Source organism: Ochlerotatus camptorhynchus, unplaced genomic scaffold, assembly GCF_037179485.1.
Source record: "Ochlerotatus camptorhynchus isolate MF236.1 unplaced genomic scaffold, CSIRO-AGI_Acam_v1.1 ptg000324l, whole genome shotgun sequence".
In the NCBI taxonomy this organism is placed as follows: domain Eukaryota; kingdom Metazoa; phylum Arthropoda; class Insecta; order Diptera; family Culicidae; genus Ochlerotatus; species Ochlerotatus camptorhynchus.
Window position 1 is genome coordinate 6,479,458 of NW_027040812.1, and position 72,089 is coordinate 6,551,546.

A 72,089-nucleotide genomic window follows, 5' to 3' on the forward strand; every position below is an offset into this window, starting at 1 on the left:
ATGGCTTCAAATTGACACTACAGTAGGTTAAGTACAGACTTAGGTATAAATTAAACTCATCCGCGCATATGCGTAGGTACATACATACGCATATGCTTCTATAATCGTCATAACCCATGTACTTACTTTAGAATAAAGCATAAACGAATGTAGTTTTACGTTCATCCAACAGTGAACTTTATGATAATGATGACAACAACTAATAATTGTTGAAAAAGTTTGTTTCCAAGCCGGCTCTTGTACAATTTGAAATCTCCCATAATAACCGAAAATTTTCAAATCGCTTATATTTCCAATGTGGCAAGCTTTTCGGAAAGCTTATTAAATTACCTTTCCAACGATGTATAATGATGTGGTAGTTATATGATAAATAGTGGATGACATTTTATTTGAGTGGTAGTGTATTTTTGCGGCAAAATTTGTACTTTTCTTACTCTTTTTTGACTTCGACATCCGATATTTCAGAAACTAAAACTGCTAGAAGCTTGAAACTTTCAGATTCTCTTAGTTGAAATGTTTACTATCGACCAAAAATAACGAAATAAGGATTAGTGAAAGCCGATTTTTTGATTTTTGACCGCCTGATATCTGATAGTGCAATAGCATCACATGGACCTTTGCCATGAGATGTTGCAAAGAAATGCCAATCTGCTTCCAATTTGTGCATTGATTTGACGTTACATAGACTGGCAAATTTTTTTCTGTTCTTATAATGAGCAGCTGCTCCATTTGACATAAATGTAATTTAGGGGAAATCTATTGATAGTTTCAAGAATTCTATCAGTTTTGAAATGAACAATTGAACTGCTATTGTATTATGGGCCAATACCTCTGATATTATTATAAAACTAACGTTGTCTATTTTACTGTCCTTCATTTAATGAACCACAAAAGGGCGAATAGTTACCTGAGCGTTATTCCAATGGTAACCCTCAGTTCGAACATGCTTGCAACAGATGTCGCTAGATGCACTATTGTACATGACCGTATTATGGTCTATGCCACTATTTCATAGCTAATGCAATAATACATTCATTTACGCTATAAAATAGCACAAACTTATGGGAAACACTAAATATCATTGAGTTCTTTTTGTTTTCTTATAAATAACAATAGCTTTCACAGTCAAAATCAAAATAAAGTGTTTAAGATTTACAAAGCCTGTCTAGTATATGTATAATTACCATTCACCTTCGGTAGTAAATTTTGACCAGGGTGGCCAGACCTACCGATTTATCGGTAGTCCTACTGATTTTCGGGATGCCTACCGATTCACAGACAGAAGGTTAAAAACTACCGATTATTTTAGTAATCTTGAACAATGTTCAATGTGTTGTTTTCCTTGTAGTCAGAATTAAAGCTGAACATTGAATTACGTCCTAAGTAACATTGATCGATTCTCTTCGTCGACTTTCTCTTTCGTTAATAACTTGAGCACATAATCATTTCATGTTATGTTTGTTGTATTAGATGCCAAAAAAAAACTTCTTTTGTCGATATGTGTGCTGAAAATACCTGGGAACAGTGCGCAAAACAGTCTGGTTCATTGAGTCATTTTGATATGAATATGAACTGCCATCTGCATCATCATTGACTGCCACGTGAGAGTCTGAATGATTCAGAGGTAAACGAGTCACTGACAGCCGAGCACTCAGTCAGTAGCTCAATCAACACGTTTATTCTGTCGTGATGGTACCCAATATTTATTTTGAATGACTGAGCGTACATTTTCTATGGAAAAATGACTCAATTGGCGTTGACGGCACCGTCGAAAAATTTTCTCTTTCAGCAAATATAGACAGTTTCTTATGAGAATTTTCGGTGGAGTGAAAGGATAGTACAAAGTCCGCCATGTTTCACGCACAGTCTGACGTTTGCTTATGGATTTTCTCATAGGAGTAAAGAGCTACAGAGTCGCCGTCAACGCCAATTACATGCTGTGTGAGCGAAGGAAAGCGGTGTGCGTCGCCTGCTCGTGAGTGACTGAATGTTTTTGTTGGCTCTTTCATTGCCTCGTCCTTTACCGTCTGCACATAGCAATGGATTGAATAGTGCAGTTTTTTACTCTTTATTTGTTCCAAATTCAAAATAAATTACATTTCATTTTTAACCTAGGTGCTCCAGTTACTACAGTAACTTACCAGCCTTAATTGTTATGATATATATCTAAGTGTTTTTACATTGTTCCTGTCTTGGCAATTCAGTATTTTAAACAGGTTTTTTAAACCTGCATGTCAGTATAACAATTGATATCTTAAAACTAAACACTAAAACTAAATCTTATCTAAGTATAAAGGGAGTTAATCGTTGCAATTGAGGATTGTAACGATTTTTGCCGGAAATTATTAATTATTTTGTTGGACATTTGTGCTAAAGTCTCAACATTCGAAATTCTATGTACTTCGGTAGTACTGTACCAGGGAGGCAGCTTCAAAATCATCTTCAGAACTTTGTTCTGAATCCTTTGAAGTGCTTTTTTCCTGGTAGTGCAACAACAAGACCATATTGGCACAGCGTAAAGCATGGCCGGTCTAAAAACTTGTTTAAATATTAGAAGTTTATTCGTCAGGCAAAGTTTGGATTTTCTGTTTATAAGAGGATATAAACATTTTATATATTTGTTACATTTGGCTTGAATGCCCTTAATGTGATCTTTAAAAGTTAATTTTTGGTCAAGAACTAATCCAAGATATTTCACTTGGTTTGACCAGGAAATTGGAACTCCGTTCATAGTGACTATGTGACTACTACTAGGTTTCAAAAACGAAGCTCTAGGCTTATGTGGAAATATTATAAGTTGAGTTTTGGAAGCGTTGGGAGAAATCTTCCATTTTTGTAAATAAGAAGAGAAAATATCTAAACTTTTCTGCAGTCTGCTGCAAATAACACGAAGACTTCTTCCTTTAGCGGAAATGCCTGTGTCATCAGCGAATAAAGATTTGTGGCAACCCTGAGGCAAATCAGGGAGGTCCGAAGTGAAAATGTTATACAATATAGGCCCAAGAATGCTACCCTGAGGAATTCCTGCTCTAACAGGTAATATATTAGATTTGGAATTTTGATAATTTACCTGCAGAGTTCTGTCAGTTAAATAATTTTGAACTAATTTCATAATGTAAAGTCTTTAAAGTTTTTCAATTTAGCAATCAAACCTTCATGCCAAACACTGTCGAATGCTTTTTCTATGTCTAGAAGAGCAACTCCAGTTGAGTGGCCTTCAGATTTGTTTGAACGAATTAAATTGGTATCTCTTAAGAGTTGATGAGTAGTTGAATGCCCATGGCGAAATCCAAACTGCTCATCTGCAAAAATTGAGTTCGTATTGATGTGAAGCATCATTCTATTCAAAGTTATCTTTTCAAAAAGTTTACTTATTGAAGAAAGCAAACTTATTGGACGGTCGCTAGAAGCTTCAGCTGGGTTTTTATCCGGCTTCAAAATTGGAACAACTTTTGCATTTTTCCATTTATCAGGAAAGTATGCCAAATGGAAACATCTGTTAAATAATTTTACCAAGAAAGACAAGGTACTCTCTGGGAGTTTTTTGATGAGGATATAGAAAATTCCATCATCACCTGGAGCTTTCATATTTTGAATTTTTTTAGTTATAGACCTTACTTCGTCCAAATCAGTCCCCCAGGAATCATCAAAAATATTTTCCCGAGAGAAAATATTCAGATAATCCCGAGCAACCTGATTCTGAATAGGACTAGTAATTCCCAAACTGAAATTATGGGAACTCTCGAATTGCTTAGCAAGTTTCTGAGCTTTTTCCAAATTTGTGATCAAAATTTTAGCACCTTTTTTAAGCGCTGGAATTGGCTTTTGAGGTTTTTTCAAAATTTTTGTGAGTTTCCAAAAGGGTTTGGAACTCGGGTCTAATTTAGAAACATTATTTTCAAAAGTTTTGTTCCTCAGGGCAGAGAATCGTTTTTTAATTTGTTTTTGCAAATCCCGCCAGATAACTTTCATGGCAGGATCGCGTGTTCTTTGATATTGTCTTCTACGGACATTTTTAAGACAAGAGCTGAAGATCATCGTCTATTATAATTGAATCGAATTTAACCTCGCATTTTGGTACTGAGGCAGCTCTTGCTTCAACTATAGAAGTAGTCAGAGATTCAAGAGCACAATTAATTTCATCTTTGGTTTGCAAAGGAATGTTTGGATCGAAGTTATATTCCATAAATGTTCGATATTGCTCCCAATCAGCCCTATGGTGATTGAAAGTAGAGCTGTTGGGATTAGAAATTATTTCTTGGGATATTTCAAAAGTTACTGGAAGGTGATCAGAACCGAAGTCAGCATGGGTAACCAATTGGCTACAAAGTTGACATGAATCAGTTAAAACCAAATCAATAGTTGAGGGATTTCTTGCAGAAGAAAAGCATGTTGGGCTGTTTGAATATTGAATAGTGTAATAACCTGCCGAACAATCATCAAACAGAATATTACCATTGGAATTGCTTTGAGCATTATTCCATGAGCGGTGTTTTGCATTAAAATCATCAATAATGAATAATTTAGACCTATGACGGGTAAGTTTCTGAAGGTCACCCTTGCGAAAATTCTTTTGCTGGCCTACGCATTGGAATGGCAAATAGGCAGCTATAAACGTAAGTTGTCCAAATTTTGTTTCAACAGAAACTCCCAAAGTTTCAAAAACTTTGGTTTCAAGTGAAGAAAGAATTTGATGTTTGATTCGTCTATGAACAATGATGGCAACGCCACCACAGGGTCCATCAAGACGATCATTTCTATAAATTAAATAATTTGAGTCCTTCTTAACCTTATGGTCAGGTTTAAGGAACGTTTCAGTTATAACGGCAATATGCACATTATGAACTCTCAAAAAGATAAAAAGCTCGTCTTCATAATCTTTAAGTGATCGAGCATTCCAATTTTAAAATATTTAATACTTTAAAATCCATTACTGAATTTTAAAGTCATGACAATATTATTAGCAAATTTTACTCCAGTTTGAATAGCATCAAACATGGAGTTAGATTTAAGCATATCAGAAATCATGTCAATTAATGAATTTTGAAAAAAATCCATTTTAGGAGCAGTAATGCTTCCTAAGTCAAAATTGTCAAAATTTCCGTTAGAATTACTTAGGTTAGTATTTTAATTTCTACCCGCTGCAATAGCAGCATAGGTAGCTCCATTAACTCGCTGAACATTGTTAGCAGCGAGGGGAGTAGGTACAGATGAAAAATTTGAAGCAGGAGTGATATTTGTACCTACGGGTACGAATGTAGAATTTGTTCCTCGCTGACCGTTGTTAACAGCAGAGGAATTTGTACCTGTTCGGAAACGTGGAGCGTTTCCTACCTGACGGTTAGAACGAGATTATAGGATCGCTTTGCGAGTCTTACATTCCCAAAAATTGGATTTGTGGTTTTCACCACAATTTGAACATTTAAATTTCTTAGGATCTTCCTTCACAGGACAGTCGTCCTTTGCGTGAGAGGAATCACCACAATTCATGCATTTAGCTGGCATGTAGCAATTTTTAGTTCCGTGACCACATCCCTGGCATTTACGGCACTGAGTGAGGTTTTGGAAATTTCCTCCAGTCTTCCTGATGTGTTCCCACTTCACTCGGACATGGAGCATAAGGCTAGCTTTTTTATAAGGCTTAAGGTTGTTTAGTTCACTAGATTTGAAGTGAAATAAATAAAAATCATTAGAAATCCCGTTGCACGAATCGCCAGGACGGGATTTCATTTTCATTACTTGGAGTGGCACAACTCCAAGTAATTTTGCCACTTCATCTTTGATCTGATCCAGGGATTCACCACTGGGCAATCCTTTCATTACAACCTTGAACATACGTTCAGTTTTGGTGTCGTAAGTAAAAAATTTGTGTTTCTTCTCAGTAAGATACTTGAGAAGACATTTAAATCCGTCCAAGGTTTCAGCCAATACACGGCATTCACCCCGACGTCCAATTTGAAGTGAAAACTTACCTTTCACGAAATTCAAAAGTTCCATGCGAAGAGCATGGAAATCGGAAGTGGTTATCACAATAGGGGAATCTTTTCCTTCTTGGCATTAAGCCGGGAAAGTTTACTAGAATTTTTATTGGATGATGGATCATTCTCATCATCCGTGAGCAAATCAAATTGATTACTCAAATTAATTTCATCAGAAGGGGGATCAAGAGTTTGCCCCTTTCTTTTGCGTTTAGGCGCCATGGCGGCAGTAAATTTTTATTCAAATCGACTTCCAAGCAGATTACTATAAGAATCTGAAGGATCGAAGAGGAATTTTCCAAATCGATATCCAAGAAGGATTACCACGGGTAGGGTCCAAACAAGGATCGAAGAGGAATAAAGTTGAACAAGGTAGAAATTTTACAGGTTGAGCACTGAAAAGTGCTGTTTAAATTTGTTGTAGCTTTAGGTAGTAGTAACACTTCCTTAAGCAAAAAGCAAATAGATCCGCACGGCTAGAGAGCACGATGCGGACTGGATGGAATAGTGCAGTGCTTTCACACTCAGCCTAGGCAGTCAATAATTTTAAGCTCTGCCTCGGAATGTCTTTACATGGCCGTGGAGATACAAAGAGAAAGTCGACGAAGAGAATCTGTCAATGTTACTTAGGACCTAATGCAATGTTGAATTAGCATTAAAATTAGGATTATTGATTTCGAGACGTTTAAAGCAGAAGAACTGAAGGACAGTCCCCCCTCCCCCGCTCACAAAGGTTTCAAGTATCGGGAAAGCCTTCTTCAGACGGCCTACCGATAACTACCGATAAAAGTTTTGAGAAGCTACCGATAATCATAAAAAATAATCTGGCAACCCTGATTTTGACAGCCCGTGAGTGCCGGGCGGAAGATAAACATGGCGTTCTCTTTTTCAGTGGTTCAGATTCTTTCAGATTCTTCAGTTCTTGGTTGGAAGTTTTTGGAGCTTTTCAGAAGATCGCAGAATTTCTGTATAGTGCAATCCAAGAGTTTTGATTATCAAGCATATTGTGTCGGGTTTCCTGTCGTCTTAACGATTACTGATATAAGCATGTAAATAAAAATGGTAAAATGAAAAAAGAAGTATTTAAAGTGAGATTATGGAAGAGTAGAATTTTGAAATAATCTCTTACTTTATGCAAAAAAGTGCAGAAATTTTGTAACATAGGAGTTCTATTTCATCATATTTCAGGTTTAGTTTGCAGGCATTTGGAAGTAGCAAAATGTCCGTAAAGTGTTGTGTGTTTGGCTGCAACACTAAGTCCGGGATAAATAATAAAATACCGATTATTCGATTTCCTGTACATGCTAAAGCGCGGTCGCTATACTACTTGAAAAAGTGGGTGACGACTTTGAGACTGGGTAAAAAACTTAAGCTATCCGCAGTGAAAGTTTGTTCTCGACACTTTTCCGAGAAACAGTATGAAAAAATTGGTAAGTAGTATTTTTGATTGCTTGTAATGTACCGTAAATCTACAATATCCCTCATGGGTCGTTTGGCCGAATGCGGGGCTGAATGCCATTTGGCTAAATACTTGAGAAGAATTCATCAATCTTCTTACAAAACTAGATTTCTGAATATTTCAAAACTCTCGTTTTTAAGAAGTTTTGAGATTTGAAGGAATCTTCAAGTTCCTTAACTGTTCTTGAGAATTCAACCCTCACTTCGTGGCACTCAGAAGGACGGGATACGTCGCTAAGCACGATCATATTAATCTGACGTAACCGTTAGATAAATGGTTCAAGGGGGTAGTTCACTCTAGCGGCATGAAAAATAGGTCATTATCACGATTTTTTTTGAGGGTAAATAACGATCAATTCAAAAAAGGAATGCATGGTTTTGTCAATTGAAATGTCTTCTTTAATTGAGATTTTTTTGGGGCGATTGGATGTCTCCTGTAGCCGCTGCACCAGGTTTCCCAGGAGACCTCCCGTCTGAGTCATCGCGGGATGGGACGTCTGGCGGTCACACCACTGGAGCTGGAACAACGAATTTTTTTATGGTTATTCTCTGATAGATGACCCAGTCTTGTACGTAGCCCTTTTTGATTTGGTTAAAAAATAAAAATTTGGTGACGTTTTGAAAAAACAGTCCGTTTTTGTACCCTAAAATTAGAGATAAAAGCTTGCACCAAAAATCCATTTTTGTTTTTTTTAAAAGAAAAAAGGTACTTAACTCGAAAATTCAATCGTTGTTTAAATCTAATGAGCCGTTTTTGTTTAAAATACAGCGCCCACCAATTTTGAAAACATCATTTAGAGATAATCGCGGCAGCAGTTGGAACTACTAAGACACGCCGTTTCGCCGGTAACGGGCGGGTACTCCGAGCGCTCACCTGTGCGCGCTTGGAGCGTCTGGACACGAGTCCACTAATCGGCCTATAACTTTGGAACGATGTCACTTGCGGACTTGCGGTCAAGTCTATGGCAAAGTAGACATTCCAAAGTAATTTTTAAGCCAAAAAAAAAAAAGATTTTTTTTTAATTTCCGGAGATGACTACCCCCTTAACTACATGTTAACCACTGTACACGCAGGAAGTATTAGAAAACATGTTTTGATAGCAAATATTCAATATGGATATTGTTGGACACCGGAAAACTGCACACGCGAGGTTCGATTTTACTCCCAAACGTGAGAATGGTGAGAATAGCAAACTAAGAACAAACTAATAGCAAAGCTATCATATAAATAGAACATGAACTTGCCAGTTTGCTAAAAATGAGATATTATAACGACATTTGCTATTTTATGATATTACGCTCAAACACTAAGGGCTGAATACATCGGCCCTTGGTGTATTCCATAACATAAGGATATTTTTGCTAGCGCAATTATGGCATACCTAGGATCTAGATTGGGAGCATATTCTAGATCCTGTAGACGTCAACATTGCTGCACAAACCTTTTCTCACGTCTTGGCATATGTCATTGACAGACACGTTTCCAAAAAGATCATCCATATCGACTCTCGCGTCCCGTGGATGACGAAAGATCTTCGCTCGTTGAAAAGAACTAAAAGGCTGCTCTCAGAAGATTTACTAAACTCCACACACTGCCACTGAAATGCTACTATGTCAGACTCAACCACGAGTATAAGCGGTTAAGTCGTCTCTGTTTTCAACGCTATCAAAGGAGGATTCAACGGCGGCTAAAATCACACCCGAAATCCTTCTGGAACTTCGTAAATGAGCAACGCAGGGAAGTCGGCTTACTCTCTTCCATGATTTTTAATGGTGAAACTGCTGGAAATCAACAAGACATTTGCAACCTGTTCTCAGCCAAATTTGCTAGTGTGTTTGAAGCCGAGCAACTCTCCGCTAATATCATTACTTCCGCGGCAGTAATGTTCCTTTGATCAACCAAACGCTCAGCATGGTCGAAGCCACTACAGATACGATTTCTAGAGCAGCATCTAAACTTAAGACTTCAACTAAGGCTGGACCCGATGGTGTTCCGTCGATTATTCTTAAAAAGAACATCACTTGTCTTTTAGATCCACTGCGCCGCATATTCCAGCTCTCTCTTTCCAGCGGCATCTTTCCGTCTTGCTGGAAGACTGCGGATATGTTTCCTGTTCATAAAAAGGGAAGCAAACGCGACGTAAACAACTACCGGGGAATCACGTCGCTGAGTGCTGTATCAAAACTTTTTGAATTGGTTGTCATAGAGTCCCTAAATGCGCATTGCAGGCAATATCTAAGTACAGATCAACACGGATTCATAACTGGGCGTTCCACAACTACGAACCTGCTGTGCCTAACGTCTTACATCACAGACAGTTTGATTGCTCGGACCCAAACGGACGTTATCTACACAGATCTTACGGCAGCCTTCGATAAGCTGAACCACGAAATTGCGATCGCTAAGCTTGATAGGCTAGGGATCGGTGGAAATCTTTTGAGATGGTTCCGTTCATACCTCACGGAGCGCCAATTGACAGTAACTTTGGGTACTTGTTGCTCAGCAAGCTTCTGCGCAAAGTCCGGTATACCTCAGGGCAGCCATCTGGGACCATTGGTATTTCTCCTCTACTTCGACGACGTTCACCATGTTATCACAGAGCCACGATTATCGTTTGCAGACGATCTGAAAGTTTTTTCTGCGCATCCGCTCACTCGCCGACTGCCGTTCTCTCCAAAATTAGATTGACATCTTTGCTGACTGGTGTAGTCTAAACCGACTGGTGGTCAACCCAGCTAAGTGTACAGTTATTACTTTCTCACGCAAGAAACAACCGATTATTTTCAACAACAAACTACTAGGCACGACTATCGAACGGGTGCACTGCGTGAAAGACTTAGGCGTTTTTCTAGACTCAAAGCTGACATACTCACACCATATATCGTATGTCGTCGACAAAGCGTCCAAAACGCTTGGCTTTGTCTTCAAGATTACTAAGAACTTCACGGACATTTACTGCTTGAAATCGCTCTATTGCTCTCTCGTACGATCTACGTTGGAATACTGCTCTGCTGTCTGGAGCCCGAACTACAATAATGGGGCCGAGCGAATTGAATCTGTTCAACGACGTTTTCTTCGCTTCGCGCTCCGTAAGCTGCCTTGGAGATACCCACTTCGTCTTCCAAGCTACGAGAATCGCTTCCAATTGATCAATATTGAGCCCTTACGTATCCGAAGAGATGTTTTCAGAGCCTTAACCGTCGCCGATACTCTGCAAGGAAGAATCGACTGCGAAGCAATTCTGCAACAAGTGAACATTAATGTTCAACCTCGATCACTACGCAACAGTCTTATGCTGAGACTTCCACTTCTTCGAACTAATTATAGCATAGGGAGCGCTATTTACGGCTTGCAGCTAGTGTTCAACCGAGTAGCGTCGATGTTCGATTTCCACTTGACACGGAATATGCTTCGCCGAAGATTCTCTGCCTTTTTTGCTGACCGAAGGCGCTTGATACCCAACAGCTAAGCGTAAAATTTAAAACTTATAAATTTTTAGTAACTTGACAATGCTTTCCAAGTTATTTTCGTTTGTAACTGTAGTAACTGTAGTAGGGGAAATAACGGCTTCGGCATGACAGACTATTTTCGGCAACCCAAATTGAAACACTATTTTCACTGGATTTTCTTACGAAAACACTTCGCTGAATGCATGCAAACGATTCTTTATGCTTTCAGCTTCAATTTGACTATACTTTTACCACTGAGAAAAAGCAATCTAGCAAGGTTTTCTTGAAATGAAACACACGCACTACAAATTGAAGCTGATTTCGAGTTGCCGATAATAGAACAGCAGATTTACATGCAGTTCAAATGGAACGGTTGCCGAAGAAAAACTGGTTGCCGACAATACTCGCTCTCACTAGAGAAGATTGGAGCTTTGTAAAAGCGTTACAAAACAGTTTTTGACAATTCTTTCGACTGAAATTGTTAGAGCAGCTGGCAGCAAAAGATTGTAATTAAACCAATACTGCATATGTGTGCGTTCCTTAGAGAAAAAGGCTATAGAAAGAAGGTCGCTGCTTAGGTTGCCGAGAATACGTAAATTCCCCTATATGTATGTCGTCTGTATAATCTGTACTTTTTTTACAACACATCATTGGGACTATTTCTAGTCTGTTGATGCAACCATAACAAATAAACAAATAAACCTTCGTTTTCGCTGGGCCTTCGTGCCGCTCGATTTGACGGTAGTTGGCCCCGCTGAGCCACACCTTTGGAGCGGTTCCGTTTGCTCCAACTCCACTTGTCTTCGCAGACATTTTATAGGGGCTACTCTTTGAGATAATGCTTGTTGTTGTGTTGTCCACCTCCTCCGGCTAGTTCGTTGTCCTTTGGATGACACGCAGCTGATGTGACCACTGTCACCGGAACGAAGATTCTTTGTTTTGCCCGGAACGAAGATTCACTTATTTGCAAACTTAACTGATCCGGAAACCTGACCCATTTTTCTTGAATCAAAAAATTTACAAACAGTGGGTGACAGTTCGCTCTTTAGCACGTGTATGAGAGAGCTGAGAGAGGCAAAATAATATACTTCATTGGTAGTCAGGCATCAATAAAATGTATGGGGAAGAAATGTTTTAATTAATTCTACACACCAAAAAATTCTGAATTTTACTGGCGATGTTAACATCTATGCACAGACAAACAGACATAACACTCACAAATTGTTAATCGCACAAGCAATTAACGGTCAATTTGAAAGTATCTCAGTTGGTAGTACTGCCACCTGTGGCGCGCATAGTCAATTCCCTTGCGTTTGACGTTTACACACTACCGCCATCTGTTCAGCGTACTAACCACCACAGTGTATTCAACAGATGGCGGTAATGTTTTAGCGACGATGTTTTACAATGAGAAATATTCAATGTGTTATGTCTGTTTGTCTGTGATCTATGCATGCAAACATTCATACATGTAAACTTCCTTTTCACGTAAACTAGCAGCTTGCAAGAAATGTTGCAAACAAAAGTGGACAGTTGCATACAATATATGGAATATTGCATGACGTGTCTCATAAATTTACACGATCTTTAATCTAAACTTGTATGATATATGACGCTTCATATATGTGCATCATAGTAACGGAAATTTACACTACTTTATTTTAGCTGTGTACATTAAATGGGGCATTATTAACAAATTATAAATAATAGAAGGTGCACATTTATTTTCTCTATGCACACGAACATTGCAATCATTGATTACTTTTTATATTTAATAAAAAATAATTGGTTTTATCTTTTCTCTTATACTGATTTATAATGATGACTACCAAGGATACAACGCCACACAGCAAAAAAATAATTTTGATATCACGTCAAAGTGGATGCACTACAATCATGCCGAAAATATGGTGTAATATTACTTGCTAAAAAGGACAAAATTATCATTAATACAATGCATGCACTGACATTACGCTGCTTTTACTGCATTTGTTTATTTATGTGGTCATAAAAATTACATGAAATTTTCGACATGATTGTAGTGCATCCACTTTGATGTGAAATCAAAATTATTTTTTTGCTGTGCATCTCTTAGAAAAATCTGTATCATCATCACATCACTTTCATCACATCTTGACCTTGGATTGGATGTTTTATTGGATACTCAAAGATTCAGATAATGTTGACAATGCTGATGTTACTGTTAGCATAACGTTCGATACTAATTTGATAATACAGCAAGGAAGACTCTTCAAGGAATTATCCACGCATTAATTTGAGAGAATATAAATCAGCTGCAGTTAATCATACAGACAAACATAAATCACTAAAGTTTCACGCCAATCAACACAAAACAGTAGATTTCAATAACCGTTGAAAATCGCCGAACGAGCCATACCGAATGTGGTCAAATAAAATGATAATTTTCATTCACATACTCAAATTGAAGCTGCACGCGCTGCTGAGAGCACAATGCCACCCATGTTTGGCCAAACCAAGCTAAGCCGCCACGGACGCGTCCACCTTCTGTTGGGCGATAAAACCGGACCGAAAGCTATTAGACGAACAGAAAAAAAAAAACAAAAGAATTCCGGCGGTCGGTTGGTCCATCGGTAAACAAAATAGAAATGGTCGTATCCATTCAGGTGTTAATTACGCTCAATTGACTTATTCCCTTAACAGCCGCATCGAATCGGCATAAATCAAACGGGCGCGCTTCGGTGATGGCCCGGCGCAGTTGGGAAAATTCTCCCTTTCATTAGCATAATTTGTCTAAGAGAAAACACAAACTTTGGCCCCCGCTGTTGCTCGTTCGTTCGTTGATGGATCAGTTTCGCGGTGATGTTTTATGGTCAAATTCCGGAACTTTTTTTTCCGGGTGGATTGACAAGAGGAAAAAGTTTCCATTCAGAAGCTAAGGAAGGAAAACAAATTTGGAAGCTGCACCGAAAAAGTTAGCGCACCATTATCGTGAACGTGCTATTCTATGCAGATGAAGTTACCTACCCGGACCTGAGGCTGCGTGGGATGGGGCTTCTGCGGGAGGAACTCAGTAATTAAGACTTTCGAGGATGACTTACTTGTTCACAAATTTGGGCAATTTGTGGAAGCGCTCGTGACGTCGTAAAGCGAGAGGTTAGACTTGGAAAAGGGAGAATACATTCGTGTTGAACTAAGGAAAGGAAACAAATTGCTTGAGAAGTGTTGAGCACGGATTGCAATGAATTAAATTGTCGTTTGCGGGACTGAATGACATCAATTATCACCTATAGTATACAGCGGTTTATTAGTACTAAGTTAATCGACAACATGTTGCGACGAAGATTGGCCAACGCGGTAATTACATTCCATCCAGCAAACAAACTCATCCGAACTGATGTCATGTTTTCCATTTTCAATATACTCCTGCTGATCTCACTAGACTCAGAACCATTTCAGCTGCCGTTTGCCACTGCTGCTCAGTTGGAATCGGCAGCTCGGAGAAGTCGCCACGAGGAGACCACCAGAGGAGAAATTGGAATCGACTTCTCCATCCGCCCGTGTCACTCGAGTAGTAGCACCGCTCTCACTGCTGATGGAAACCAAAGGCAGGAGAAATGTGAGTCAATTAATGCGTTTTTATATTCCTGTTGCTTTATGAAGTCACCACACGCCGGGGTATCCAATTTGCTGCCAAAATAGCCCCTGGGACTACTACCACTTACGGCATGGTGCAAATTGCTGTGCAGCCAGGCGCCTAGCGTCGAAGTCGTCAGTTGAGTGACAGCGTGGAGATGATGCTGGAAATTTGTCACTGCCGGAGGACATTAGTTGGCTTCAAAATGCAAGAAATTGGCAATAAAGTGGCCATTTACTGTTCCAATTGAATCGGGATAAAAAAAATCATGCTGTTAGGTTTTGCTGGGACTCTAAACAAAGAGGTGATCGAAAGGGTTGAGGAAAGCGGCCCGTTCTTTCAATTGTACTTGCCATCAATTCTCTTACAGTTGTTAACGTTAATTTAACCAACTCCGTAAGGGATCTACAGATGCACAGATTATATAATGTGTACGTTAGATTTTCAAATTAATTGAATTAAATGAATATCAGCAGGTTTTACGAAGCGAACAAACTCCCGCTAATACATTAAACCTAGACAATTATTACATGAAAGATTCGCACGAAAAAAAAAAACTCTGGAACAAGTTGCTTGTTCAAGTATTAAGCAACTGTTTCCTCTTCTTTAACTGAAAAATACCTACACACGTAGAAAATATTACCGAACTCGGTTTGATTTCAACCGAGTTTTTATCTGCTGAACGCTCGGTAGTCTGTTCGGTTCAAGAGGAATAACCGAGCTGTCGTTAGTTCTTTTTGTTACCCACAATCTGTCAAAGTTACCGAAAATCTCGGTTGACGAAAAATAAATTTAAGCAGAAATATCCGAACATCGGTTTACTCAAGAAGTACCGAACGCTGTCAAACAAACCGACCCACCGCACTATGGGCAAAAATGAGTCCAAAATTACCCAAAATTCAATATCTCAACAGCACGCTGAATTCCGGCCATGAAAAACGACTTTTTCGAAGGTAAATTGTCCGGGAAATCGATTGCACGTGGTCCCATAGACCGGAGAGCCTTGTAGGTATGTGTTTTGGACAATTTTACCCCGTTTTCCCCTACTTTTTGGAGGAAATGTTTTTTCACAGCTCTATTTTTCGTAAAACATAAGCACCTTATGCATGGTTTTAGAATACTATGTCGTTAAACAACAGTTCATGAGATATTAGGGGAATACGGGGTACAATTTATAGGGTAGTAAGGGGTACCTCTCACTTCAGCAGTCCTGGGTTCAATCAAAGTGTACTGGGATGTTCTGAGGCATAACATCTCTGATCACGCCTTCCTTCGGGAGGGAGGTAAAGCCGTTGGTCCCCGGTTCATGAGTTGATGAGTCGATAGGTAGGGTCCAGGTGTAAAAGCTGCCTCTCTGGCGTCGGTAGCATTGGTGCTCAGCACGGAAAACAAGATCGACGGAAAACAAATCAATGAATTGAAAAAAAAGTGAAAATCTACCTAAGTACGAGTATAACTTAACATAACGTGCTAGATCACGTATGATCTGATGATTTGATCTCAGACAGGTGTCTGTGAACCTTTCCAGGATGAATACTCTCCGTTCTTCTAATGTCTGAATTCCAGCCAGGAGGTGGATCTCAGAATTTCTAGTCCGCGGTGAACTGACCATCCTACGGATCTTGTTCTGGATCCTTTGGAGTTTGAGGTGATGGCATTTGGCGCAACTCTCCCAGATTGATATACCGTATTCTATTACGGGAAGGCTTATTTGTTTGTAGACAGCAAGCTTATTTTTCAGGGATAGAATAGACCTCCTGTTGGACACTTGGTTTTGGTTTTGTCAACGTGCTCCCTGAAAATCAGCTTGCTGTCTAGTGTTAAGCCGAGGTAGACTACTTCATTCGACCATTCCATCACTGTGCCGTTCAGGTAGATCTTATTATTCACCGACGGAACAAGTCTGGGAGATTTTAAGTATGGAAAGATGATGACCTGAGTCTTTGCCGCGTTGATACGGATCTTCTAGCTGTTGAAATATTCAGACAGGACGTTTAGGCCTCTCTGAAGTTTGGCAGTCAGAACTCCGATGACCCTACCATTGTAGACGATGGATGTGTCATCTGCGAACAGATCCATCAGGGAGAGCTGGCATATCGGAGGTGGACAGGTTGAATAGAATCGGGCCAAGGATGCTTCCTTGTGGAACCCTGTGAGGTACATGAATACGGGAATTAATATTCACAGATTCCTTTCCCCCACTAATGAAAGCGTTTGTGATACTTTCATACAATGTTGGTACGACTGATGTGGAACATTGGCAACACGGCACAAATGATGTGGCTACGAAAGCTCGTGCTTGTTCCATTGCATTCAGCAGCAGACTCCAGGAAAGGTAAGTCCTATTTTGTGAGCCAACCGAATTCCTGTGTCGAGTGATTTCACAGTAATAAGGTATAATGGCGATTGCATCAATTCACGGAATTCTTTGGATATTTACAAACCCCAGCTCCGATGTTGAAAGCATCTGATGTGATGCCATTCAGAGAGACTCGGGACGTCCTGTTCGATAGATAGTTGCTAATTATCTTCACTACGAACATTGGAAGACCATACTGTTGCAATTTGGACACCAGGCCATCATGCCAGTCATTGTCGAACGCTTTTTCAACGTCCAACAACACCATGGCAGATGTTTTCGAAACAGACTTGTTCCGTCTGAGAATGTTTGTTACTCGAGTCAGCTGGTGGACGGTCGAACGACCTTTCCGAAAACCAAGTTGTTTTCATCGGCAGATGTTAGGAGTCGGTGACACACTGCTCTTTCGAACAGTTTTGATAACACTGAGAGAAGACTGATTGGTTGATAACTTGAAGGAGAGGACGGATCCTTCCCAGGTTTCCGGATGGGTATGACTTTAGCTGACTTCCAACACGAGGGGAAGTAGCCAAGTCTGATGCACTGATTAAAAATCAGTGCCAGATGGTTGTAGAATCTGGAACTCAAGTGTTTGAGTTCCAGATTCAGGATGTTGCCGAAACCTGTGGCCTTCATGTTTTTAGATGATTTGATATAGGCCGTAATCTCGGATTTCTCCGGAAAAATGTTAGGAATCTGGCAAAGATTGGTTGCATTTTTAGCAACCTCAGATTCATGAGGGCTGACGATGTTTTGTCCGAGATTATGGGAGCTGACGAAGTGTTGACCCATCGCGGCAGCCTTCTCTTCAAGAGTTATCAGATGAACCACTGGGTCACCGGGACGATCCAGTGGGGTCAGTGGTAGAATGGGCCTAGGCTTGTTTTTAATTTTTTTTGTAAGTTTCCAGAAGGGCTTTGCTTAATCTGGGAGAGAGCGGATCTTGTTAGCAAAGTGCTGATTTCTGAGGTCCACCATCCTGGCTTGCAGTGTTGACAAAACCAGAAATCAATTCCAGAACAACATGTGAAAAGGGCATACAAGTGTTTTGTAAACAAACCTTTGAAGGCCCTTTTCTCACCAACCGAGGGTCGACCACGCAAACCAGCAATATCATCGGGAAGAGGAAAGTTTCCCCTACCCGGTGATGTTAAAGGTTTGCGTTGGTGTCATATGGGTGGCGAGAAAAGGGCATAAGAAGGTTTGTTTACAAAAAGCTTGTATGCCCTTTTCACATGTTGTTCTGGAATTGATATTTTCCCGGGCTCATGCGCTCGCAATATCACGCGTGATATTGGAACAACATATCATGCTTGATATTGATTTTACAAGCTCCTTTGATATTGCGAGACTATTCACAACGTGCAAAAATCAAGCTGAGAGTTGACTCGACACAAAAATGATTCCATTGCACATCGTTTTCTTAGAAAGAGAAAGCATAGTTTGCTATCTCTTTTTAATCTTCACCGATGGCAGACGCAAAGGGACTGCTGTAAGCCGTTATGGAAGTTTCGGTTGCATTCGGGTGTAAATCAAAAATCATTAAACTTAATCTCACCACAGTTTGGTGAGATTTGCTGTTGGTGAGTTGTGTTAGCTTGATATTCTGAGCTGCGATATCACAGCTTGCAAAATCAATCGCAGTTGTTTGCTTGTTGATTTTTTCTACGAAAATCAAGCGTGATCTTGGGCGTTGGTGAGATTTGATGTTGTGATATTTTCCCAACACTGCTGGCTTGGATGAATTTTGTTAGACGATTACAGTGGGTCTTAAGGACAGGCAGACCAGAGCGTTGGTACTGCCTTCGGATGGTGTTACGGAGTCTTATAAGGTCTTTGGTAGATCTGTCAAGGTTCAGAGTATTACTCACCTGTCTGGCACGTGTTGCTCCCTGGCTCGGGAAACCGCTTCATCGATGGAGCGCAGACACCGGTTGATGTCGTCGGTCGTTTCCGGGTGGACGTCATAGTCGATACTGGTGTCAATGCAGTGTTGGAACTGCGACCGTTCTACCCGATGGTAGTTTCGCCGTGATGCTTGGAACTTGTTGATTGAGGAACCCACTTCAGCCACCACCGAATAGTGGTCCGAGCTGAGTTCCTGATACACGACAGGTTGCGAAATGTTGTTGCCCATGTTGCTGATGTAGATATCGATGGTGGCGTGAGCACCAGACCTACTCAACAGGGTGGGAGTTTCCGGACTCAAGATCGTTGTTCAGGATGGTGCCGTTTTGATTGCGCCGACTGTTGCCCCAAGCTTGATGTTTGGCATTCAGGTCGCCAGCGATGATGTATTTTAGCCGCCGCCGAGTCAGCTTGATGATATCTCATCGAAGGTCCGCTGCCAACCCATCCCTGTTGATGACTTGTTTGGGGCAGTAAGCCGCAATGATGGTGATGGGGCTAAGCGATGTGCCAACTTCAACCTCGATGGCTTCGATCATTTTGAGTTGAAAGTTCGGCAGCAGGTGGCAGTTGATGTTACGCCTCACAGCAACGGCTACTCCCCCTGGTTCTGTCGAGTCTCAAGAGCCGAAAGTGCGATAGGTAGATGTTGACTTCCGGCCTTAGATGGGTTTCGGTGATGATGGCAATGTCGATCTCCTTGGCGTTAAGGAAGTCAAGTAGTTCGATATGCTCGTTCTTCAGTGAACAAGCGTTCCAATTTGTAATCTTTATAACTTCACGGTCCATACTTAGTGACAAGGGACAGGGCAGCATAAAGCTGCTCAGATTTGGTCTTGCAGGTGCGCAGGATGAAGATGACCTCTGCCACGAGTGTCACAAGTTCCTCCGAGGTAAATGGGAAATCGTCGACGGACTCACCTGACACAGCACTTGCATACGATAAACCAGGGGCAGTGGAGTGACCTTGGTTCGGCTGGGCCACTGCAGCAGTGAGGCAATGCTGGGCTGATCGGCGGCTGGGGAGAATCTGTTGGAGAATACCCAGCGGGGGTGCTAAGGGCTCGTTGATTGTTGAGGAGAAGCGGTGCTAGGTTCGGGACCAGTCTTCGGGGCTGGATTGCAGGGTACTAAGCATCAGTGATATCCGGGGGCGCATGATTATTGCGGTGTCGACCGGTCTGGTTGCCTGTTGTCGCCTTTTGGCAAATATTAATGAATTCCGCTCGCTTGGGAAGTCGCGAGTGGACGCACGGTGGTTTTCACCACAGTTGGCACACTTTGGCTCGTTTTCATCAGCTTGACCACAGTACGCTGTCGCGTGTGTACCTCCACACCTGTCACAGCGTGGCTTCATATGGCAATTTTTCGTGCCATGGCCGTAAGAGAGGCAGCTCATGCACTGCGTTACATCATGGTGTTGAGGTCTGTACGACTGCCAAGAGATGATGACTTGGAACAGATCCCGGATGTTGTCCTTCAGCCCGGCAAGTGTGGTGGAGCCCTTGATAGAGTGAACCAGGAATAGCTGGTTCCGGTAGCTGGTGTTCGGCTTAGGGTCGCTGATTAATCAGATACACTGCCTCTGGTTGTAGACCAAGCCACTCCAGCTCAGCCTTCACAATGGCCGCCTCGAATGATGACAACCTCGCAAAACTACCTTCAGTGGCTTCAGCGATGGCAAATCATACTTGTAAAAATCCACCTTGTTGTCAGGAAACTTCCGATAGCCTTGTACTCCTTCAGGCTGGAGCACATAATTTTTGTTCCGACACTGCAGAGCTTAAACCGAGGCTGTAGGTTGTGATCTGTCAACACAATCCTAAGCTGGTCGATGTAGAATTGGGACATTAAATAAATCACTATTTCATTTACGTTTATGATTCACCTCTAAGAAATTATAGTTTTAGTTGATGACTTGACTTCACCCCTGACGAACGACGGCAGAGAGGAGACGGGAGCTCTTGATGCTCGGGGGCAGTCATGATCGAACCTTTATGGAAAGCGGTAGCTAGACCTCTTAGTAGCAGGAGTGTTTTTGGAAGTGCAAATAGGAGTGATTTCAAGGCCGGCGTGATTCTACAATTTGGCGCAGCCGGTAGCATTAATTGAGGTGAGTAAAGCAGGATAATGGTGCTATGTTTGTTAATATTCGATTCGGAAAAATTTTTGATGTTCGGGAGCGTTTTTATTTTCTCGTAATGTGAGAACAAAATGGCGGCTAGGATGAAGAAAAAAAGTGGTAAAATGAAATCGACAGTGGGTCCGATAAAATTTCGTAGCGCTCACACTGATACATAGCAAAAAGGAGGCAAAAGTGAAAAGCGAGACCGGTTCATAGCCGCAGCGCTGGTTTGTTAAAGTAGAGGAAGCGAGACCGGTCGATGTCAGAAGTGCTCACCATTGTATAGAAGCGAAAATTTGAGCGAGACCGGTTGAGGACCGCAGCGCACGAAATCGAAGCTTTCTACGTATATGTGAAGTAATTAGCGAGGCCGGTTGACGACCGCAGCGCGCAGCAATACATAGAGGTATAAATATAAGCGAAGCCGGTTGAGGACCGTAGCGCACACAATTAAAGCTCACCACATGTGTGTAAAAAAATAGCGAGACCGGCTGACGACCGCAGCGTGCATGAATACGAAGAAGCAAAACGAAATGATAGCGAGGCCGGTTGAAGACCGAAGCGCATATGCTAGCATTGTATCTGTGTATGGAAGAGAAAAAAATTGCAAGGCCGGTTGAGGACCGCAGTGCTCACAAATATTTAGAAGTAGGTAATAACAACAATCAATACAAAGCTAACGATTTGAAATTGGCTCACTACTTGACTAGCCTATTGGTCCCAAGCAAACGATTAACGTATCCCATTCTTGTCGGAATTCTGGTACTACACTATGTTTGTTTTGATTCGCTATGAAAGTTTGACAGATAAAATGAGAGGTTAGTGGATTATCCTTTGTTTCGAGGGGTGAATCGATTAGCTTGGGACCGAAGATAGTACCAGAGCTGAGCCAAAAAGTTGAGCACGTTTCTTCGGGACCTACTAGTCTTAGAGTTACCTCTATGGTAATAATGCGAGTCTGGTTGATGATCGAAGCGCTTCTGTACAAGCTCTGGTAAATAGGAAGCAAGCGAAAAAGTGGTAATTAATGACAAACAACGAGTTTTTGGAATTGTGTACATGATGATGTTTTGTTGCTGAGGACAGCCAGTAGTGTAATGAGATAATTAAAGCAAACTTAATCACGGGTTATTGAATTGTTAATCACAACATGCATTTGCTGAGTATTAGGCTACATTTTCGCTATAAATTTCGAAAGATAGATTTTTTTTTAATTCGAGGATCTGTTTTGTTACAGATGGATCCGGACAAGGATTGGCCGTTGGAGCCATTTAATGACGCAGTTGTCCCTTCCGATTTACGTCGTGAATGGGAAGAATGGTTCAGAGCGTTCGAACTTATCGTAGAATTGAAGAAGATTGAGTCGCAACATGACAAGTTTGTTCTACTCCTGGCACGAGGAGGCCGAGGCCTTCAGCGAATTTTCTACAACTTGCGACCGGTGGCTGATGAAATTTATCCGGAGCCGGCTAAAGTACCATTTCTGCCAGTAGAGACACCGGAGTACGACAACGCAATCAAAAGATTGAGCAACTTTTTCGTGGGAAAACGCAACGAGCGCATCGAGCTGGAGGTATTCCGGGCGTTGAAGCAATCGCCTGATGAATCCTTCAACCATTTCATACTGAAGTTACGTACACAAGCCGCTCGTTGCGACTTCCGGGTTCGAGAAGAGATGGAAATATTGCATCAGGTAGCGATGGGAGCCCATGACGAACGAGTCAGGGACAAAGGTCTTGAAAATTCAATGAACCTGGATGAGCTGACCAACTACGCTGTAAACAGAGAGATGTTATTGAAGCAGAAAGAAAAGGCACTTCCTTTCAAGGCTGAAGTAGATTATGGTACTGTGGCTGCGGTCAAGCAGGAATGGAACAGGGAGCCTAGACCGACAAATTTGGGATTGCGTGAGAGACGACGGGAACAGAGCAGCCGTATGGAGTGTGAAAATTGTGGATCATGGAAGCATCGAAAGGATTCTCGGGAATGTTCTGCCCGAAACGCCCGGTGCAACAACTGTGGGCGTACCGGTCATTATGCAAGAAAGTGCAGATCAAGACACGGAAATGCCAGGAACTGGAAGCGTTCATTTGGTGAAGCCAACTCGGTGCGAGAGGACGAACGTCGTCGTTTTGGCTACCGCTACCGGGAGGACCCTGAGGAAGGACCATCTCGACGTCCCAGCCCGGTGTTGAAGGTAGAATAATTTATATCTTCCTTCTTTTTGATTTACAATTATATTTCAGTTCAAGTTGAATTCGATAAGTTTTGATTTTTTTTTGTAAGCATATGTTGAGGGCTTGTAGAATCACTCACCGCATATTTTTTTTCCTGATTAGTGTGGATTACTAATAACTTAAATTAAACGGAAAATAAAATAAAACTGAAATGATGTTTATATTTGATTCCTTTATTAAAACTAGGGAAGTACAACGAATGACGGAAAAATAACCTGCAAGATTGATGAGCTTCCAGTGGCATTCTTAATAGACTCTGGTGCCGCCATCAACACAATCACGGAAGAAGATTGGAAGGCACTTGTAGAGAACAAGGCAAAGATATACAAGAAGAGGCATAACTGTGATCGACAGTTCACTGCATACGCCAGTCAGGAACCTTTACAGGTTGAGCTAATATTCGAAGCTTGGATTTCAATTAATGATTTCAAACCACGAACCTACGCCGAGTTTTTTGTCATTAAGGGAGCCAAAAAGTCTTTGCTTTGCAAGAGGATTGCGGAAGAACTCAAAGTATTAAAAGTTGGCCTTGATGTTGCAAATGTCGAAGTTACGGATGATGTTTTTCCGAAATTCCCGAATATTCCCGACATTCCTCCACGGAAAGTAGCATACTTAAGAATCCCAGCTGCGATGGAAGAGAAGGTGGACAACAAAACTATGCAGATGTTGCATAGCGATGTCATTGAACCGGCCGTAGGACCGTCGGAGTGGATATCTCCAATGGTTGTGGTTCCGAAAGGGAAGAGCGATATCCGCCTGTGCATAAATATGAAATACCCTAATCAAGCTATCCAGCGCGAACATTATCCGCTTCCCATGATCGACACTTTACTGAACAAGCTAAGGGGCTCGAAAATCTTTTCTAAACTGGATATAACATCTGCATTTCACCACATTGAGCTTCACCCTGATTCCCGTGGAATAACCACTTTCATGACCAGTAGGGGTCTCATGAGATTTAAAAGGTTGATGTTCGGCATCAACTGTGCGCCGGAAATTTTTCAGCGGGTGATGTCCGAAATGCTGGCTGGGATCGAGGGAATAATAATATACATTGACGATATAGTCGTTTCTGGAAAAACACGTGAAGAACATGATGCTCGGCTAAAGGAGGTATTGGCAGTTCTAAAGGCAAATAACGCGACGATGAACAAGGAGAAGTGTGTGTTTGGTGCAACGAAACTTGAAATCCTGGGCTATGAGGTCAGCGCAGCCGGGATCAGCCCTTCTGAAAACAAGATCTCTGCAATTCAGAATTTCCGACGACCAGAGACGAAGGAAGAAGTTCGTAGCTTCCTTGGACTCGTCAATTTCGTCGGGCAATTCATTCCGGATCTATCTACAAGGACTGAGCCACTTCGTCAGTTTATTAGGGGAGACGTAGAGAATTTCGGCGATGCCCAGCAGGTGGCTTTTGACGATTTATGAAATATGCTTGCAAGTACTGTTCGTAAGCTGGGATTTTTTGATCCCCGAGATAATACGGAACTGTTTGTAGATGCATCACCCGTTGGTCTGGGCGCAGTTCTAACTCAAAAGGACAAATCGAACAAGTCACGAATTATAAGTTTTGCTTCCAAGGGCTTGACAAAAGCAGAAAGAGTGTATCCACAAACTCAGCGGGAGGCACTGGCGGTTGTATGGGCCGTCGAAAAATTCTACCCATATCTATTTGGAAGTAGATTTACAGTATTCACGGACCATAAGACTTTAGAGTACATCTACGGAGGAAAACACCAAAATGGAAAGCGTGCCTGTACCAGAGCTGAAGGTTGGGCCTTGCGTCTTCAACCTTATGACTTCACGGTGCATCATATTCCAGGCTCAAGTAACATCTCGGATATTTGTTCTCGATTGTGTACTTCATCAGAAGAGCCATTCGATGAAACTACAGAACATTATCTCTGCGCGGTAGGGGAAGGGCCAACCGCCATTACATTAAAGGAAATAAAATCCGAAACGGCAAGTGATGAAACCATGACGGCGGTTATCAAGGCTATTCATACTCAGCAATGGCCACAGGACTTATATCGGTATCAGGCATTCTCAAAAGAGCTGGGAGTGATCGAAGACATCGTAGTTAGAGAGGATCGAATTGTGCTTCCGCTAAAACTGTGACAGAGAGCATTACGGATTGCTCATAGAGGTCATCCTGGTATAGTTGCGATGCGGCGAAACTTACGTGAGAAGGTATGGTGGCCATGTATGGATCGCGATGTTGGTGATTATATACAGCAGTGTGCAGGTTGCGCAGCGGTGAGTGGACATGGAGTTCCTGAACCTATAATGCGGAAGGAAATGCCAGAGCGGGCTTGGCAGGAGATTTCAATCGACTTCTTTTCTGCTAAAGAGTGCGCAACATTTCTGGTAATCATCGACTACTATAGTCGCTTTACGAAGGTTATTGAAATGAAAGGCACTACAGCAGCGAAGACTATTGAGTCTCTTGAAGGCGTATTTGTGGAGCAAACGTACCCCGAAACAATCAGAAGTGATAACGGACCTCCGTTTTCATCCGAGGAATTTCTGAGCTACTGCATCTCAAAAAACATACGGCTTATCCGAACCATTCCTTACTGGCCGCAGATGAATGGTTTGGTGGAAAGGCACAACCAAGGCGTATTGAGGGCTTTACGAATAGCCAAGGCAACGAAGATAGATTGGCGAAAAGCGGTCAGAGACTACGAGTACATGTATAATACTACTCCGCATACGGTGACCGGTAAGCCACCGTTGGAACTATTGACTGGGAGACCAGTAAAGGATCTGTTGCCGTCGATGCGTACTGAGCCGTATTGGTGCCGGGATGAAGAAACACGGGACCGTGATGCAATCAAGAAAATGCAAGGCAAGATCTACGCTGACAACCGAAGGAAGGCAAAGGAATCGGAAATTGATGTGGGTGACGAAGTAATGCTCAAAAATTACGAGACAGGCAAATTGGAACCAAATTTCAAGCTTGAAAAGTTCGTGGTGGTTAAGAAAACTGGAAGTGATGTCATCGTCAAAAATGAAGAAGGAGTAACGTATCGCCGTTCCGTTTCCCATTTAAAGAAGTGGCCATCTTCACGAAATGCAGGTGGACTGCTCGAAACTCCGGATCATTCGAAGGATTCATTCCTACAAACGGCAAAACCATCAATATCCCGAGAAGTTGAGCTGGCATCAGAAAGAGAAGCGGAAGCACAGAACTCCGATCTGGAAGGAAGCTCCCCTCAACAGCGCCCGAAGCGAATGAAGAAGTTGCCGGCAAGATACAACGAATAAATGGTCAACGTGGTAGGACCAAGATACTGATTTTTTTTTCTTTTTCTTTTTTTTTCTCACAGCATTTACGTTTATGATTCACCCCTATTTCATTTACGTTTATGATTCACCCCTAAGAAATTATAGTTTTAGTTGATGACTTGACTTCACCCCTGACGAACGACGGCAGAGAGGAGACGGGAGCTCTTAATGCTCGGGGGCAGTCATGATCGAACCTTTATGGAAAGCGGTAGCTAGACCTCTTAGTAGCAGGAGTGTTTTTGGAAGTGCAAATAGGAGTGATTTCAAGGCCGGCGTGATTCTACAGTCGACATCCTTCATTGAAGTGAAGAGTGGGGGAATCCGCTCCTTTTTTATGATGGCAACAGCCTACACCACCTACATTGTCTTTCTCGAGCACTGAGAACTGGTTGCTTTGTTGCACACGGTTTTCAGCGTCGATCATTGACGCTCCGGTCTGTGTTCGGGTCGGGCCTTCTTCGTAGGGCCCCCTACTGCTGATGCGCTAGTACGCTGACGCACCATCTGGTTTTTGGCAAGTTGAACCAAACTTGCCAGAGCGTGTGACGATGACGGCACTTCCACGGCGCGAAACGAAAAAAAAAAACGATTTGGCAAGCGTTTTTATTACCGCTGCTTTTCTCCTCCCTTCCTTTTATTGGTGAAATGGTGAGCAATCAATCGAGAATTGAGCTCGCTTATGTGAGCATGCGCAATGTCGTGTGTTCGATTTGTGCTCTATCGCTGCGTCCGTGTTTGAGATTTTTCGTTACATGTCTGATTTTTTATTTTTTTTTTTAATGTGACCTCCTGTATAGAAATTAAAAACGTAGTCCTACGTCAAAATGTACCGGATCGGAGACCATTTCGATTATCCGGTTCTTATCAACAGCATGAAGGATAAATCGTTCATGATGTTTTCACACCCGTAAGCAAGACCCATTCCTCTCCACATTCGATCCCGAATCGGATGTGATAAATTGCACCCGCAATCTAATTTCTTCTGCTCTCTGAACAATCAATAGCACCAATTGTTTCAGGTGGTCTTGAGGAATAGAACATTCGGTGAGCTCATTGGCTAAAAACCAGCTTCCATCGCTGCGCTACTCCAACTAGCATCAGTACAAAGCCTTTAGATGCTAACGAATTTGAAGCAGGGAGTGTTGTGTTACTAAAAAAATGTCAGCAGATTTGAACAAAATGAAAATGACTAAATCTTGATAGAGCTGGAATAAGGGCGTAACAGCTTTTGTAAACAATGAGTTCTTTCGATGATTTCTAGAAAGTCAGGTCTCGCCAACGCAAATAAATATTACCACAGGGTAGGAGAAGAGTTCCTCTACCTGATGGTTATGTTGATTTACGTGTGCGTGACTTGAATTTCTAGAAATCATAGAGAGAAGTCATGGTTTACAAAAACTGTTACGCCCTAATTCCAGCTCTATCTAGAAAGGTAATGGCTGTTATTGCTATGCTAATTATGTGTATCATACCAATCTTCTAGCAACACAACACAAAATCCTTAATCAAGCCTAGCCATGATCCAAATTTATATTCTACTCGTGTTTCATCAGAGCCCTACCCCTATCAGTTAATAAAATGATACGTCAATTATGCATGGTCCCTAAGACCAACATGTGACCAGCTTTTTCACAGGATGCGAATCTAATCAAATTTTGCATTTGAGGAATTATGGATGACAGGTTTAAGGATCCCAACCCATTGGGCATTGATAGACTCAAGGTAACTTAGCATTACTAAAAAAAAGTAAGAGGTTGTATCCAAGACACGACCGTAGATTTGACCAGTGTTGGAAAAATATCAAAAAATCAAATCTCACCAATGCCCAAGATCACGCTTGATTTTCGTAGACAAAAATCAACAAGCAAACATCTGCGGTTGATTTTGCAAGCTGTGATATCGCAGCTCGGAATATCAAGCTAACAAAACTCACCAACTGCAAATCTCATCAAACCGTGGTGAGATTGAGTTTAATGATTTTTGCTTTACACCCGAATGGAACCGAAACTTCCATAACGGCTGGCAGCAGGCACTTCGTGTCTGCCATCGCTGGAAAGTAAAAAGAGACAGTAAACTATACTTTCTCTTTCTAAGAAAACGATGTGGAACGGATTCATGTTTGTGTCAAGTCAGCTCTCAGCTTGATTTTTGCGCGTTGTGAATAGTCACGCAACATCAAATCAGCATGAGGCAATAATGGTTTACCGATCTGTGTGTGAAAATAAACACGACACGTTCTTCAGCGCTATATTTGTGTAAAAATAAATATTGTAAATGGAAATGGCTCTAATGTTGGCCTATGGATCTAAGGTTGGGCCCATCGCTAAAAGTCTGCTATTTATCAATTTTATCTAGATGAACGCGTCATTAGGACGGTACTTATGGATATTTTTGGTCGCTATTGAAAATTTAGCAAACAATGATGAAGTGATAAATATCATCCCGAGAAATATGACACCGTTCTGCCATATAAGATTAATGAAAACCTTTTAAAATGCAAAAGGTGAATGTGATATGTTGGATATAATCCTACTAACGCTTTCGCTTTAACATGATCTCGTAATTAACTATGAATGGCTTGTATTTGCATGTCATTCGGCAGAACAAATTTATTGGTTTCCATTGATGGACACAAATGTGCCCATCTTTAATTTATGTAACAACGTGTTCATCTGCCAGATTATAGCATCTCCCGCCGTTCGTTGTTTCTATTCCATTTTCAACTTTTGAACCAAGGGAATTTTTTAAATTTCGACAAAAGCACCACAGATGAAAACAAATGACCGTTATTAATCAAGCAGATAGCGTGTTTGTTTTGTTGCTGTACAACACTATGCATGGTTTCAGTCCCACAGCTTCCAAATAGGGTACAAAAGAAAACTAATCTCATACAAACAACCAACATCTTCGGATGGTTGCGATCGAATACCGGGGTTAATTCGAACCAACACGTCGCGATGCACCATTTCCAGGGAAGGGTGTACACATGAGTATCTGAACCACTTCAATGCTCTGACTTTCTTGTATGTTTAACCTCCTAATGTGACACACACGCACCAGTCCCGAGACCATCATTTGCCTACTGAAAGTTGGAGATCCTATCTTCATTCTCAATCGACCCTGATTTCCATCCTAGAGCACCGCTCACACCCAGTTATGCTCACACACTCCTTTCGTTTTCAAATTCTTTACATAAAGAAAAAGGTACTGCCTGCGTTTGCGATGTTGTCCCCGAAGCGGTTCCTCGCTGTTAGAATTCAAATAACCATAAATTTTGGAAAATTAAATACCCAAACGTACATGGCTCCGCACTTCATGGTCGATGCAGCAGCAGCATGCGGGAGATACATGGTTGAATGAGAAAAAGGGCAAGAATGGGAAATGTGTTTAAAATTTACATTCTACTCAAAGCACCAGCTAAGTGGTGCATTGAGAGAAGAATCAGATCAAATTACAAACGACAAATTTCTCAATGGAACATATACACAACGCACGATGCGCATCATCAATCCGAATCTTCAGCATAGAAGGAACTACGACATAACTTAGTAACAGTAGTAATCAAAGACATAAACCTCTAATTACAAGCACAGAACTACCTGCTAGTTAAGTTCAAATGATTGAATCTCTTATGTGTTCTGCACATAAAGTTCATTTCATTGTGTCACATTTTGCCACTCTTCTAATGAAATTTCAACAACAAGCGCAACAGGAAACCTCGAATACCCGTGAACCAAACAAGACCTAATTTATTACCCTCCCGGGAACGAATTAGAGCAATGTCACAAGTTCACATCCTTATTTAGCAGCTTCAATATCCGTTCTGGGAAACAGCCATCATTTGCCCGAATTTGGGAAACCTAGTTGCTCGTGTTGCTCAAAACCAGTGCATGACATATCCTTTCACGCTCATCAACGGTTCGGCATGGATGTTCTTTTTTGAGCCTTCACTTTTACGTGTGCTTGTGTAGCTGTATGCAACATCATCATCATCATCATCATCATGTAAACGGAAATGAGACTTAATTTCAAATCACATACGAGTAACGAACAGTTTCCCCACCATCCGTCACTATCTGCAGTTATCAGCACCACATCTCGGGCATTGAAAAGAGCGTTATGAAATTTGCACCTCCAAACTCGGGAAATAGAATTTTGTGGAGGTACACATCGTAGCGGTTGTGAACTCCGTGATGGAGATAGGAAGTGTGCAATGAAGTGTGTGATAACCGGAGTCCAGAAAGGAATGTAAGCTTTCATCTAATGTTTTCCTCAATGATTGGATTGTTATAGTTGCATTCTACTCCAACAGTTTCAGTAAGATTGGCAAGAGTATCCATTCTGAATTACGTTATTCGATCTGGAGGATCATATCGTTGCACAGTGGGAACAAAAACGTTAACATATATCAAAATTCAATTACTCCTGTTTGCGCTGATGGAACTTTATCAAAAATAATCGTTCTGACAGGAAAAAAAATCTCAGTAATCGAATAGAACTGGTTTCATCTTGAGCTGGATAGTACAAGGAGGGGCACGGTGTCTCTGGTAGAACAACATTAATAAAAAAAAAATCAGTATCGCTAAAACACTCACCAAACGAAAGCTTATGCTCTCCCCTTTCAAATGAGACTAACCTCGAAATGTTCTATCGGGGGGTCTAGAATTTTTTTTTTTTTTGTATGAATTACAGTTGAAAATTATCAAAAATCATCCTTTTCAAAGGATGGTTTGAAAAAAATCAGTGGAACTTATGATTTGGATACAATTTGATCGTAGCAGGTCATGATTCTAAAAGTCTATCTGTCATATGCATTCTGCGCACGTGGTATTGTGAACCAACTGGTATTTGTTTCTTGTGAAAAAGTGAACTTTTGTTGTTTTGTGTCATCGTTTTGATTTGCTGAAAAAAGGTATGGCTCTATCTAATTAAAAAATATTCAAACGTTTATCTATATACACATATAATTCTTACAGAAAAACTTCATGAAACCGAAAAGTCACGAAGAAAATCGTTTGGTGGTGTGCATACTGTGCTTGAAGAAGCTGCATCTTCAACCACTATCAACAAAGGTGGTTGATATTATCGAACAACACTTTCTTCACGATGTTAGATCGATAGGTTGGTATTATCCTACAAAAAATTTGTCGAGCATGTTCGTTTACAGTTTATTCGAATAGTAATCAGAATAATTCTGATAATACCACGCTGTACAAGTATAAGTACAATTTAAAACTTGCCACTCGAAGCGCTGATATTTGCGCATGCGAGATATGCATTGCTGCAAGAGTGACAATTTCACCTAAATCCAAGGGGAAACGTGGCAGACCCAGCTCCTCGGGTAATGCTAAAAAAAAAGTGCCAGTTGAGTTTGTGTCCATATTGCTATTCGGAAATGGCAAAAGGTAAACGACATACATGTACGAAGACTGTAGCGAAGCGCAATTTGCTCGGGATTGTCCAGAACGCTCAAGATGCTGGAGACCCTGTCGTTGCGAAGTATATGAGGGACAAACCCACGGATGGAGATGGTCAGGTAAAGCTCTCTAATCTACACGGACTACCATCTAGCTGGAAATCCACTACTACTGGTATTCAGGTGAAAAGGAAACCACATCTGTCCGCTGACGATTTGTTTTTGATAAAAAAGACTTGCGATTTGAGTACCAGACGGACATTACAACTGAGCACTTGTCTAAGGGGCTTAGACATCGAAATTGCCCCCAACGTCTCTTCCAAAATAACAATCCTAAACCAATCACTCCAGCGTTTTTTCGAGGTAGCTGAATTACCATTCTATTTGAACGATAGTGAAGAAATGGTTTTGAAGCCAGTGGTCTATTGTAACGACGTGCAAGGATTGGTAGAGCATGTTATATCCAAAAGAGGCGTTGATTTGACAAGCTCGTTCTGTAAAATCGGTGTTGACGGAGGGGGCGGTTCATTTAAAGTGACTCTGTCCATTATCGAAAGATCTCAAACCACGAACTCAAAGTTGAAAGAAACACGAGGCCATTGCAAGGATACTGGTGTAAAAATGCTATTACTGTTAGCAGTTGCTCCTGGAGTCCCCGAGAAATATGCTAATATCGCAAATATATGGAGTACACTCTTGCACCTGAACAATTTCAAGTGCTTTGTTGCCGGGGATTTGAAGATTGTCAACCTCCTTAGTGGAATAATGGGACACAGCTCGACATTTCCTTGTCCTTATTGCACCGCACTGAAGAATAATCTTTGCAATACAGCTGCACAGCCTCGAACTCTCGGACATATTCGTGAGATGTCAGCGGCATGGAAAAGCCAGGGGTCCGCAAATAAACTGGCGAGAAACTTTTTCAATTGTATTGATGAGCCATTGCTGTGCGGATCATCTCACGACCAAATCATAACCCTCTGTCCACCTCCTTCCTTACACATTACGCTTGGAATTATAAATGCAATGTACAAGAAGGTGGAATCCATTGATTCAGAAACTGCTATGGATTGGGCAAGTATCAGTAGCTGCCAACGTCACAGCAAATACGGATTCACCGGACTGAATTGCCACAAACTGCTGCAAAATCGACATGTTTTGCAATCTGATGGAACCTTGAAGTTGCTAAGAACTGCAAGTAATCTTATCGTTATTTCAATTATCGTTTTATAATGCTAATTATATTGCAGGTACTCGATCAATTTGATCTTGTCTACAAGGGTTGTTTTCAAGAAAATCTATGTGAAGATTACGTAGAAAAGGTTGAGAACTTTTCTAGGACGTGGATTGCAGCCAGCTTACCCAAAAGCTCCAAATTCCATATTTTGCGATACCATGTCCCAGAATTTTGTAAAATCACTGGAAGTGGTTTGAGCAAATATGGGGAGCAAGCCAGTGAAACTGTACATTTAGATTTTCAAATTGTTTGGATTCGTGTCAAGGCCCCAGAAACCTCTGAAGTATATGATCGGCAGCTTCTTCGTGCTGCAGTGATGTACAATAGTGGACATTTGTAAACTGTTTATTATTTTTAGTTATATTTTAAACAATCCTTGTTCACAATTGAATTCAATGAATAAAAATTAATATTAACTAAAACATTCCTTTTTAAAGATCACAAATTAAAAGAAAAAGAAATCTAAATATTTGTCATGGCTACCTAGATAACCGTAGAAATGGCTAATGCGATATCCATAAGATTCAAATCACAAAGGATACATTTTTAAATGCAATGTTTTGAAAAAAATGTTCTAGAACCCCCCTAGAACATTTCGAGGTTAGTCTCATTTGAAAGGGGAGAGCATAAGCTTTCGTTTGGTGAGTATTTTAGCGATACTGATTTTTTTTTTATTAATGTTTTCTACCAGAGACACCGTGGGGGCTAAGTCGTTTTTATTCAATATACCTAATTTTGGAAAAAAAAATAGTTCTCAATTTGTTTAGACAATATCCTAATAAAGCAGCACCGGAAGTGTAGTGGTAAGCGCGATTACCTCTAACCCCAAAAGTCCTGGGCTCAATCCCAGTCGGCACCGCCGGGATTTTCTGAGGCATAAAATCTCTGATCACACCTTCCTTCGGAATGGAAGTAAAGCCGTTGGTCCCCGGTCCATGAGTTGATGGGTTGGAGGATAAGAACGTGATGGGGCTCACCTAGACAGTGTTATAATCAACGGAGATGAGTTCGAGGTGATGGATGAATTTGTGTACCTCGGATCATTGGTGACGTGACAGATTTGACCTCCTTGGGATGCTTCCGTAGTGCCTGTTTCATAATAACCCAGTATTTTTCTATGGGCTTTAGTTCCGGTGCGTTGAGGGGGCAGGGAGGATGTGGTTCATGTCCTTGGGTACGAAAGTGACACCGTTGGCACTCCAGGACAACATTTGAATTAAGGCATGAAGCTAGATCCGGCCAGAAGATCGTAAGGCCCTTGTGTTGCTTCAACAGAGGAAGCAGACGCTTCTGTAGACACTCCTTGAGGTAGACCTCCCCATTTACAGTCCCGGCAGTCACGAACGGCGCACTCCGTTTGCCACATGAGCAGATCGCTTGCTAAATCATGTATTTCTTGGCAAACTTTGAAAGTTTGCTTTTTTACTTCCTCCGGAACATCAAACTTGTGCGGAGCAGTGAAGAACAGTAGCCCTGGAATATGCCGGAAGTCCACCTTGACGAAAATCTCATAATCCATGATGAAACAATGAGGCTTCGTTAGCATCTGGGTGTACAGTTTCCGGGCCCGTGACTTTCCCACCATATTTTTCCGTCCGTCACGATTAAGAGCCCTCTGCTCTTTGTACGTATGCAGTTCCTCCCGGTCCTTGGCTCTCTGAACGAAAGACTTGGACAGATTCACATTTTTGGCCACATCCCTGACCGAAGCATTGGGATTCCGCTTAAACACTTTCTCGACACGCTTGTGATCCTGATCACTAATAGAACATCCATTCTGACCGCATTTCTCCTTCCGTTTGATGCTCAGAGTTTCGAAGTAAAGTTTAATCACACGACTTACCGTTGACTGCACGATGCCGAGTTGTTTTCCGATGTCCCGATGAGAGAGTTGAGGCTTTTCCAGGTGCTTGCGCAAAATCAATTCGCGACGTTGCTTTTCGGGTGACGCCATTTTTCCAACTTTCGTAAAACTGACAGCGATCAAAATACAGTGTAAACAATACACTCTAAACTACTTCCACCCAAATTTTCAAGAGAAAATACCCAATGGGTAATTTTCTAAAGCGTTTTTTCCGTGATGCAATTTGATATGGGTCACCCTTTACTTACTACGGACTCCACAAATCGTTGAGGTTTTGTAAACTTAGCCCCTGTACTAAGTGTAATAAGTATAAGATGCTTATAATACCGTTTATTCTCTACGGGGACAAGATGTAGACAATGCATTGTATTTGAAAGTTATATATTTAATTTTTATAGTTCTAAATTCAATTTTCTGATCTAGGAGTCAGAGTCCATATAATTTAATCGCCCTTGCAGGTCCTTCTCCAGCATTGCAATGCTGGAGGAGGACCTGCAAGGTCGATTAAATTATACGGACTCCGACTCCTAGATCAGAAAATTGAATTTAGAACTATAGAAATTCAATATATAACTTTCATATACAATGACATTCTATTTAGAATACGACACTTATTTTTTTAGCACCTGGATTAATAAATGGCTGATTATTACGGATTATTACTGATTATTACTGATTATTACTGATTATTACTGATTATTTCTGATTATTATTTAACGTTGAAATAACGATTCTTAGTAATTCGGTTTTTTTAGTTAAATATTAAAACAGTGAACATAGTCAAATCCAGAAAATGGTTTGTTGCAATAATAAAACGATGGAACACTGCTTAAACCTTAAAAAATGCTCTTTTACTGCGTAGCTACTCAGATTTACTGTTCTGCCAATGTTTTTATTTAGTCAGACGAGCGAAGCGATGTGCCAGTGTTTAGAATAAGTTTCTAAAAGAAGATTCTAAAACAAGCTTAGTTTGGAAGCTGATTCTAGATGCTTGTCCGGTGCTCCACTCCTCTGACTAAAAAAGGGCTGGACAGCTACGCAGTAAAGGATATTTTTTACATGGTTAAAGGAGCATTTTATCGATTTAACATAACGTTTCCATAGCTGCCATATTACATCTAAAAGAAAAACTAATGTTTTTTTTCATTTTCATGTGTGATTTTGTTTTAATTCCTCAATTTGGTGATCAGAAATGTAATTACTACATGCTTAATTTAGCTCGGTAAAATCTCCAACAGTCGATTACTTCGGCATCTACCCAGGAAAGGAAAAAATATCATTAATACAGGGCTGTTAGCGAGTCACTTTTTTCAAGGCCAAGTCACTGAAATCACTTTTTCTTGTAATAAGTCACTATTTTAAACTTTTTTAAACGTGAAGTTATTTCAAGATTGATCATTCTTCTGAATAGGCCTACATTTTGTTCTATTTTTTGAACAATTAGAAGTTGATGACCTTGTTTTTTTACATTTAATAGTTCTTCTCTATCTACAGGGTATCCACTCATTTGGCTAAATAAAGTTCCCTGAGTTTTGCAGGTTTTTTCGTAACTTTGGCGGATAATTTCCAGGTTTATAATAAGAATGCTTTTTATGAAAAGCTTTAAAAAAAACATGTTTGTAACGCAAACGTTTTAAAGACACAACAGTCAGTTTTAAATAAACAGCTTTACTAGCAAATCCATTTAATATTGAAGTTGAACACTAACTTCATGTTAGTAAGTCTAAGATCACAACATTTTTAACGTCTTGACGTTTCGTACTAACAAAAATGTGGAATCTTTAATGAAGTTCTATTGATCTAAAAAAAGTTATCTGGGGAATTCCAGAGATCTTAATAGGAAGTCCCCGTAGCTTAAACCCAGACTATTGAATTGGTTTAAAAATCTATAAGCGTGAGTTTAGACAGATCCAGGATAGTTCCAGATTTCAGATTAAGTTTTAATTCAGATGTGCTGAAATAAAATCAAGAACCCATAAGCACGCAGTTTGGCAATGTACGGATAATGACGCCGCCAGAGAGGCCCAAGGAAGACAACCCTATATCCCTATCAGAGACGTGTTGGGTACTCGCGATCTCAGCTATATGCAGTCGATTTATGTGTTTCTGCAAATGTCTAGTAAAAGAATTTAATTCGTTTGTCTTTTGTATCTCTTTATTAGTTTTTGTTTGTCTTGTCCCCCGTCTCGATGAGCCTCATCGTCGCCCACTGGTCACCATAGCCGGTCGAACTCCAGACGAATCTAGAACCACACTACCGTTCACACTGGCGACAACGCTCTGATGAGGCAACGATACCCTACTCCCAAGCTCCTCCCCTTTTCCTATCCTTTGACAATGTACCCCTCTAACCTCGAGTAAGCCGCGAGTATCCAGCCCAACTCCTACTAGACATAGAATTAAGTGAATTTTGTTACAAACAAAGAACAATGAATTATCGGCTCCGTAAAGCTAACGCGATTGAGCCTTACAAATAAACGAACAAAAAAAAAAGAACCCATAAGATGTTCCGAAAGATTTAGTACAGAGAACCATCAAAAAATTTATGAAAACTTCAGAAATATTTCAAGAACTACACAGAAATTCACAGAATTACAGGAAAGTTTAAAGGTGTTTACGACAATTCCATTTATTTTAATGCAGAACCGAGATCTTCATTAGAGTTGGGAGTTTTAGGGAAGTTTCGAGAACAGACAGATCAGAGAATTAAAGGACAGTTAAAAAAAATCAAGGAAAATGCAGAAACCAGAATTTCCAGAAACTTCGGCTTGCTCAGAGAAAATTTCTGAACCGCAATAAAAATTATATGAACATCCGAAAAATGTGAGAGTATTTCAAGGGTTCTATATCATGGAAATTTCAAGATGTAAAAAAAATCGGAAATTTAGCTAAGTTTATTGGAGCACATCAACGAAGTTCCATTAATTAAAAAAAGAGAGAACTTTTAGCAAGCACCGATATTTTAAATAAATTCCAGAGAACTTCTAAGAAATTTATGTATTTTAAGATTGTTTCATTATATTCAGTGATGTTCCAAGTACTTTGAGGACGATCAGATAACATAAGAAAAATCGCTTAACTTAAGGAAATTTGCAGCGACTAACAAGGAGTTCCTTAGAACTATGAGATATTCCGAGAATTCTATGATTGAAATTTTACTGGAACATTTGATTAAGTTAGAGAAATTAAGGTTCGCTTAGAAAACTTCTGGGTTGTCCAGACTTACCAGGGAAAACTCGCGATTTAAAGCAAAGTTCCGTAAGCATTTCAAAACTTTATAAAACTTAAGAAAAATGTAAAGGGCGTCCACGATGAAATTGCCACACTATGAAATTGCTCTAACTTTTTAACCGTTGGGTAGAATTTAATGAAAATTTGGGTGGATTTAGTTCATAGTACATTATTTACATCCTGCAAGTTTTAAAGTCCTGTGATCAAAACTCGCGGAAATGGAGTCGAAAGAACAGCTCGTGCGTGATAAAATCTTGCGCATTCATCACGAGAACAAGGATCTCTCGCATCGTTCCATCGCTAAAACCTTGGGAATCGCGAATTCCACGGTGTCGCGAGTGATTAAGCGGTTCGAGGAACGGTTGACCACCGATTGGAAGCCCAGAAGTGAAGGTAAAAGTATTCCGTACAACACCAAAAATCACAACCGCGTAGTTGGGGCCTTCAACCGAAATCCGAACGCCTCCGTTAGGGATGTGGCGAAGAAGCTGCACCTAACCCGTGCCAGGAAGTTGTACCTCAACATGCTGACGAAAGTTGAATGCTGCATCATGGACGACGAAACATATGTGAAGGCCGACTTCAAACAGATCCCCGGCAACCTGTTTTTCACGGCCAAGGATAAGTTCAGCGTTCCGGAGCATGTCCGCACTCAGAAGATGTCCAAATTTGTGAAGAAATTCCTGGTTTGGCAAGCCATCTGCACGTGCGGGAAGCGGAGTGCACCTTTCGTGACCCAGGACACGATGAACGGACAGGTGTACATAAAAGAGTGCCTCCAGAAGCAGCTGCTTCCTCTCCTGAAGGACCACAACGTCCCAACAATCTTCTGGCCGGATTTGGCCTCATGCCACTACTCCAAGGACGTGCTGAAGTGGTATGCGGACAATAAGGTCAATTTCGTGCCGAAAATGTTCAACCCTCCCAACACTCCGGAGCTCCGCCCCATCGAGAAGTACAGGGCGATTATGAAGCAGCACCTTCTTAAACGACCTAAGGTAGTGAAGACAGTCGAGAAACTGAAGAAAGTATGGGTTTACATGCAAAAAACGGTTGATTCACAGGTTGTGCAGAATCTTATGGCCGGGGTTAAGGCCAAGGTGCGGGCATTTGCGTATGGACTGTAAATAAAATACGAGTAAAATGGTAGAATGAAGTTTAATAGTTATTTCTCAATCCCTGAAAATTTGATGGCAATCGGATGAAAACTCGAATTTTGCGAATCAATTTTGTGTGTCGCAATTTCATCGTGGACACCCTTTAGAACTTCAAAGCAATTAAATAAATTCCAGCAAATGGTGAGTTCTTAAAAAAATAGTAAGATATTCAGGGCAGTCTAGAGAATTTTTTAGGAAATCGAGAAATATGTTGGGCAGTTTTAAAAACATCAGACTATTGAAAAAGTTATGAATCAGTTTCGATAATTTTAACTTCAGACAAACTTCATTGAAAATCAGTGAACTTTATTAATTATTTCTCTGCGGAAGCATGAAAAAGTTCCTGAAATTTAAAAAAAAACTTCGAAAACTTCACAGAACGCACAGAAGTACAGAGATTTTCAGAAACATTTCGAGAGCTTCATTAAAGTCTCTGGAACTTAAGGGAAAATCCGAGAACTTCAGGAACTTTTATGTACATTTCTGGAGCATTTCAAATAAGTTTTGTAAAGCTACAAAAACAAAGGGAATTTCAGGGAAGTTCAGTTCCATTAGTTTCACTAAATTAGCGGGAAATTTCAAGAAGGTCCTAGGTTTTTAAAGAACTTAAAAGATTTTATGAAAATTATTGAGGTTTTCACGTATGTCCAGAAGTACACGCAAGTTTAAACATTTTTAGAACAGTTCAATTAAATTCATGGTAGTACCATAAGCTTCATTAGATCTGCAAACACTTAAGAGAAGTTTCTAGAACTGCGAGAAAGATATTGATCTCGCTAATAAAGCTCTTAACAAAAAATCAAGAAAAAACAGATATCTTAAGAGCAAGGAATTCAGTGAATTTTTAACACTTTAGAGAAGATTTATGATCGTTAGGAAAATTGTGAAAACTTTTAGAATTTTGAAAAAGTTTAGAGATGTTTAAAAAATGATGAGAAGTATTGCGAGCATCAGGCTAGTTTCTCAAACTTCAAAAGAACTTCAAAGCAATTCAATTAACTTCAGGAATATTTTGGGAACTTTCAAGTAGTTCTGAAGACCTCATAATAGTCCATTCCATATTCAACGCAGATTTCTCATGAACATTCGCTTGGAGCTTACTATCTTAGGCTTAGGCTTCACATGAAGTCTAAAATTCCTCAGAACTATCATGAAAGCAGATTGCAGTTGATGTTTTTCTCATAGATATTTTTTCCCCAGAACTCCCGAGGAATGAGGTCCTTAGAAATAATAATGAAATTCCATGAGCCTTAAAACTGTGCAAGAAATTTGCCTCAAGATTCTTGAAGATTTCTTGAAGTATTATAACTTTTCAGTTCAGAATTTATAAAATTAGTGGGATACATGTATATTCTAGAACTTGAACCAAAAAAGTAATAGTTTAGGCTTCTGAATTCAAAAATGTATTTGTTACTGATGATTTATCCATTCTGGATCTATAAAGTTTAATGTGTGAATGAAAATAACTAGGAATATTAAATGATTTTTAAAATGCATTCTTAGAAAGATAATTATTAAATTTCCTGAATAATGTTAAGATTCCCTGAGACTTTCCTTTCAAGTTTTTTCAGGAAAAATTAAATTTCCTGAGATTTCCTGGTTTTTCAGGTTTTTTTTGTAAGGTAGTAGAAGCTTGAAGGTTTAGTCATAAACTTTCTATTGAATCTTTCGCTTTAAAGGTTCCTATCTTACATATTTAGGTGTTTATGAGATTGAATAAGTCTAAAACATCAAACATTAACATATTTTGTATGCCATCAGAACGCCTATTTTCTACCCTTAGGTCACTTTTTAGTCACTTTTAACAACTATAAGTCACTATTTGGTCACTTATTTCTTCAAAATGATCACTTAAATCACTACTTTTGACAGCATTGATCGCTACCAGCCCTGTTAATGCAGTGTATGAACTGAAATTACGCTGCTGGACATCATTGCTTGCTATTTTCAAAATTCACACAAGCACAACATCAGCAGCTCTTATTATGAGAAAAACTAAAATACATACATTCGTGACGGTCTTCGGCGACAATGTCGTATGACAGAGATTGTCATATGACATTTTATTTTGGTACTGTACTATGACAGCTTGTTGTGCAAGTGCCCGAGGCAAAGGCAGTCGATTATCACAGAAAATGTGTCGACTACCGTGACCGTCTTGCCTAGTTAATAAAAACATCATTGCACAGGCGAAAAATTATGGAAAGGTTCATGCAATTCTGAGCGATAAAATCTGAAATTCGTTTATATTTTCGCTATTTGGTGAGGATTGGCTCAAATTCATCAATTAAATAATTGCCTGATTTTCATATTAGCATCGATTCCATAAAACGGAGTCAATCGATTTCCTCTAATTCAATCCTGTATTTTCACCCCATGTTTCATAACGTAACCAATATATGTACACACTTAGAAACTATCGCCGACTTCGGTAATTTTTACCGAAATCTGAACAGCTGAACTGTTCGGTAAAATTTATGCAATTCAATTCAATTGCTTTTCAGCTACTTTGAAACTAAATCTCCACTAAAATGACAAGATTGGATCATTTAAGCAAGGTTGAACATGTTTTGAAATTATTTTCAAGTTCAATAGCCTTTAAAATGAAGGTCAAAGTTTTACCGAACGTTCAGCTGTTCTGATTTCGGTAAAATTTACCGAACATGAAAACAAAATCTTAGTGTGTATATTAGACTGGCTCACATTTATATGGGGAAATTTTTTATCATTTTTTCAACGAGCCAACCTTCAGATTTGTGCCATTAGGTGAGAAAACCACTCTCTGAAAATGTCAGCTCGTTCGGATGTAACACGAGCTGGCGCTTTTGATTTAAAATTTGTAAGGGGATATTGGTTGAAATGTATGGAGAAATAACATTTCTTCACTCTTTCGTGCATAGAACTGGTTTAGCAAATTTGATTAAGCTCAGAACATCAGCACACGTAGCTTAAACTATAAGGAACAACTTTCCTGAAGACAGCATCATGATTCAAGTTAGTATTATGGAGCTATTCATTGTTGCATTTGTATGTGCATTTTGTTCGTATATTGTAACAAAATACAGGCAGCTTATGCAACGTACCAACTAGATTACAACTAAAAAACAAATTAATATTTTCCACAGGCCAACATCCTCACTCGTGTCAGTAGGTGAGATAACCACTCTCTGAATGTTTCAGCTCTTTTTGACGTTACACGGGCTGGCGCTTTTGGTTTAAAGTTTATATAAGAGATTTGGTTGAAACTTTAATATACAAAATGCTCATATACATTCAAAAGCGAATATCTCAACAAAACTAATTGATTAATGATGCAATCTTCAGCAAGGTTGTTACTCATTGTTTGAAGTTTTGAAAATCTGAATCAAATTGAGAATAAGCAAACTTTTTTATGATCGATAGAGTGTAAGTGAGTCATTTTTTCATGTATTGTAACCAAATTTCCCATACTAAATTCAAACTAAAAGCGCCAGCTCATCTTAAAACCAAATATGCTGAAACATTCAGATAATGGGTTTCTCACCCAAAGGCACAAATCTAGAGGTTGGCCCGTGGAAATTAGAACTTTTATTTTTGTGGGCCAGTCTAATGTATATGAAAACTGCAGAGCATTAGTTGAATGCTGCCCCATTGTTGGAATCACTCTTGCAGACGTCCATTCTATGATGGAAACGACGATCCATTCAAGACCATTGATCGTGCAAATATCAACCTCTTGTATGAATACGAATTGAGGAAACCGTCTGAGTAAATATTGAATACTACAAAATGGATAAAACCACACTAATTGAAACTGAAAACATATCGAAATTGCCCGATGGTTGTCCGGTTCTATAGTCGGTTGGTGAACTGATGTTAGCTGGCAAGTATATCCGATTCAGAAAATGACGCGCGACCGGGTGTATGTGTGAGTGATTTAGGATTAGAACTCTGCTGAACCAGCCAGCATCCGGGGAACTGCTTTGAGTGATAATGGTTTCGGAATAATATTTAGCTAAAGACTGGATGCGTTTCGGTTGGATGAAATCCTGGCGGATTGGTTTAATGACTAGAATAGGAAGGATGCAGTCGGTGACGGCAGAAGGTGGGATAGTGGTGACGACGGCAAAGTCGATGGATATGTGTTTGCAAACATTCAATACGTAAATTGCAAGATAAACAAACAGCTCGCCAGTAGAGAAGGTAGCAGTGGTGAGAAGATTTAGATAACTGGCATGGAGAGTGGATTTGGGATCGCTTTTCGTCTGCTCGCTTGCTGGAAATATGTTTGATTTGTGCATGATCAATGAGATGGAAGCGACTGATTGTCTTCAGTTGAATGTTTGATGAATGCTTATCGTGCAGCTGGTGTGGATGTGTCGTACGTAAATACTGGAAATGGGAATTCTTGTATACTCTATCGTCAGTTGCATACGTCTGTGCAATGAATACGAACATTTTAATTAGTTTAAGTGGTACTTACAGTAATGCACAAATTGTAGCTCTATCACAGCTAATAGGAACATGGCTATTGAGATTAACTCAGTAACTGATACGAATCTGTATAAAATGGGGTTACACATTGAATGAGTAAAATTTTCTTCGTTTTCCGGAAAAAAAAATTGCTTGAACAGAATGAGATCGAGTAGCTGTCACTTAAGAAAATGATCATACAGATTGAACGCATTCATCATTTATATGCTTTTGAGTTTACTAAAATCTATTCTGCCCGAAGAAAGGTACACATTTTGTTATTTCCATTTTTGCCTCATTTTTGCATAACAGTTTGAAATGTGCTGTCATACTTTTGTCCGCAGAGTGAAAATCCAGATCGGGCATTTTTTCAGATCGTTAAACAAATCAAATGGATGTTTTTCTTTCTGTGCTGAATGGATTTTAGTAAATGCAAATGCATATAAAAGATCCATATTCAGAATACAATTTAATGAAATTTTAGCTTATTTCGTTAACTGTTCTTCAAGAAATTGCAATATCAACGGCGCCGGTGGTGTAGTGGTAAGCGTGATTACCTCTCACCCCAGCAGGCCTGGGTTCAATCCCAGGCGGCGCCGCCGGGATGTTCTGAGGCATAACATCTCTGATCACGCCTTCCTTCGGATGGGAAGTAAAGCCGTTGGTCCCCGGTTCATGAGTTGATGGATCGATAGGTAGGGTCCAGGTGTGGGAGCTGCCTTCCTGGCACGTCGGTAGCATTGGTGCTCAGCACGGAAAACAAGATCGACGGAAAAAACAAACCAAAGGGAAAAAAAAAAGAAATTGCGATATCAAAAAGGATATACAGGCTTTTTACTTAAATTGCTCGAACTTCATAAAAAAACTTTCAATCAAACTTAAAATTACTAGACCTGTGGGTACCTGCGCAAATTTCGCTGCCGTGGCAAACTCGATAAATTCGCTACAGCTACCGCGAATAAATTGCACCAGCGTGAAGGAGCCTTTACTATGATGGCTGTCAAAATGACACATTTTAAACTTCAATTTAAACTAGAATATTGAAATACTGTATATGTGACTTGTTACAGATAACACAATTGAGCAGTTCCACACAGATTCGGAAATCGTTTCGGATCGACCTTCTACGAATATGATGAAACTTTGAACAGTTGTTTGTTACTTCCCAACATGCCATTTTACATATATGGTTCCCTAGCTTTGCACACGACTAACACTTGAAAAGGGCTTATGCAAAAATGATACGCATCAATAGAAAAATATATATCTCGTGAACGATTTGTTTGATCGAGAAGGTGTCCTGGGCGAAGTTGCGGACAAGTATTGTGCCTTTCAAGAAAAAATATACACCGTAAAAAATTATTTTTTTTCAGAAAAAAAAAATCAAAATTATCATAAAAAAACACAAAAATTGCCTTAAAATTTTTAATCTATTTTTTATATTTATTTTGTAGGTTAGATTAAGGTTTGCCTACTGCCATTGTGCTTTTGCTGGACAAATCATAAACAAAAAAGTTATGAATTATTGAAAAAAAAAGTATTTTCCAAAATACCATCTACATGTACCATGTACAGTTATCGAATATCTTTAAAATAGTGTTAATATTAAAACACATTAAATTTACAACAAAAAAGCTCTCTAAAGGGTGATACGGTCAAAATTTGGTCAATATCAACTTGACGTATTTCTTTCAATTTTGCGTTTAAAAAACCTGAACACCCCTCATTTTGAAGGTGTGTGTGTGTAGAATGTTGCTCCTATTTTGATTTTGGAATTCACTCTTCAGTTGTCAAAATGCCGTCCAAGCAAGAAGAGCAGCGTATCAAAATTTTGCTCGCGCATCGCGAAAATCTGAGCTACTCGCACGCAAAGTTGGCAAAATCGCTAAAAGTTGCCAAATCAACCGTTACAAATGTAATTAAAGTGTTTGGGGAACGTTTGTCGACAGCCAGGAAGTCTGGATCGGGGGGAAATCGAAAACCGGAAGCCGCTGAGACGACAAAGAGAGTTGCCGGTAGTTTCAAGCGAAACCCTAACCTCTCTCTCCGAGATGCCGCAAATAAGCTGGGTGTATCGTCTACAACCGTGCATCGAGCCAAAAAACGAGCCGGACTATCGACTTACAAGAAGGTAGTGACTCCAAATCGCGATGATAAACAAAATACGACAGCCAAAGCGCGATCCCGGAGGCTGTACACGACGATGCTGACGAAGTTTGACTGCGTGGTAATGGACGACGAAACCTACGTCAAAGCCGACTACAAGCAGCTTCCGGGACAGGAGTTTTATACGGCAAAAGGAAGGGGAAAGGTAGCAGATGTTTTCAAGCACATGAAACTTTCAAAGTTCGCAAAGAAATATCTGGTTTGGCAAGCCATCTGTACCTGTGGCTTGAAAAGCAGCATTTTCATAGCTTCCGGGACTTTCAACCAAGAAATTTACGTGAAAGAGTGTTTGAATAAACGTCTGCTGCCTTTCCTGAAGGAAACACGGTTGTTCCGTACTGTTTTGGCCGGATTTGGCATCTTGCCATTACGGTAAAAAGGCCATGGAGTGGTACGCCGCCAACAACGTGCAGGTGGTTCCCAAGGACAAGAACCCTCCCAACACGCCAGAACTCCGCCCAATTGAGAAATACTGGGCTATTGTCAAGCGGAACCTAAAGAAGACCAAAAAAACTGCTAAGGGCGAGCAGCAGTTCAAGGCAAACTGGCTTTCTGCGGCGAAGAAGGTGGACAAGGTGGCTGTACAAAATCTGATGGCAGGGGTCAAGCGTAAGGCCCGGCAATTCGGATTTGGAAAAGCGGAAGCCTAACTGAATATTTTTCCTGAATTTTATACTAATTGAACTTGAAAAAGAAATTTAATTTGATTTTTTAAATAAACGATTTCACCGATTTACACGCGTTTTCCCTTGACCAAATTTTGACCGTATCACCCTTTATGCTTAAATTGCCCAGAGTTGTTATTTTCGAGATACTCGTAGGTGAAAATTCATTTGTGGCATAATTTGAGCAATTTTCACTCTTTTAAGATGTTATTCGTGAGTGTTCAATCTTAAAAGTATTTTTAACAAAAAGTTCAATTAATTTTCTTAAACTTTGCTGTTCACAGGTTTTCAATCATACGCATGAGTTAAGATATAATTAATTATTAGCAAGAGGCTGTATGGGAAAATTGTATTTTTCTATTTGGCCCCATATACGGTTAGCTAGTTTAGCTAATTAATTATATCTTAACTCATGCGTACGATTAAAAAACTTGCAAGAGCAAAGTTTAAGAAAATTAATTGGACTTTTTGTTAAAAATATTTTCAAGATTGAACGCTAACGAATAACATCACAAAAAAGCGAAAATTGCTCAAATTATTCTAAAAGTGAATTTTTACCTACGAGTATCTCGAAAATAACAACTTTGTGCGATTTAAGCATTATGAGCTTTTTTATTGTAAATTTAATGTGTTTTAATTTTAACACTAATTTAAAGATATTGGATAACTGTAGGTGGTATTTAAAAAAATATTTATTTTTTCAATAATTCATAACTTTTTTGTTTATGATTTTCCAAGCAAAAGCACAGTTTCAGTAGTTAATACTTTATCTAAACTACAAAAAAAATATAAAAAAAATATAAAAAAATAATTTAAAAAATATGCAATTTAAGTAATTTTATTTTTTTGGTAATTTTAATTTTTTTTTGTATAATTTTTTTTTTTACAGTGTGAATTTTTTTCTTGGAAGGCACAATACTTGTCCGCAACATAATCATAGAAGGTCGATCAAAAAATTTAAAAAAAATCGTCACTTGAAATGGAAATGCTGAATTGTTACATGGTTGTTGCCGAAAAAATAGTTGCTACGTTTTCTATCGATCGATACTGGAGGTTTTTACAGTAATTATAATTATTCTGTTGTTTTATTTAAATAGTGCTGTAAAGTTTAATGGCATAAATGGTAGGAAAAACACGTTTTTAAAAATGTCTACAGGCAAACAAAAGTTTGAACACACTTTTGTGTCGATTGATGAAGATTACTCGCAATCTTTAGCCATACATACAAAGCATATTGTGAGCATAACCAACTGTACTCTAAAGAATTACGATAGAATTTCATATTTTAAGATATCTTAACCAAATCTATGATTTGATCCATTGTCACTCCACACAAGGTTTTCCCTTGTTTTTTTTTTTTATTTAATTTTCGTAAAATGAGATATCAATTTCAATCAAGCATTTCCATGTCAGTCGTGAATATATCATTCATATGCTTAAAATTGTTTTTTTTTTGTTAAACTGTGAATGTTATAAGGTAGGGAACCGAAACAAATTTGTTTTTGCCCATATTCACCCCCACTCACTGTACTGTACGTTTCATGCATGATAGTTGTCTACCACCCATTGTAGCCTGGAAACTAAGTCCGATAGCAGTGAGCTCTCTTCTCTGTTTGTCTTTATCAAGCTTAATAACCTCTGATTGTCCTCAACATGTCAACATGTTATGAAGGGTCAAAAACGGATTGGGTGGATCGATGGATAGGTAAAGCTGCCTATACGCATCTTCGAGACAGTAAAGAATCTCCTGCGTCACTGCTAGTCGCTACTAGTCTCCCAAAAGTCTCTCATGTTATTTCTGATGTTTTCTACGACATTTTGACGTTCATTTGTAAGGAGGATACTGCTAGGGTTCTCAAAAAAATTCCGGCTTATGCGCCAGACGAAAAAGTCGTCTGCCGAGAATTGCAGATATGTGGGCCCAGCTAGCAGTTTTTCTCAACCCAGCAGTTTCCCCCACTAGAGTAACCCAACGACCAAAAACCCAAGTCCAATAGTCCAAAAATTCGTTTCACCCAATTTTGTGTTCTAAACTTTATCTTCCAATTGTTTTTAATTACTCGAGATTAGGGATTACATTTATTGATCATTTGGAAGGAGGACAAGGGAAAGCATTTTGAACTAATTTAAAACTTAAACGTAAAGGATGACTAAAACACAAAACATTAAACACATACATCAACAGCTTTAAGAAAGTCTTAAATAAGCTTCATAAAGTCGATATCACGGCAAGCCAAGACGTCTCTAATTGGCTTAAAGGGTTGTTTTCCTCGGACCCTAAGGGAATCACACAGAACGGATCTCGCCTCATGATGCAAGGAGCAGGACCAAACAAAATGCTCGATGTCGTAATAACCGTTTCCACAGGTGCACAAGTTGCTGTCGGCAAGCGTAAAACGGAAGAGGTGGGCATTTAACGAACAGTGATTGGACATGAGCCTGGACATTACACGAATAAAATCACGACTCATATCCAACCCTTTGAACCAGGGTTTGATCGACACCTGTGGGACAATAGAATGTAGCCATCTTCCCAGATCACCATCATTCCACTTTTGTTGCCAGTTGGCGAGGACTTGCTGACGAGGAATCGTGAAAAATTCGTGGTAGGCGATTTGTCGCTCGTAAATATCGCCTTCCATAGCGCCCACCTTGGCCAGCGAGTCCGCTTTCTCACTGCCCGGGATAGAGCAATGAGAAGGGACCCATACCAAGGTGATGATATGCGAGCTGTTTGATAAAGCACTCAATGACGATCGCATTTCCTGGAAGAAATACGCCGAGTGCTTCATCGGCCTCATTGAACGCATAGCCTCCAGGGAGCTTGGGCTATCCGTAAAAATGAAATAATGGTCAGGTGGAAGTGAGGCAATACGCTCTAACGTGTACGATATAGCTGCTAGTTCAGCAACGTATACCGAACACGGCTTTTGAAGCTTGTATGAGGCGCTATGAAGATCGTGGAATACTCCAAAACCAGTTGACGCATTTATCACTGACCCATCTGTGAAAAATCTCTTCTCGGTGGGGACGTGTTCGCAAAAATAGTTGGGACAATCAGGGAATGGTGAATCTCCTGCCTCATTGTGAGATCGAATCTCACGGGAGAACAACTGAAATCATGGGTGACAGCGCGATTGGGGTTGAACGAGGAGGGGCCGATGTCCAGAGTCATGTACTCGTAGTACAAGCTCATGAGTCGTGGTTGAGGATTCCGCTCTAGCAGTTTCTCAAAGTTTTCGATCACCAGCGGGCTCATGACTTCACAGCGGATGAGGAACCGGAACGATAAATCCGCAAAACGATTTGTTAAGGGGAGGACGCCCGCAAGAACTTCAAGACTCATGGTATGCGTCGATTGCAGACAACCTAGCGCGATTCGAATGTAACGATATTGAATCCTTTGGAGCTTCAATATGTGCGTCCCCGCCGCCGATTGAAAGCAAAAGCTACCGTACTCCAAAATCGAGAGAATGGTGGACTTGTAGAGTCTTATCAGATCTTCCGGGATGGGCTCCCAATGAAGTGCCGGAAGGAAATTGATTCGCTGTTGGCATCTCTGCCTCAGATACGCTATGTGTTTTCCCCAAGTGCACTTGGAATCGAACCAGACACCCAAATACTTAAACGACATGCTGTGAGTGATTGTTCTACCCATAAGTTGAAGCTGATACTGTGCTGGATAAAGCTTCCTAGAAAAAACAATCATCTCTGTTTTCTCCGGAGAGAATTCGATACCCAGATTCATTGCCCAAGTAGACAAATTATCCTGCAATGGTCCTTGCAGGTCCGGTGCTGTTGGTCCAACCACGGAAACCACGCCGTCATATGCAAGCTGCCTTAGCGTGCAATTTTCGGCCAGACAATCATCAATGTCTTTGACAAGAAATTGTACAGGAGGGGACATGAGCCTTGTGGAAGACCCATGTAGCTGATTCGTGCAATTTTCGAGTTGCCATGAGAGAAGTTCATTCGTTTCTCGGACAACATATTAAACAGGAAATTGTTAATAATCAGAGAAAGCCCACTTGCATGGAGTTTGTCCGAAAGGATGTCGATGCAAACAGAATCAAACGCCCCTTTAATGTCCAAGAAAACTGAACCCATCTGCTGTTTTTCAGCATAGGCTAATTGAACTTCAGTTCGGAATCCAAATTGCATATCTGAGAGTAAGCCATTCGCCTCGACCCACTTGTCCAGACGAAGAAGAATCATTTTTTCTAACAGCTTCCGAATACACGACAGCATCACGATGGGACGGTATGAATTATGATCCGACGCGGGTTTACCGGGCTTCTGGATGGCGATAGCTCTCACTTGTCTCCAATAATCCGGAACAACGTTGTGCTCCAGGAATCGATTGCACAAGTTCAACAATCGCCTCTTTGTGATGTCTGGGAGATTCTTGAGCAGGTTGAACTTGATTCGATCCGAGTTATTGGAGCCGAGTTATTGCATGAAAGAAGAGCAATTGAGAATTCTACCATCGAAATGGGGAGTCCATGTCATCCTTTTCCAGCGGTGGATCGTGAGTGTTGCATCGAACCGGAACCGAATCGGGACAAATCATACGCGCGAAGTCGAAAATCCACTTGTTAGAGTACTCCTTGTCCTCGTTGACCGACGATGCCGCGTTACGCATTCTCCTGCCGACATTCCAGAGCGTTTGCATGGAAGTCTCTCGCGATAGCCCTTCGACGAACCGACGCCAGTAACCGCGTTTTTCGGCCCTGACCAAGCTCTTACACTTTTCCTCTAGCTCCGTATACCGCTCAAAGTATTCACGGGAACCGTATTTACGAAATTGTTTAAACGTGGTAGACTTCTCGTTATTCACGTCGGTGCATTCCTGGTCCCACCACACAGTGGGAGGATATAGCGAATGGTAGTGCCAGGAACAGGCTTCGTTTGTGCTTGAAGCGCACAATCCACTATGAGCCGCGATAGGTACTCCTTCCAACGGAGAGAGAACGTCGACCGATTCTGAACCGTCACGGACCGCGTTCGCGTATTCTTCCCAATTGATGTTTCTCGTGAGATGGACACTGTGAATATGAACCGTTGTAAATCTAAATTTTGATGGGCAAATGAGCACTACCATAGGGGTCTTGGATTACCTCCCACATGCAATCCAATGATAGTGAGTTCGAACAGAGTGACAAGTCTAGTCTGCTCTCTCTTGCTGGAGGTTTGGCTATTCGAGTTACTTCACCGGTGTTTAGAATGGTCATATTGAAATCGTCGCATAGGTCATAGATGATGGTTGAGTGGTTGTCATCGTACAGCTCTCCCCAGCCTGTACCGTGGGAATTAAAATCCCCTAAGATCCACCGCGGCTCAGGTAGCACTGAGCAGATGTCAGATAGCGCTCGCCGAGAAACAGCCGTTCTCGGAGGGATGTATAACGAGGCAATACTGGCAATACTCTTGACATGCGACAATTTCAATACCTGACACTGGAGGAAGGTTGATTCTGTAGAATGAGTGTTGTTTGTTGACCCCTAGGAGCACCCCACCGTACGAATCTGCACGATCGAGACGTGAAGAGAAAGGTTAACATCTGGAGAGCCCGCTGGCGTTGGCAGCCTTTCCCCTTGTGGACCATCCCATGAAACTGGCAATCACTTTAGGCGTGTGATGCACGTGGTGCCGAGCTCTTCATCCGATGACCAATGCTCTCCGAATGTCCTATAGTGGTACGCAACCACGAGGCGATATTAGCACTCAGGGTAACCAAGCCTGATACCACCAACCAAGGAATCAAATTCACTCTGGGAGGTGAACCGATCGAAATACCGTCGAAAATAACCCGCACCACGTTTAGCGAACGTTCTTGCCACAAGCCAAAATTGCTGTTGCCACCGCTCAGTGGCTTCTGTAGAAACAAAGAAAACTCCTCAGAAACACATCACACATGTTTTTATCCACTACTTTACCTGTATTCTCTTTCTTTTTTCACTTAAATTACTCAGACTCACTTTTAGCTGCCTTAGCCTGTTTTTCTAGAAAACCTTTCAATAACATTTTAACTTATTAGGAAACTATCTTCACTTTTGCAAATTTTTTTCGCTTACTTTTAAAAACAATTTTTGCACACGTGACTCTCGTTTGTGTGTGCTTTTTATATTTAAAAAGGTTAATAAATTCTGAAAAAAATAATTACACCACATTACAACATTTTCAAGTTTTTTTTTCTTTAGGTTTTCACCGTACTTGATTTTATTATATGGTTTTGTTCACTGCACTGATTTTTTTTAAATTCTGTAACTGATCTTCTTCACTCGGCGGTCCAAAATGGAAAGATCAAATAGCTCTCCCTGACCAACCAATAAACTTCCCTTCTATTCTTTTCATCTTTTCAGTATTCTAAGTATTCAGTATACTATCTTAATTTTATAAATTCATCATTAGATTTTCCCTGTCATTAATCATTGACATGGGTGAAAACACAGTCATCCCACTATCATCGTCATTTCAAAACAAATTGCCTAAGCACTAGGAGCAACCAACTCTAACGCTTCTATATGAAATGATCGTTTGACCGTTTCAAATTATGGTTGCATGATGATCTTGAGTTCCTAGTTGAATCTTATAAAAAATATAACACCAGTGCAAAACAATAGACAGTGCCTCCGGTTATTTTCTTGACGAGCGTCACTCCATTGTAGTATCTCATGTGCTTCATTGTGTAGCTCTTCTCCCACTTTTACTTTGTTGACTCCATGGTACCAGAAAATAAATAGATATATACATTATTAGTAATGCTGTGATATAACCACAACGAGATGGCCGTTCAGAATGATTCAACGGATGTGAAATGAGGGAACATTAAAATTTAACACGATTTAAAGTATCTCAATGCAACATTATGTTATCTTAACTATTTTCTTTACAAGCACCACATTTCATTCAGACTCTTTGGAACTACATGTGGTGAAATATGAAACGCACCTTTTAAACTGAATTGCACATAACAATGTCCAGTGTCATCACTTACTCACCCATGAAATTTGCCTCAACCAACCTGGCAGAACGCAACCTAAACCAAAGGACAGGGGTTACTCTGCCTCATCCTGTATATTAGGAAACTCGACACACATTTTACGTATTTGAGTGAAATATCTCTAGATTTCCTCATATTCAAGAAGTCCAATGAAAAAAAAATGACATCCGACTTGCCGTTGTCAATCCACAATCCTTTGATTCGTCAATCCGCACCATCCTGTAGAAAATCCCATGATAAGCTATTTGATTGACAAATATTATGATTCACTTCGACTGATACTGCTGAAGTGCGATTATCTCCACAAGCCAACAAGCGAAAACGATACACAAAAGCCAATAACGATCGGTAATTATGTTAAACGGATAATTCACTTATAGTAATTAGAAATTAATTTCACCTAGCACCGCTCTCCCGCCTACCTTCTTGGCTCAGCGGGGTGTCAATCGCAGGCATAGACTATGGCTCTCAGCTGCTCGTTTAACCAAACCGTGCGTATCAATAGCATTGAAAGGTAATTTGCCGTATGATTGAAGCGCTGCCGTCACCGAACCACCACCAACCTAAACCCTACCCGAGCCAAACCACCACCAGTCGCATCCGAGGGAAGAGAGTCATCAAAAGCCAATCATGGCTCCAATGCCTTTTATCGCTTTTGTTGTTACCGCAACCGACGAGCGACGACCGCACCGATTCCTCCTACACAACCCCAGTGTCAACTAGTTTGTCGTCAAATACTTATAGACTCTCCCTCGACCCAAACCCGGGCAGATTTTGCATTATTTATCTTCCTTCACCGGCTGACTGCCTGGCAACCTGTTAGCTAGCTAGCAAAAAGGCTTCTGTTTTTCGAAGACGACACCACGCAATTAGCATACTTTCGATGATTTCTCCTTCCTTACCGCGCCGTCATCGTAGCCCATCATATTGAAGACATTTCAGCAAGCTCAGTGGGAGGTCAAATATTTGCCAAAAGCATTATCTCTTTCTTCGAAGAAGAGGAAGCAACAAATGCTACAATTGACGACTGGAAGAAGGTAAACTTTTCAATCACTTCCCGGGAACTTTGCGCTCGTTTATATTGGCTGTGTATCCTTTTCAGGGAGAAAAGTCACAAGAACCGTCGAACTTGTTGTTGTCTAGACAGGTATTAGAAGTTCTTGCAAGAGCTTGTCTCAGTGCACAAACCGGTGGGTGCCGTCAACTGATAGTATCTTGTTGCTGGAAGCGGATAGTCGTTATTGATTTTGCGGTTATGTATATTGTCGTTGGGTTAAGGGTAAAGACGGATAATCTTAGGATTTTGGAAAGACTCTTGCCAGTGTCATAGCGAGATGAAGGTAAGTGCACTGACTTGAGGATCAATATTTACTAATAGTGAATATAGTGGATTAATGGGGATGATCCGTAAGTATAAGGTTGCCATTAACGGACATTCTTTTGGTTTGCAATTGGTGGTATTGCACACTTGATAATTGACAGGTTTTTAATGCCTTGTTTAGGCTACATAGTTGTAACATGTTACAAGGGTGTTATTCAAATTATTATCAAGAAAAAACGACATCAAGACAGCCTTGTAACATGATACAACTCCGTAGTCTGAATATAACATAATCCACCGATGGATCACGATCCATTGATTGAGAAACGCCGGATTAGAGAACTTCAGGGCAGTTCCTTTTATTAAAAAGTACTATATCTTCAAGAAATTTCAGAGACCTACAAATTAATTTAGAAACTTTTAGATAGTTTCATGATACTCAGTGAAGTCCCGAGTAACGATCAGATAGCTTCTGAGCAATCCTATTAAAATAAGGAAATTTGCGAAGACTTACAAAAAGTTCCATGGAATTATGGGATATTGCTAGAATTCTATGAATGATCTGAAAACATCATAAGCGTCAGGGAATTATGATTTTTTTTTATTGAACCTTAGAGCAGCATAGAGAAGTTCAGGAAAAAATAGTGATTTACGGCAAAGTTCCGTGAGCATTAATGAAGTTTACAAAACTTAAGGAAAATCATGGAAGATTAGAGGCAATTCATTCACTTCAGAAAAAATCTGGTTTTTATAAAAATACTGAGCAATATAATATCAGGAAAGTCTAGTCTACTAGAAAAGTTTTCATATAGTTTCGAATATTTAAGATCAGTTCCATGAACATCAGGAAAGAGAACCCCAGTGAAAATCTTTGATTTTCGTGTGGGGGACAGATCGGGGTCTTATGAAGGCCGAGTCTCAAGTGCTCATGCTATCATAAATTCGTTTAAAATCTTAGATCTAAATTACGTCCGGGAGCTTCAGATTAAGGTTTTTCAACAGAACTGTTCACTCCCAACTCTACACATCAAGTGAGCTTTATTTAGAAAGTGAGTAGGGGAAATTGATGTAATGTCGGCTTAAATGCTCCTAATTGGGGTCCATACATAAATTCAGCAATCGACTAAATTTTCAATAGTGACCAAAAATATCCATTAGTCCCAATGACGCATTCATCTAGATAAAATTGATAACATAAGAGCCATCTCCCCTATGCTAAAAATGTTTCTACCCGTTTAACTACCAACAGATTTAGAAATGATTAGCGACTTCGGTAAATTTTGCCGAACTTTAAACAGCTGAACTATTTGTTGATAATCAGGCATTTTAATTCATTAGTGTTAAAGCTTCAAAACAAAACGAAATTCACCTTTATCGCAAGAATCGGTAATTTAAATAAGTTTGATAGTGTTATGAAATTAAAATTTATTGAAATACCTTTTGAAATGAGAGTCAGGTTTTTACCGAACGTTCAGCTGTTGAAAGTTCGGTAAAATATTGAGTGTACCCCATTAGGCATACGGACGTTAGGCATAATGGTCGTTAGGCATAAAGTCATTAGGCATAATGGACGATAGGCATAATATAAGTTAGGCATAATGGACGTGAGACATAAAATACCTTGCTGCTGTGCATTTTTAGAAACCTGTTTCGAGCATGGTAAACAATGTTTAAATTAGACTAAGCGTTGAATAAAAGATGATGCAATTATACAAACATAGTTTTTTTTTATAAGCACAGTATGTAATCCATTATTTATCATATCATAAGTGACGTAGCAATATATTTACTAAGATCCAAGATTAGTAGCAATAGAGGTTAAGTAACCTGGCAATGAAAACTCAGCATAGTTTTAAACTATATCTTGGAATCAAACATATGTTATATGTTATATTATATTTCTTCCCATACTTTTCGACACAACGATTTTGTTTTTGTTGTCATCAGAATGAAAACTAGCCGAACCGTTTGCTGATGTGAGGGAGCGATACTTCCATGAACAGTGACGAGTAGTCGAACAAACGTACCATCTACAACCCAATACTTTGCCTGTCCAAGTCGTCGCAAGTTATCATGAGTCCCAAAAATTAAGATTTTTTAATTATTGTCACCGATGTCAGCAATCAATAGACGGTCCCCATTATCATCCTCCTGGAATTCATCGGGTAGCTCTAATAAACAAATACCATAAATGAACTGTATCCCGGATGGGTAAACTATCCCTAAAATGGTTTGGATGATACCCCAAACACGTCGTTAAGCTCTCTTTTATGGTTATTTTTATTAGGGAGATTAGGCCTAACGTCCATTATGCATAACGTCCTTTAAACCTTACGTCAATTATGCATATCGTACATAATGCCTAACGACCGTATGCCTAATGACCGTATGACTAACGACTGTATGCCTAACGACCGTATGCCTAACGTCGTGTACCCGTTTTGAAATTAAAATTTAGTGAAATAGCTTTTGAAATGAGGGTCAAAGTTTTACCGAACGTTCAGCTGTTGAAAGTTCGGTAAAATATTGACGAAGTCTGCAATAGTTTCTAAGCGTGCACGAAATAAAAGACGTAGGGTTACGGTATGTAATGTGGGTCTAGTCCTTTCATTCGGCCTATCACGCAAATAAATAATTAATTAAGGAATATTACACAAAAAATAAGGAAAATATTGATCACTGATGGTTGATAAATGTGTACCACACACAAATCAATTTATATCACAACATTTCAATACATTTTCAGCTCTCGTAAGTAATAAAACTGGTTGAGAATATCACAATGTTCGGAGTTTTTAGCCGCCATGACTTATAAGGTTAAGATGGGAAGGTTGACTGACGATCATCAAATGGCCTGATTATGGCATTTATTGATTGGAATTACCTGATAATACACACTAGACGTAAAACTTACAGTTGCTGTTTGAATATTTTATGTTTATTTTAATTGTTTAACAACGTTTTCACAAGTAAAACATGGACCCAACTTTAGGGACACATTTCTTTTCTATGTTCCTAACTATGGCCCATGAAATTCATTTGACAGCATATAGCAATAAGAGTAACGTCAACAATGTTGTTTTGCATTTGGATGATAAGGAACGAACAGGAAGGGAGATTTTTTCTGCCAAACCTGTATAATGAACATCACAATGTTCTGATTTAGATATTCTGCGGTCAAAAGACGATAAGCGAAATTTTTAATTTTTAATTTTTAAATTGAGTGATTTAATGTAGTTTTCGTAAAATTTTCTCTAAGAAATGTTTTGAGGAATGAAGAGCATTAAGTTAACAGTGATAGTGATAAAAAAAAATACATCAGAAAACGTTACCAAGAGCGTTTTTTTGAGGATCAAACAAGATAGGACGAAGTTGCATCCATAAATAGACCCAATTTGGGGACAATAGACCCATATTACATACATTTCCCTCGTGAGTTATTGTCTTAAAAAAAGTAAGTTTTTCAACTTTTCGTGGTTTCTGATAGCAAACGACATGATAAGCATATCTAAGCATACCATTTAGCAGTAGAATATCGTTTGCAGGTAAATTCATTGATGAGTTATGATTAAAAACGTAATCGATGGCTGCATATTAGACCGAGGTTAGGGACGTATACCCTACCCATTCTTTGTTACATTAAATACGGTGCGCATATAATGTTATGCTTACGTGACCGATACGCTGTATCGAGGCACCACGTCACGGCAAGTGCACTGCAGTTCAATCGATCGCTGAATACAAAGTTCTATACGTGAAATATTGATTATTTTGTCACGCTGATATCAGCATAAGTCGCTCCAGAAGTCTCCCAGAAGCCACTTATTTAAGGCCAACGAAATTGATTAATAAACGAGTTGTGTTCTGAAGTCTATTGAAGTACTTATAGCCTCTACGCTCTTATTAGGGACCCCTCTGGGTAGTCCCCATTTGATACCGTTTAGGCTCCCTATCTAACTGTCCATTTGGTGGACAGTCTCTCTCTCCCTCTCTCTCTGGAGACTGTTTTAAAATGACAGTCTAGTCAGTCCGCCGGAAGTCCACCGCCGTCGAAGCCGATCTTCTCGAAGACGGATTTACAATAACATGCTTTCTATCACAAATGTTGACTCTCACTACTTAAGTGCTGAGAAGTTAAAAGCTTTTTGACGTAGAGCTACGTCTGTGATTTTTATATGGGGGTATACTTTATGAAAACCAAAAATAGAACATATAACAAAATTATGAAAGATTTTGAACGTTAATAACTTAGCTGCCCCTGGACCAATTTCAATATTTTTTTTCACCAATCGATCAGAAATATTTTCACGCATCGATAGCAATGCTTGCAACTGAAAATAAATAAAAGCACTAATTTATCTGAACATGCATAGAAAAGAACCATGTGTGTGTGTGTGTGTGTGTGTACAATCTAACTCCCACTGTCCGGCAGTGTTATTATGGAAGAAAACTGCTTTTTATTACCCTTAAATTAAAGCAGGTTTAGTCCGGGAGTTAGAAGGTGTTAGCTCTATTGCAGCTCCAGTGACCCATTTCAGAATGCCTGGTAATTTACGACCACTCCGAGGTCACTTTTACTTACAATAAGCCCCGCATGTTCACTCTATCTTTATCAAATGGATAATGGTATCATAAACACTCTTCCATATTCAAAAAATATTATAATAAATAGTTTTGAAATTTTTTCAACTGTATTAAATCGATTTGAATGGACATTTCTTATCAATTTTGTTTCGAATACCTCTTGATTCATCTGCTGGCAGCACTTACTGGCCCTTACCGGCGACCAACTCATCTGCCCGCAAATGCAACAACGCCTAAATCTCAAAGCTCTCCGAACGTCCCCTCGAAAATGCAATCGAGATATGTATAAGAGCAATCATCAACTGGAAGGTACTCACCAAATCAATACATCCGGGAGCAAATTCCCGATGCTTATTTTTCTCTCGGAAACCTGTCGTCGTCGAACGGCAAAAAAGGAAACTCGGTGAACAATTTTGTGACACAGAATTTTCACAGAACATAAACCGCGAATTCACGAATTTCACCACACCCAACTGCGAAACACGTTCAGAAGCACTTTTGGTACAATTTCGATCAATTTCTTTCGAAAACACAACAAAAAAAAGTAACAAGCGAGCCAACATCAACACCGATTGTGCCGAGCTCTTTAACGCACCTTGCAGTGCGTAAATAAACTGAAATAACAAATTATCACTCGCGATGCCACTAATTTCTGGTCCAGGAGAAAATCAAACAACGCAGATTGCGACATCTCTTCTGATGCTTGCAAACATGATGAATCACGTTTTCTTTCTCTATTCTGAAACTTCCCGAAAAGCGATAAAACTACCAATCACACACGTATAAACGTCCAGGAGGCAGAGTGCCAGCGATAATCCGGCAATTAGAGCCGAAAACCATGAGAGCGAACGCACGCACAAAACAGAGAACAAACTTAAAACACAACCGTATCCAAAGGCGTTCGAAACTGCACCCGCACTTTAGGTGAATCATCCTGTCGCAAAAAAGCCATGCAGGAGACGGATTCTTCATCGCCTTTAACTGGTTTAGCGTATTGGTCACAGGCGGAAGTCATACTGACTCAGTTTCCAAAAGTGATTTAGAAACATCGGTGGAGATGCTCTAATACGCAAAGAGGAATTGGATTCTCAAGATCGCCCAATGCTAGACAGTATATACACTACAATATGTCTGATTGGATAACTTTTTCACTGTTTTCACAACACAAAATATGCAAAATTAGACGATTATCGCAACAAACTGCACTTTCCACTAACAACCAGAACAATATTACAGGTATACCGAACGGAAAAAAAAACGAATAACGATAGCCCGTGTGATAAGAAATCGGCAAATTTAACAGCGCACAATCACGACGATGTGAATAACAACAACTGTCAAATGTTTTCAACAGGCATAGAAAAGAACCATGACGTTAAATAGGATCATAAATTTGCCGAAAAAAGTATAAAACGTCCTTCTCTAAAGGCTAAGATTTACCAATTTGTTGAGAAAAGGAGTTTAACGAGAAAAACTTAAAAGAGGAGGAGCTTTAGCTGGGTGGATACTGATATTCTGCGGCCTTCCAACATGTCGCAGGCACCAGCTCCACACCTATCCAGCAGCAGACGGGCCGAGACTCTTGCCCAATCATTGAGCCGAAGGGGTACACGGCGTTAGGCATACGGACGTTAGGAATACGGACGTTAGGCATACGGACGTTAGGCACACGGACGTTAGGCATAATCTACCTGATGAATTCCAGAAGGATGATAATGGGGCCCGTCTATTGATTGCTGACATCGGTGACAATACTGAAAGAGCCTTAATTTTTGGGAATCATGAAAACTTGCGACGTCTTGGACAGGCAAAGTATTGGGTTGCAGATGGTACGTTTGCCACAGTTCCTTGTTTGTTTCGGAAAATCGTCACTGTTCATGGAAGTATCGCTCCCTCACATCAGCAGACGGTTCCACTAGTATTCATTCTGATGACAATAAAACAAGATTCATTATATCCAAAAGTATGGCAGGAAATCCTGGAAGCAGCAGGTATGTATTTTGTTATTGAATGAAAAACCACAGAATTCACCATTCTTCATTCCATGAGCTGTTCTTTGGCATTATCATTTATTCAACCTTAGCTGTTTTTTTTTTTTGTTATTGAATGAAAAAATCACAGAATTCACCATTCTTTATTTCATGAGCCGTTCTTTGAGGAAAACCTTTTTTCTTTGACAATTGCAATATGTGTGTAAGAATATAGATATAGTTCAAAACAATGCTGAGTTTTTATTGCCAGAACACTTAGCCGCTATTGCAACTAATCTTGGATCTAAGTACGTCACTTATGATATGATAAATAATGGATTCCAACTTACGCTTATTAAATAAACTATGTTTGTACAACTTGTATTATCTTTTGTTCAACGCTTAGCCTAATTTAAGCATTGTTTACCATGCTCTAAACAGGTTTCTAGAGTTGAACAGCAGCAAGGTACTTATGCCTAAGGTAAATTATGCCTAACGGACATTATGCCTTATGACTATATGCCTAACGTCCATTATGCCTAACGTCCGTATGCCTAACGTCCGTATGCTTAACGTTTTTATTCCTAATGGGGTTCACTCTTTAACTTGTTTTACCATCGGCTCTTTTCAGGGCCACCAAGATTTTCCAAAATAGTTAAATTTCTGAACATGTCTCAACTAAAATTCATAGCAAAAGGTTCTTTTCAAGGCAATCATAGTCATACTAAAGAGTATAAATAGAGAGAACCCCGCTCAAATTTCTATTTCTACACAAAACACAAGCTCTTGCTGCAGTTAACAAATAACATTTATTATATAAGAATACGTAGTCCTATGTCACAATTGCGTACAACCCCATCTTGTAGTTTTAAACATCAACGTTCATATTTTTAGGTTCGTTAAGAATATATATGCAACAGGTCCAGCAATATTTTCTTCGCAATCATTGCGAGGTTAACCAAAAGTATCTGTTCTGTGAAGGATTATCGAAAAGGATTTACGTCACATTCTTCTTATTCTTCTTTTGCTTTATTATAGAGACTTTTATCCCCAAGGAAAGAAGAGATGTATTGTGAGCATCAGGTTTAATTAACTTCGGCGACATTTTCCGAACTTTCATGTTGTTCGGAAGAGCTCAGAATAGTCCAGTATATTTTTTTTCAGATAGGGTAAATGATGGCTTCGGCAGCCATCGACTGTTTTCGGCAACCACAATTTAAACGTTAATTTCGATGTATTTTCTCACTAAAACACTTCGCTGAATGTATTTAAACGATTCCTTAGTCTTCAATCCTAATACATTTTAACGACTGAGCAAACCTGTTATGCTAGGTGTTTCTTCAAAAGAAACATAAGCACATCAAAATACGGCTGATTTCGAGTTGCCGATAATAGAACAGCTGGTTAACACGCAGTTTAAACGGAAAGGTTGCCGAAGTAAAAGAGGCTGCCGACAATAGTCACACTCACCTCAGAAGTTTGGAGCGCCTTAAAAACGTTTTCAAACCGTTTTGGACAGTTTTGTTGATTGGAATGGATAGAATAGCTAGCAGCAGATGAATTTAAACAAACAGATACGTCATATGTATGCGTGACACTGAGAAAATGCTAATAGAAGTGCGCAAGCTGCTTAGATTGACGAGAATACGTAAATTCCCCTAATTCACTTGGAGTTTTCCTCAGTGTGTTCTCATGAAGTTCACAAGAAATTATTCTAGAAATCTCAAAAATTTTCCAAAAATCTCCACAGAATTCGCTTAGAACGCTTCTTTGAATTCTTTAAAAATATCACTGGAATTCCTTTGGAATACTTAACATCCATAAAAAACGTTGCAACTGTCCACAGAATGCACTACTCAAGAGGTTACCAACGCCAGGCCAGCTACGGATGCTGGAGCTTTTCAACAAGCTCTGGCTCACCAACTCGTATCCAGCGTCGTGGAAAGAGAGCTTAGTCATCCCCATCCCAAAAGCCAATGAAACAACCCGTGAAGCTAGCAAGTTCCGGCCAATAGCCTTGACATGCTGTATGGCCAAGGTCCTGGAGCGAATGGTCAACAGGAGGCTAAAGCATTTCCTTGAAGCCGAAAACCTTCTAGACCATCGACAGCACGCCTTCCGTCAAGGGTACGGAACGTCAACTTATTTTGCAACATTAGGGGAGGTCCTCAAGAGTGCCAACGATAGCGGTCTCCACACCGAGATCGTCTCGCTGGATATATCGAAGGCCTTCAACAGGACGTGGACGCCCCTCGTCTTAGAGCAGCTTGTCAACTAGGGGCTGTGTAGACCCATGGTCTATTTCATCAAAAATTTCCTGACCGATCGCTCTTTCAGAGTCGCAGTGGGCAACACGAGGTCCAAGCTTTTCAGAGAAGAGACGGGCGTCCCTCAAGGTTCAGTTATCGCCACCCCCACCGGTCTAACAATCGCGACACTCGTTTCCGGGTTGCAAGAGCCGTCATCGATAGTCGCCTACTGTACGGTCTTGAGATGACGTGCATCGCCACTGAAAAGCTCGTGCAGATACTAGCTCCAACTTTCAACACCTACGTTCGGATTGTCTCCGGTCTTCTTCCGTCAACGCCCGCCGATGCCGCATGCATCGAAGCGGATATTCTGCCCTTCCGCCATCGTATAACCGCAGAAATTGCAACGAAAGCCGCTGCCTTTACCGCAATGACCTCCGGAAATGACAGGATCTTTCTCCTCGATGAGGGGAACAGACTCCTCCGCATGACTGCCAATTCGGAGCTCCCCCCAGTGGCCAAGGTCCACTGGTACGGAGACAAAAGTTGGCGCATACCTCCACCAAAAATCGATAGTCGGATAAAAGGCTGGAGATAACTCTGCAGCGCTGAAGAGAACAATAGCCGAACTGCTAGGCTCGGACTATCCAACCCATGCCCACATATACACAGACGAATCGCTTTCCCGAGTCGGGGTCGGAATTGGAGTAGCCGGAATTTCAGCACCGATGAGTAGCAGCCTACCACCACAATGCTCGGTTTTCTCCGCTGAAGCTGCGGCCATCTTTGTTGCCGTTACAACACCCTCGGACCGGCCCACCCTAGTAACACGCTTGCCACAAATCAATTGTAGAAACTTATATACGACTTATTTCAGTCATAAACCATTTGCTGTAACTTATTGTGATGAAAGTGTGCTACTCGGGCATACTGGTGCTATCCGATTCGTACAGCGTGATACAAGCCCTTACATCGGAGACCATGACTCACCCCTGGATACAGGGTATTGTGGAGGCCATCTCTACCGGACGGGGGATTATCCCTCCTACTGTGGAGCTCCGATCTCTTTCAAAACCCTACCTAACTTTGATGTACCAGATTGTTTTTTTTTTTCTCGTTGCCTGTATTGTTAGTCTTTTTTACTGGAATCTGTTTTAATTGCTTCTATTTGAGTACATGTGAATTGTAAGCCAACTCCGTAACAAAATTTGCTGTCGGAACCCCCCTCTGGGGCCTCCCATTTTATAGAGATGAACTAGCCAACGGCTAAAAATCTCTCTAATAAAGTTAAAAAAAAAAATCATTAAATTTTCTCTGAAATTACCCTTTGGAGTAATTCACAGAATTTTCACTGAATTTAAATTCACAACTCCATTTGAAATCCCCTTGTAATTCTGCTCACGTTGCAAGATTCATAACAATGCACTTGCAGTTCTCTTCACAAATTCCTAAGATTCTTCTAAGAATTCTCCTGGAATTCTTTTCCGAATTTCTTTGAAGTTTTCCTGGAGTTATTCTCAGATTTAATTGCAATTCACCATTTAGTTTAGTATTCTCCTAAAATGTTCCAGGAAATATGATCTGGATTCATATTACCCCACACATTTCTTGAAATTATCCACATATTGCCCTTAAAATTTTCCTCTGGCGATCACAGGAGTTCTGCTCAGAATTATCATAGAATAATCCACAGATATTTTAATGAGCTTTCAATGAAATACACTTTGAATCCAATTCACGATTTTCTTGAAATTCTACTCAACATTATCTCACGTTTTACATGAAATCTGGAATTCCTCAAAATTATCATAAGAATTTCTTGTCAACTCCCTTGAAATAATCCTTAAAAATTATAAGCATATTACAAGAATTTTTAAAACTGTGCAAACTCCAGACTCTTGAAATTTTTTGACATCAGTTGCATCTAGGATAAGTGTGCCAGTTTTTGACCAGTGGTTCTAAAATTGGCCCTATATTAAATTTACATTTTGGTTATTTCTTAACAAAATTATTTCGATACATGGTTAGAACATAGATTTTGCCTTATATCTACGAAAGTAAAATTATGAAAAACTTTTCCGAATTTGATATAGGCCATAAAGCCAAAAACTGGAACCCTAGTGCCAAAACTGGCTCAATTACCCGAGCTTGGTTATATTTGAACTTAGGAAAAAAGGTTAATAAGACTGCGTAAAAAAGAATTGGGTGTAGTTTATTTATAGCACACTTTGTGATTATAATATTGATTGTTTGAAAAAAATATTAATAGATTAAGACCATGCGTTCTGTATTCACACTACTCACCCTAGATTCAACCCATCGTCACCATAGTCGACGCGCTTGTTGAAACTTCAAACGTCGTTGCATGTCAAGTTTTATTTTGTATTCTAAGCTCTCGTAAGGTCGGCCAATGAATATAAAATTGGAGCAAATCCCCTCAAAGCCCTGCAATGTGCGAACAACCCCGGCAAAAATGTTGTATCATCAAAGGAAATCTTACAACCGGACCAGTTATCACCACCATCATCACCCATTTCTTATGCACCAAGTGTTTCACATATTAGCGTTCCCTCGTAGCTTTCACAGTTTAGAGCAACAAGCTGCAGAAAAGTGCCAACTCCGAATAAGTGCATAATCATTTGAACATATGAGCTATTTCCTGTGCGACACAATCTCCGACGCAGCTTCTCCTTTCCTTGTGCACGCGGCAGCAGTTGCCGAAACGTGTTAGAAGGATCACCATAAATAATCTCTACAAACGAGTTGCTGCTGCTGCTGCTGCTGCTTCAGTAGAGCACTTTTGGGTGCATTTTTTACTCCTCATACCTAGAGCGTGTACATACTCACACCCTCTCCGTCATTAGATCTTGGTACACCACCAGGGACCAGACCAAGGCATCAAGTCCAAGTTTTTTTTTCTTTTCAAGAGGACTCACAAAGCCACACATGAGAAGTACATTCACTTTAGCGCTTGAACCGGGGTTGACAAGAGAGAAAGGAGAAGTTTCTCAAATTGAAAATGCTACTGCTGCAACTACTATTAGGCACTAAAACTTGAAATGGCTCTTATTCCACTTAGTTGTACTTATAGGATTCGTTTCATTTCCTTTCGTGTGAGTATCTCTTCTTGGTATCGCTGGTCCGTTGACAAATTTTGAACAAATTTATGTATGGTGTCAAACACCCGGTGCAGTATCAGACAAATGAGACCGGCAGATGCTCGTTCGCTCCTGGAACGGGATGAAATATGAGCAATGGATAATCCACGGGTAGAAGGGACTGGTTGATTTGTATTGTTCTTCTTTTTTTGTTAAATTAAGCAATTAGCCAAATGATTTCACAATTTTCTAGCTTTCTTTGTTTCTGATCACAAATCGAACTCTTTTGTAACAACCATCTTCCCGGGGGTCTTCGTCATGTCTGACCCAGTAGCTTTTTGAAATCCTTCAATCCTTTCTCCACGCTCGAATAAATCTATTGCTAGACTCCTTGTTCTCTATTTGAAACGCGCCCACGGCCTAAAACTGTCGGGAAAACACTGCTTCCCGGGGTACCCTCACAAAGGCAACTCTTTGTTGAACCATGGTCAAACAAAAACCCCTATTATATTCTTAGGCGTAAAATCTGCGCTGGAAAAAGATTCCGACTGCACTCCCAAAAAGTAAAATGAAAAAAAAATCAGCAAAGAGAAAGGCGTAAAAGAATGACATGGGAACTAATCCCATTAAGTGTGCCTTCCACTATACTTACACCCGCCGATCCAGAAAGAACCTTCCATCGTGGCAACAACCAGAACCAACCCGACCGTATGCATCTTTTAAGCCTTCTAAACACCGAACCGAATACCATCACGTAAAGGCAGAAGCCCATCACTGTTGCTTGCTTCTGCTGACTGCTGCTGCTGACAAAGGAGAATCAGTATGTCAGTTAGTCAGTGATGTGCTTAGGATTTGATTTTTGGAAAATATGCGCCGTTTTAATTTGTGCCAGTCCTTGACGTTAAAAAAAAACAAGGAACCCTATCTTTAATGGATAATGAATATCCAAATGTTACCTTCCTGTTTTCTAGTTTTAAACAATTGACACTCATCCAGAAATCGTAATAACTGAACCCTCAATATTGAACAGCGGACAATAACATCGTGTAAAAAGTTCCACCGGCTGGAGCGGGAATCGAATACACAATACGCCTGAACTACAGATGATGAGGCTTACCGCACAACCATGAATTATAAGATCTACTATTACCAATCCATCACGCTCATACAATCCCGATAATTAGTTTGAATTCACCCTTTTAAAAAAATATAAATGTTTTCTGCAAATATCTCTGCCATTTTACGGCCAAAATTTGACCTTTATTGCTCATTTGGTAGGTAACTGGTTTAATAATTTTTGCAATTGTTATAAAATAATAATGATAATAGTCCCACCGCTTACAAAATAGTTTTTTTTTTTCAGTACTACAATAATTATTAAAAAGTCAATATGACAGCTACCCATACATATTAATCCGTTAGAGCGAACTTCGTCAAGATACATAATTTGTCAATTCATAAAAATAAATGCATTAGATAACCGTTTGAGAGACAGCTTTAACGTGTGAAATGCAATGTTTTTAAAATGTTGTAAGTGTAATTGCACGTTTAACACTCCGAATACAGTGGAAAAGAAAACTTTACGACGACTACGAAGCCTCCGAAAAACGTGTGACGGCAAATTTGCAATGACATAACTTAGTCATTTCTCGATGAATTACAAAGCTTGTGGTAACCCTAGAATTCCTAGGGTCTGTTGATTATTTTGAATGAAAAAAGATTAAAAATAGGGTTGTCTACTTTTTTTTTAAAGCGAAGAGAGTTTTTAAAGGTGTGTCTTTGGGTTTTGCCAGTGGCCTAAGATCTACAGGGGATTCACAAAGTAACTAGGATGGGCACAGTTTTGGCCAAATTTGGAATGTTGTAACTTCGTTAAATATGGTTTGAGGCATGTTTTGATGTAAAAATGCAATTGTTCCCTGCTTCAGGTTCCCTGGAGGGTATCCCGAAGGTTCCAAGAGCAGCTAATGAGGTCAATTTTGCATTTAAAGTCTATAGAAAATCTATTCATTAAAAACCATGAAGAATGAGCTGTCACACGGCAAGTTTTGAATGATTAAATGATCTGACCGCATTCAGAATCGGTTCAAGGGAAATGGCCATATCTAGGTTTGTTATACTTTTTTTCCTTGATTTGTTTTCCGTCGATCTTGTTTTCCGTACTGAGTAGTAATGCCACCGACGCCAGGAAGGCAACTTTCACACCTGGACCCTACCTATCGACCCATCAACTCATGAACCAGGGTGCTGGAGTGAGAGGTAATCACTAAAGAGACTGAATTGGGTAAAGAGGCGACATCTTATCCATTTGACAGGTCTTCTGCTCGATTGGAATAACTTTTCCTATGACTTTGACAGATAATCGATTGTCCCAATATTGACATTTCGTCTCTTTATTAATTCAGCCTCTTTAGTAATCACGTTCTTCTTTCTGTGTATTTACAAAAAAATATTGATTTTTACTGGTATCCTAATTATCATCACAATTTTAGCAAGTTGGACAAGCTCTCCGGAAACCCGTAATATCTCCGGTATAGGGTGATCATGGTTATTTTTGTGGCTACACCATAAAACTATATTAGTTTTCTAGTTGAATGTTTTACAATAGTTAAAATCGAACCACATTGACCACAATGGTTACTCTCAGCACCACGGGATGCCTCCGGATGGACCTGGAGTAGGGAACAATTGCGTCTTTACACCAAAACATGCCGTGCGACAGCTCTTTCTTCATGGTTTATCACTAATTTAATCATAGTCAAAGGAACCAGTAAGAGACAATTGATGAAAAATTTATCAAAACCATGGGAAAGAGCTGTTACGCGAAATGAGAAAGAGCTATTACGCTGAGCATGAGCATGAGCATGATTGACTACCCACGGTTGCTACTCTGTTATTGACAGATCAGCTGTAATTACGCAGATAACCAATAGACGATGCTTGGGACAAGAATTCATCCATTTCTTCAGTTTAATGTGTAAAAACTGGTGATCTTAAACTAGGCAATACCAGCATCGGCCGCGCCTGAACACAGGTCAAAAAAGGAATTGGGTAGGAATATATTCACACTAATCGAGTCAGTACGATTTTACTGAGTTTTTGAATTGCGGAACTGTTCGGTAAAAGTTTAAAAATCTGTAGAAAATTTATTAATGAGAAATTTTGTTCTGAACTTGTACATACTTAGTTATGTTAACCCCATTTAATGATAGAAAATAAAATTGGTCGATTTCATGGGTTCGTTACGGATAACGGTCATTTGAATTTTTACCGACTTTTTCAGCAATTCAAAAACCCAGTAAAAAAACTGACTCCTGTCAAAAAATCTTAGTGTGTATATGACGTGACACTCGCTTTTATGGAAGCCGAGAAATCCTCTGCACTTCCACGAGGAATCACTGGGACGTTGGGTAAGACGGTTGAGTTTGCAGCAGGATTCGTTTTGGTAAACGGTAAGCTGAATTGATGTCCTAACGATCATATGACGCGAACGAGCTTGGGATTGAACCCACGGTCTTCTGCTTAGTAAGCAAAAACCTTTGCCACTAGACAAATGAGCTTCTTTTAATCATCGAGCTGCTATTATTACCACGAAGTCATATTGACAAATAAAACGATTGACACATCTTGAATGTGGATGGGTTTGAGATTAGACTCACGATGTTCTCCTCAGTAAGCAAAAACGGTCACTCTAAGGCTACCGATCCCTTCATTTCACATCATACTGCTATTCTAGTTATTGAAACCATCCAAACCCGGCACCGACGACGACGACGACGACGACAAGTTTCGCAAAATGCACGAGAAACAAGCAGTTAGACCATAAATCTTTTTAATATGAATATTCCTGGGACCGTGTTTTTCTGCTCAGTAAGAAAGCCACTACAAGCGACGATCTTTCAAATCCAAAAACTAAAAGCTACGAAAAATCACCTGCGAGTACCTGATGGGCCACGACTTATTGAATTCAAATCTGCGCCGAACGAAGTAACCGTCTTCATTGGTCTCGGTCCTGAGCCAATCGTTTCCAGTCGCCTTGGACGTTCAAGGACCTAATGTCCTCCTCAACTGCACAAAGCCAACGCGTGCGTCCTCTTTCGGGTTCCCTGCTGAATATTGACTTCGCTTGACGCTCTTCCGGCATTCGTGCCACATGCCCAGCCCACTGTAACCTGCCGTGTTTTATAAGCTTCACAATATCCATGTCATTATATACTTGGTACAACTCGTGATTCATGCGACGCCGCCAGATGCCATTTTCCAGTTTACCACCGAGTATTGTTCGCAGCACTTTACGCTCGAAGACACCGTAAGCTCTCCCATCGGCCTCTTTCAATGCCCATGATTCGTGGCCATAAAGGGCTACCGGCAGAATCAACGTCTTGTACAGCGCAAATTTCGTTTTCGTACGCAAGCTGCGGGACTTCAGCTGGCTACGCAACCCGTAGAAAGCCCTGTTCGCGGCTGCTATACGCCTTTTCACCTCGCGGGTAACATCTTTATCGCACGTCACTAAAGTACCAAGAAAATTCGTCCACAACTTCAAAATTTTCGCCATGTAGCACCACTTCACTACCAACACCACTATTGCTCCCACGTTTTCTACCGGCGACCATGTACTTCGTTTTGGTAGAATTTATCGTGAGACCAATCCTCGCTGTCTCCCTCTTAAAAGGCGCGAACGCCTCTTCCACTGCTCTACGGTCGATTCCGATGAAGTCGATGTCGTCCGCAAAACCAAGGAGCATGTGCGACTTTGTGATTATGGTACCGTTCCTCTGCACGCCTGTTCTCCTAATCGCTCCTTCGAGGGCGATGTTGAATAGCAAGTTCGAAAGAGCATCTCCCTGTTTCAACCCATCTAAGGTCACGAACGAGGCCGAAATCTCGTCTGCAACGCGTACACATGATTTCGAACCATCCAGCGTTGCACGAATCAGCCTAATTAGTTTCGTCGGAAAACCGTTTTCTTGCATTATCTGCCATGGCTCGTTTCTCTTTACTGAATCGTGCGCTGCCTTGAAATCTATGAACAGATGATGAGTCTGCAAGTTGTATTCCCGGAACTTCTCAAGGGTTTGACGCAGGGTAAACATTTGATCCGTCGTTGATCGACCCTCACGAAAACCAGCCTGGTATTCGCCGACGAAGGATTCCTCAAGCGGTCTCAGTCTGTTGAACAGAACACGTGATAATATCTTGTACGCCGAACTCAGAAGCGTGATTCCTCTGTAATTGGCGGACTCCAGTCTGT